The following is a 72089-nucleotide window of genomic DNA, read 5'->3' as shown; positions in this document are numbered from 1 at the left end:
AATATTAATGATATATTAGGTATATTTTGGGCTTAACAAATCTCCACACTTAATCTTTTGCTAGTCCCGAGCAAAATTTCACTAAATTTATTCTTTAATTAATCTCTTTATGAAAATAAAACATATATCTTTGTATTACCTTTTGAATTAGTTAAGCCGAAACAGTCTAACTTCGCATGGCAAATTTATACGCAAAATATCAAACTAACTTAGTATAATATACGATATATTATTTGTCTTGTATTTCCAATTTTAAAACTGAAGTATTCGGGACGATATAAGCACGCATGTTATTGAATCTTTCGTTTCAAGGCATTTCAAAGCACAAAATTTCCTTTCCCAAACCTAAACTAATATATGAGATATATTGTATATTTAAATAAGTACTTAGGATTAATTTATTTGCTTAGTTACGCCCGAGATAAGGGTGGTCTTGATCGTAACTTTATACGTATTTTATTACTTAGTGTTCGCTTAAGAGGTACCGACCATGCCATGGGTGGACGCAATCGTTACTTTAAACTTAAACACTCTTGTTTTTTTTTGCTTAAACGTTCCTTCCATACCTCGATTGTGATAAGGGTGGTCGCAACCGTGGCCAAAAGTAAACGGTACTTAATTTTCTTCCCTTTCATACCTCGATTGTGATAAGGTTGGTCTCAATCATGGCCAAAAGTTAAGAATTCAACTAATTGATTAATTAATATGAATTTTGTAAAATTGTAACTTTGGGAAAAAGAAAGATAGCACATTCATCCTATATTGACTTAAAATTCAACATGTATTATGGCTAAAGTTTCCTTAAAAACTTCAATTGGTGTTAATGTAAGACGAAATCAAACCGAGCTAAAATTGTTAGTTCAATTTAATGCCTATAAACCTAATTGAAAATTTAAAATAAGATTTATCGTATCATGAATTGCATGATATAAAATAGAGATTAAAAATAAAGAATTTTATTTAATTAAAATACATTTACTCGAGACAATTTTACTTAAAATCGTATCGGAGATTTGTGAAAAATTTGAAAAATATTACCCGTATAGAAATATTTTTTTTCTAACGATAATGATAACCTAAACAAATAATCATATTAACTTATGATTAATTTATAAATATATGAAAAATGTCAAGTTTATGAAAAGTTTATGAAAAATAAAATGTGTTGCAATATATGTTGCATTTGCATAAAACAAGTGTTGCATTTATAAAAATTATTCTTTTATTTGTTGCATTTATTCGTACTAAAAATGATATATGCAATATCTCCTCCCACACTTAAATTGGACCATGTCCTCATTGGTGCAAAAATTGATAAAACACGAAAAATTGTACGAAATAAAGCATACGAAAAGAAAATAGATAAATATGAAATGGAATGTAGCCAACATAAATAGAAATTGAAATTGTACCAATCGTAAGCAAAAACATAACCTAAGAGATAAACGAGTGGATAAAAGATAAGATAAAACCTATTCTTGTGAAGGTGAACCCGGTGGATATGGTGTGGACACAACGTTTGGACGACGGAAAAATGATAATAACCAGTGTCATGTTGACGTGTGCTCGTTCCTCAAAGTATGTATATTTGCATCCACCGCGGTAATTACTAATATGGTTATTTGCATTCATTAATAGCAGCCAACCGCAAATTCATTTGACGGTTGTGTGCATTCATTGGGTGCAAAATTCTTGGCAAATTAACTTGATCATTGTGCTCGTTACCAACATGTCCTTGCGCTTGTGTGTAGGCATCAACATGCTCTGCCTGTCTACCATAATCATCATTATGAGGCATATCGTTATCCTCACAAAAAAATTTCCTGCTTATGACCATCCTCTTTAATACTATTACCATGTGAACTTGAAGTTCCAACATCGAACTTGCAAAACTAGCCAACATTGGCTAACCATTAAATGAATGTGTAAAAGGTGTGGCATAATCCAACATCGGAAAATAATTAGGAATAACTGAAGGAAAACCAGTCCAAAAGACTCGTAGCATCCAAAACAAGACCCGTAATCAAAGTACGCATAGTAACGTGCGTATTGGTTGAAAATGGAAACATGGACTTAATTTGTCAAAAGGTAATCCAATTTAATCTACCACAAAATCCTTGAAGATGTAAACCAAAACTAACAAATAAATTCTGACTTGAAATCCTTTACCAGATTGTTGTGAAAATTGATGGGCTTAACAATAAATCATTTTGTATGATATCCAAACCAAATACTCATCTCGTCATCCCCAACTTCATTAAATTAACCTAAATCCCTAAATGTAATCCTCTCATTCCTTTGTAGCATGGGAAAGAGTAACCAATACAAGAATATCTGTTTCACTAGGCACTATGTCCATAATAGTGCTTGTACCATGTGCCCAACCCCATCTGAAATAATGTTGAATGGAGGTAGAGGAAACATGCTGATGTTTAGGCATGGTGTGGAATAGAGGGTTAGGTTATGGATGTTGTGTTTGGGAAACAAATATTTTGGATAGGTAAAAATTTGGTAAAAGGAAAAGTGATATGGTGTGGAATTAATTATACTGGGAAGAGTTTGGATTGTATAATTGGGAAAAATAGGAGGTGATGTAAGGTTTGCGAAAGAGATAGGTATATATAGGTTTGAATATAAGTATGAGGAAGTAGTCAGGCTCAGGGGCGGATCCTCTACTCAATCTTCTCATTGAATCTTCGTAATAGAGACTTGGTCGATCTACTACCAAAATGAAAACTAAATTAGAACAATGTCTAAACGCTACTGAACTTGTTATTATTGAATAAACAATGTGTGTACATCATAAGAGTTTCTGCATAACTCTTGCACTAATCTTAAAATCTAACTCTCTCTATATCATTCAACTCTCAAATCAACTCTTTATTTATAGATGTTGAAGAGTCGCGATTGAAGTGTCGTGTCCGTTGTGAAGAGACGTATCCGTTGTGAAGAGACGTATCCGTTGTGAAGAGACGTTTCTATCCACCCGAACGAACGCGTTTCATTGAAAACGAAAGTGTGCAATTTGGCTTCTACAGACTCCTGCTCGTACCGAGAATATTTAATTCTCTACCGAGAATGGGGGAGCATCAATTGGTCTTCGAACGAAGGGAAGGGGAAGCTGAAGAACGCGTGTCGCGACCGAGAATTTGGGGGCCGCGGTCGCGGCACGGAACGTTTTTCACTTCTTCGGCTTTCGTTCTCGTCCTCGATTTGGCGTTATTAATTTTCGTCGTCTTCGACTCCTTTTGTAGGGTTTTTCTTCTGTTTTTGAGCTCTTTTCGTTCCTATTTGGATTTTACCAAATATTTATGTACCTTACAAGAAAGAAACATATTCGAGAGTAAAAGTTTTCTAAACAGGTATAAACAGCATGAATTCATAGCAAAACTGATGTAAATATTAATGATATATTAGGTATATTTTGGGCTTAACAATTATTTAAGAGTACGATTTGTATATAACCTGAGAGTGAGAAAAGTGACGAATGTTATTCATTTGTTTAATTTATTTGCAATTTAAATACGTTGGACTTTTATGTTTTTAAATTGCTCCCACTATTTTACCAAATTAATAACCCTCAATATTAATTCGAAGAATTAATCAAACTCTTTAGTGGGCTAGGACCCTATCTAGCGAAGTTTCACCTTGAGTGACTCAATAAGCTAGCCCCATTCGATAGGTAGATTCATGTAATCAATCATATCTCAATATGACTCCTAGGTTATTGGGTTACTAACCGCATTTGTAACTAATATATCTATGATTATTAATCCCAATCATATTGCCTACTAGCTTTGAACAACATGAGTGACTCATCCAATTATTCTCGGCTAGTTTAAGTCGTAACCTTATATTCGTGAAAACGATTTTCGATAATTCAGGTGTTACCATAAGACCCCGAGCTTGAGTGACTCAACAACCCAAAGGCCTCCATTACTGCCGGCTGAATTATAATATTAGGGAGGCAACTATTTTATAACTTGCTTATTGACTTAACTTTTATTGTGTGAGGGATTTCATTTTAAGTCTCATAATCTAACCTAGTCTTGATTTGCTTTAGCATACATCAGACACTCATTCAACATTGACAATTATGGACATATCTCTAAGTTTATTCCGTTGAGCCAGAAACGGAATAAAGGGTCACCCTAGGGAAACACTAACTATTACATATTTCTCTTTGGGTCCTCCGTCTTTTCCTTGGCGCCTTGAATTACAACAATATTCAATTTCTAAGAAACTTCAATTTACTTGAAGGGATTGGATGAGAAGAGAAATACAATAGAGAGTAAGAGAAGGCAGGACTCGCAGGTCCTATTTTTAAAATACCAAAAGACTGAATAACTATTATAGAGGGTCTAATATGTCCATAACACCAAAATGCAAAGACTCAATTAAATTAAATTTAGTTGGTTGATTACACAAACTATTTATGTAATATTTTTAGTTAATCAAATTAACAACTTAATTAATTTTACATCCAATTTTTGTTCTCGTTAATTTTGCATCCTTTATATTAAATCTAATCAAATTGTAACAAGTACGTATTAGATTAATATAACATGTACAAAATCAGTATTATGCATATCCTAATTAATTCGTATAATTCATTTAACTCTTTGAATTACTTATATCAAATATTTAGGTAAAACAAACTTTTAAATAAATTGATTTTGATAACCAAAACAAAACAATTATATTCTGAAAACCATTCATATATATATTTAAAATCCGGACCTATTTTTAAAACAATTTTAAAACCCATACCTTATGATTGGGCCGGGCCGATTCAATCAGCCCGACCCTTACGACATGGCTGCTGCCCTAGGGCAGCAGCAAGCGCCGCGGCGCTGCTGCCTCAGCGGCAGCAGCGTCGTGCCCACTGGTTGCTGCCGCTGGGAGCAACCATCAATAGTGGCGCGGGGTGGCTGCCTCGCGGCGGCGACCCCGACGCTACTGTTTTTTTAATTAAATAAATACATATTTATATATATAATTGTTTCAAAACAATTTTTCAGAATATCAGTTTTATCTTTTAGATTCAATAAAACTAAAACGTTTTAATCTAACTATAAAACCTTTAATTTTGTTTAAACGATTATCAACCGAAATAATCAGGAACTATGCATAATCAGTTTTAATTATCAAGTAATCAAAACATATTTATCTTTAGATTAATTGAACTAACCGATTAATTAATTGATCTAACAATAAATCTATTCAATCTGATTGAAAAACCCTTTTATTTACATATATGAAATAACAGATTAACATAGGCTCAAGAGATGGTCCACACGATGAAGATTAGGAAGGAGAGGAAAGGCATTGTGGCTCTGAAGCTGGATTTAGAGAAGGCCTATGATCGAATTAATTGGGATTTCTTGATGGAGAGCCTTGAGAGAGCTAGAATCCCGGACAGCTGGAGAAGTTTAATTAAGGTATGTATTTCTTCTCCTGTGTTTCAAGTTATGGTCAATGGGGATATGTCGGAGGAATTTTCCCCGGGCAGAGGAATCCGTCAGGGGGATCCTATGAGCCCTTTCCTTTTTTTTATTGCTATGGAGAGGCTCTCTCACCTGATTCAGGATGCGATTGATAATGGGAGTTTCCACCCTGTGGCGATCAACAGCTTCTGTCCCCAGGTGACTCACTTATTCTTTGCAGATGATGTCCTTATCTTTCTTGAGGGTAATGAGGAGCAGTTGAGAGTCATTATGGATATTCTGGATTGTTTTTGTTCGGCCTCTGGGCAGAAGCTTAATATCCAGAAATCTAGGATGATGTGCTCTAAGAATATGAATCAGAGAGTCTGTAAGAGATTAAGTGATCTCTCAGGTATTCCTCTTACTGATTCTCTTGGGAAGTATCTGGGCGTTCCCCTCCATAGTGAGCGTGTGTCTAAAGGCTCCTTCAAAGAGACTTTGGATAAAGCTAATTCGAAGTGTGCCACTTGGAAAGCCAAGACTCTGTCTCTCGCTGGCCGCCTCACGTTAATTCAATTTGTTAATTGTGTTGCTCCCAATCACATCATGCAGGCTTGTAAGCTTCCAGATCCTGTGCTTAATGATCTTGACAAGATTAACCGTAGGTTCCTGTGGGGGGAAGCTGCGGAGGGCAGGAAGATCCATCTTGTGCCTTGGAGTGAGGTTTGCCAGCCTAAAGATTCTAGGGGTCTGGGTATTAGGAAAGCAAAGGACAATAATAAAGTTTTATTAATGAAACTCCTTTGGCGTATGTGGCAAAACCCCTCCTCTCTTTGGGTTCGCCTCCTTTGTGGTAAGTATCGGAAAGACAAAATCTTCGGGGGCCCGAAAGAGAGAGTTGCTAATTGTTCCTTCCTCTGGAAAGGACTTAGTGCTGTGTTTGATGAGTTCTGCTCGGGAGTTGGCCTGGAGGTGGGGAATGGTAAGTCCATTAGTTTCTGGTTTGATAACTGGATTGGGGATAAACCGTTAATTGAGGTGTGTTCTTCCCCCCCGCCTAGTGATATACGCAACTGGAGGATTGCCGATGTGGTTGACTCGGAAGGGGACTGGATCTGGTCAAAGTTTGATACTTTCTTTAGCCTTGAGACTCTCCTTAGAATGCGGGGAGTGAAGGTGAGTAATCAAGAGGAAGACTTGGATAGGCACTGTTGGGCGCTGGCTAACAATGGAGTTTATTCTTGCAAATCGGCCTTTGAAGCTTTCTCTCTCTTTAGATCTGATCCTCCCTCGGATGTGTGGAAGTCGATTTGGACCCTTAAAGTTCCTTTCCGTATTAGGAGTTTCCTGTGACTGGGCGTTAAGGACAGGCTTCTTACTAATTCGGATAGGCACAGAAGGCACTTGGCTGATTCTGGAGCTTGCAGTAGATGCAGAGGCCATGTTGAGACTTTGTGTCATGCTCTTAGAGATTGCTTTAATAGTAAAGAGGTTTGGAGGAAAATTCTCCCACACCATATTTTCTCTTCCTTCATGGCACATTCTGAGGTCGACTGGTTCTCTGATGGTGTTAGAGGAAAGTTGCTTCCATACATGGAGCATGGTGACATTTTCTTTGCTATTATCTGTCACCAAGTTTGGAAATGGAGAAACGAGGAGATTTTTGGAGATAAAACTGTTTTTATGACAAACTTAGCTGATTTCTTCTCGAAAAAACTTTTCTCTATTATCGATAGTTTCAAAGGAGAGTCCCTTGCCAGAGCCTCTCAGTGTTGTGATGTCCATCTCGTGGGATGGAGCAGGCCAATAGAGGGGGTTGTGAAGCTGAATACTGATGGTTCCTGCCTCAGTAACGGTAAGATTGCGGCTGGAGGTGTGCTTTGAGATGTAGGGGGCGTCTGGCTTTCTGGGTTCTCCCAGAATTTAGGGTTGGGTTCTTCCTTTTCTGCGGAGCTCTGGGCTATTCTTACTGGAATCAATCTTGCTAAAAGGCTGGGTGTTAAGAGGCTCTCTGTGGAGTCTGATAATTTGGAAGCAATCAAAATGATTTCTGAGAATCATTCTATGGGTCTTAACAGTCGCAACCTCATCAAAGCTATTATAAGGCTTTGCTCCTCCTTTGAGTTCGTAGAGTTCAGACACATTTTTAGAGAGCAGAAGGGACGTGAAGGGACGTTAGGCGTTACTACCCTTCCTGTTTCAAAGCTACCCCTCCAATTAATATCAAAGCTATTATAAGGCTGATCGCTTGGCGGCGGCGGACCATGAAGGGACGTTAGGCGTTACTACCCTTCCTGTTTCCCCTAGTTTCATCTCTCATCTTCTCTTAGAAGATAGGATTGGGGTTAGCTTCCCTAGGCTAATTCCTGGGTAGTTTGTTGTTGTTCGTTTTTCTTTTCCTTTTCTACCAAAAAAAACATAGGCTCTGATATCAATGTAGGAAAATAGACAAGCCTAGGCGTAGCGGAATAATAAAATTTTATCTATTTTATCTATTTCCCTTTTCCAAGATCTGTTAATTGTTATTTCATACAAGGAAGGATAGAAAGCAATACCTTTAATGAAGAACTATCTACGGTTGCAAACGAAATGCCCACAACTTCTTATAATCAACCCATGAGCAACGAACATTTTTGTTCAACACAGAAAACAGAACTAATCAGTAATCAACCTTTTAAAGTATAGCAATCGCAATGATTGCCTCTAATAGAAATCGATACGAGATCAAAGAGGGAGTAAGAAATAAAGTAAATTAGCCGAGACGAAAGACGGAACGGCTCCTCTTCTCCTTCTTATGTGTGTCGAAATATGTAGGCTAGGGAGTCTATTTATAGACTTCTCAAAACCCTAATCCTAGTTGTGTTAGGTAATTAATTAATTAGAATCTTATTCGGAATAGGATTACTAATCTATATATAATATAAAACAGTAACGATGGAGCTGAGGTGTCACTTCCTCATTTTTTACTGATAAAAAATATAATAAAAAATATAATATATTAACTTTAGTTATATTATTATATTTATTTATAAAAAGATTAGTTTATCCGTACTATATCTAAGAGTTCTACAGAATTTAAATTAATCCCTAAAATCTCTCTAATTCTCTACATATCTATATCTAAAAGTTCTACATAGGGTCCGTTTGTTTTACCTGCTGTTTGCTGTTGCTGTTTGCTGTTTCCTATTACGGTTTGCTGTTTGCTGTTTCCTATTACGGTTTGCTGTTTGCTGTTTGAAAAGGCTGCTGTTCTAAAAAGGCAGGGATTCTCTACTTTTATAAAAAACTACTTTTCGGCTACAAAAGGCAAACAGGAGGTGTCTAACCAAACACCTTAAACTCTCATTTTCAAAGTGAAAAGGCAAACAGAAGGTCGAAAAGCAGCTACCAAACACCCCCATAATTTAAATTAATCCCTAAAATTTCTTTAATTCTCTGGATATCTATATATAATATAAAACAGTAACGATTGAGCTGAGGTGTCACTTCCTCATTTTTTACTGATAAAAAATATAATATATTATCTTTAGTTATATTATTATATTTATTTATAAAAAGATTATTTTGTCCGTACTATATCTAAGAGTTATACAAAATTTAAATTAATCCCTAAAATCTCTCTAATTCTCTGCATATCTATATCTAAAAGTTCTACATAATTTAAATTAATCCCTAAAATCTCTTTAATTCTCTATCTATATATAATATAAAACAGTAACGATGGAGCTGAGGTGTCACTTCCTCCTTTTTTACTGATAAAAAATATAATATAAAATATAATATATTAACTTTAGTTATATTATTATATTTTTTTTATAAAAATATTATTTTATCCGTACTATATCTAAGAGTTCTACAGAATTTAAATTAATCCCTAAAATCTCTCTAATTCTCTGCATATCTACATCTAAAAGTTCTACATAATTTAAATTAATCCCTAAAATTTCTTTAATTCTCTGGATATCTATATATAATATAAAACAGTAACGATGGAGCTGAGGTGTCACTTCCTCCTTTTTTACTGATAAAAAATATAATATATTAACTTTAGTTATATTATTATATTTATTTATAAAAAGATTATTTTATCCGTACTATATCTAAGAGTTATACAAAATTTAAATTAATCCATAAAATATCTCTAATTCTCTGCATATCTATATCTAAAAGTTTTACATAATTTAAATTAATCCCTAAAATCTCTCTAATTCTCTGCATATCTATATATAATATAAAACAGTAACGATGGAGCTGAGGTGTCACTTCCTCATTTTTTACTGATAAAAAATATAATATAAAATATAATATATTAACTTTAGTTATATTATTATATTTTTTTATAAAAATATTATTTTATGCGTACTATATCTAAGAGTTCTACAGAATTTAAATTAATTCCTAAAATCTCTCTAATTCTCTGCATATCTACATCTAAAAGTTCTACATAATTTAAATTAATCGCTAAAATCTCTCTAATGCTCTGCATATCTATATATAATATAAAACAGTAACGATTGAGCTGAGGTGTCACTTCCTTCTTTTTTACTGATAAAAAATATAATATATTAACTTTAGTTATATTATTATATTTATTTATAAAAGATTATTTTATCCGTACTATATCTAAGAGTTCTACAGAATTTAAATTAATCCCTAAAATCTCTCTAATTCTCTGCATATCTATATCTAAAAGTTTTATATAATTTAAATTAATCCCTAAAATCTCTTTAATTCGCTGCATATCTATCTATATATAATATAAAACAGTAACGATGGAGCTGATGTGTCACTTCATTATTTTTTACTGATAAAAAATTTAATATAATATATAATATATTAGTTTTAATTATATTATTATATTTATATATATAAAATGATTATTTAAATTAAATGGGAAAATAAAATAATAATATTTAATTTATATAACACCTTTATATCATTAATTGAAATTATTAAATTATATTTTTGTTAATATTTATATATTAAGATGAATTCGTGCATCGCACGGGTCAAAAACTAGTTAGATAATTAAACAAACACTTTATTATTATCTAAATAATAACTAATTATATTTAGATAATTATTATTAAACAAATTAATAATTCAATTATTGTTAGGGATAATTAATTAGAGTTTCAATCACATAAAACTTCTAATTAATATTATCAAATAATCCTTTAATTTAATTTATAACCATAATCTAATTATAATTATTAAATCAAACTAATATCCTATTTAATATATAAATTTCGGCCCATGCATTATGTCTCACTAATTTACACTTTCGTCCTCCGATTCCAAGTCCCATATACGACCCACTGGGTTCTTTATTGCCACTAGCCGTATATATCCTTTGAAATTATTCATCACGATTAATTCCAACATATATATAACGGAATACCGTCGCGAGCTGTTACTAGCAGAACCTATGATATTCCCCCAGAGCAATTAAAAAGTCAGGTTGATAACTGACGTTAACCTTTCTGCATTAGGTACAGTATAATACGATCCTTCATCAACTATATCCTGTTGGTCAATTCCTTATAACCATGGAACATGTCAAGATTACATATAACGAAGAGTCCGTTTTACTTGTACAGGTTGAATTCACTCCGAAAGATAAGTTAAGTGAAATATTCATTTCTACTTTTAACTCTATCACCTTGCAAGGATTTTAGTTAATTCACCACAAGCGGCCATTTGGATATATCTCCCACTTATCGGGAGTGACGAATGCTCAATCTGAAATTAACTATTCTGCAATTACTTTGTGTGATACCCAACCCTGCTCTCACACACCCCAGGCTCTCACCTGTTGGATCGTGCTCGCACAGAATCAAAGTATCAGACTCCGTAATCCAGAATCACTAATTAACGAATGTTTGAGTCTGAGGATTAGTTATACCTACTAATACCAATGAGATGAACAGTTGACACATTAGATAAATCAATCCATTCTGTTATCTCAAATCGGGTCCCAATCCTAATGAACTCCTTCACCGGATCCATGTAACTGTCTAGATATCTGAATATCTAAAGCTTGTGAGATCAGCTTTCTGTCTCGACAGAAAACACTGTTACATGCAAGTCTCAACAGTAATATGCCAACCCCTATAACATATTACTTGACCTGGGTTAACTTTAAGTCTATTGGTCTATTATAAAGTACAGTCTCACTTCATGCTTGTATGAACACTTTATAACTACTTAAATAAACTTAGGGTTACTTTCTTTATGAAAGATTTGTGCCTTTATATATAGTTACATTTTAATCATATATATCTGATTAAACAAATGATCAAATAAACAATTTATTCATTAATATTAATATCCTAAAACAATTGTCTTTAGGACACTAAACTCCAACAGGTTGGTCATCAAATTTCTCCTCAATGAGTTTGGCCAAACCGATGGCGTCATGAAGGGTTGAGGGTTTTTGGATTAATAATTCACAACGGATAGGGTCTTTGAGGCTGGAAATAAAGCAATTACGGAGGTTGAGGGAGCTAATGCTGGTAGTGCGGGAGGAGAGAGATTCAAAGTTTTAGAGGTAGGTTTGAGCGGTGGTTTTCTGAAAACGTTTGTAGAGTGAGGCTTCAGGGTTCAGGTAGGTGGATGGGCCGAAGCGAAGTTCAATGGCGCGGGAGAAGTGATTCCAGGAAGAGAGTTGAGCAGTGGAATGCATCCATTGATACCATTGAAGTGCGTCGCCGGACATGTAAAAGGCGGCGATGGTAAGTTTTTGGTCGGGAGGAGTACTGTGGTATTGGAAGAATCGTTCTAGCTGGAACAACCAACCAATAACATTGTCACCGGTGAAAAAAAGGGATTTCAATCTTAGGGAGGCAGGGTTGAGAGGATGTATTTGGTGGGGGTGGTGGGGTGGGGTTAGAGAGTAAATGTTTGGACTTGTCCAGGCGGGTAAGGATCTCAGTGAGGGCGAGTTGAATGGTTTCAGATTAGGAAGCTTGCTTAGAAATATTTTCAGAGTTTGATCGAACAGTGTGGGAAACCTATCAGAGTTCTTTATTTAAGCCGTTGATGGATTCTTCGAGGGCTTTGTAACGTGTTTGCATTCCGTCAGCCATTGGTAATGGCTCTCAATGAAAGCACCAATGATACAACCTTCAAGATTGATTAAATTCAACTAGAGAAGAAAGGGGAAGAATAAGGAAGAAGAACTGAGAGGAAAGAGAAAGAGAATATAGTAAGAGGAGGATTGTAATTGCCTGCCTTATATCTTTTCATTGCATCTATTTAATAACGCCAAATAACTGAATTCGGTTACAAGAGTGTTAGGTCACTAAGGAATAATCATTGGCAGTTTCTAGATGTAGTCTCTCAGCTTTGATGGAGGGTGAGTGATTATGTTGCTTCTTCTTGCAGGAGGGTTCTTTGTTGGGCCTGAATGTGGAATGTTTGGGGATGAGCTGGGAATGTCAATAAGGCCCGTAACACTTTAGGAGTTCAAAACCCGGTCTAAAACATTCTCAATCACCGTTGCAAACTTCACGAATGATAGAAAGTGATCTAGAATAGCTATCACATAAACTTTGTTGTTTCTCTTGTTTGCCATTATTTTAGTGCTTTCGTCTAATTTCTCTAGACATGGCTCTTTTCTCACAATACAACCCTTAACTCTCATCACTTCTCGTCTAAATAAAGTAAGAAAAATAAATAAGGCACTAATTCAGGTATGTATGACCGATCATGAATAAGAATGAAAACCCTCGTATAAAATTATTTTCATTCATGGTGTGTTAAATTATGAATGGATGATTTTCCTATACATATTATGACATCTACGCATGATCATTGTGATGTGAGTGAGAGGATATTAATGAGCATGGTAACATATCATGATTGGTTATTATGCTTATGATGATAAAGGATGTAGTAAAATGAAAACATCATAGAACAAACAATTAGTTAATAAGCACATGGAATGTGATTACTCTCTCCTTCCAATCTTATACCTCATTTTGCACGGTAAAATACACATCTCCTAGATGAGAGATGTTTTTCAACTTGTAATTAACATGTGATAAAAAGTGGCTCTCAAATGTGTAATGCCATCTTCACACGCTATGCATTTTTGGTGTTTCCTATGGGAAATTGCTATGCTTTTTACATGGGCTAAATCAGGTAAGAAAAACTTTAGACTCCCATAATAATATACCTCCCCACTCAAAGGATCAAACGAGGCTATGAGTTGTGATGCAAATATAATATACCATTCAAAAGACCTAAGGAGATCATATTGGCAGAGCAACCTATGCCACGCACTCAACTAGAAAGGCATCATTTCATATTGTGATGCAATGCGTCTATAAGTGCCCGCAGTCAACCCGTGATCTGCCCGCAGTCTCCTCTGCTAGCAATACCTAGATGACGGTGTAGATATGCTAGTGCAGCTGAGCCCTATGAGAGTCCAATGGCTCCAGCTACCGAGTCTTGTACCTCCATCAGATAGGAAGGTCGAATGCGGTCACCACTCTTGTCCACGAACAATGTGCAACCGAGCATAAGAAACGTCCAAGCTGTAGCCTGTGCATCAGGAATCCGATCTCCTTCACAATACTCCAGGACAGAAGCCGATCGTATATCGCCGTTAATGTAGTGACCATTCAGCAACTCATCTCGAGTCATACCAAACAACTCCATCACACAAGACTGAAGCTCCTCAATACTCACCTCAGAAGTCACCATAGCCCCATTGATGGGGATGCGCAAAATCTGCCACACATCATGCAACATAATGCTCATCTCACCAAACGGCATGTGGAATGATGACGTGTCTGGCTACCACCACTCCACAAAAGCCGCAATCAAGGGTGCATCGATGTGGGCATACATGATACCTGGTAAATGGGACAATCCAGATGACACTATACGCGTCTGGATCTCCCTAGAAGCACCAACATGCCATACACACAACTTCCCACAATACACTAAGCGTGTTTGACACCTGAGGAGGCCCCTATCCTGCCCGCTCCAGATAGCATGGGCAATATGGACCCCTAGGAACCGGGGTCTTCACGATCTAGTCATCATCTCCAGCACTCCTCGAGCGTTTGCTGCTACTTGAAATTATAGTAAACTCATTTCAGAATATTCGTATATTTTCTATTAATCACGAATAAATCACATAATAATAACTAAATTTAAAGTTCTCACCCGAAGACGACCCTGTTGTAGAAGCAAAATATCCGTCACGACCCCTCGTCACTGTCTGAGGAGGTACTCGCATAGAAGACACACTCTGAGGAGGCATAGAGTCATCTCCGTCCATCTCCACAACATCCGCCATCTCCTCACGTCTAACACGCTCGTCGTGTTCAGTCCGTGCCCTCTGGGCATCCCCCATTAATATCTGCTCCGTCCGTTGCCTCCGGGCAGAGGCAGTCACAACACGTGACCTTGTATGTCAGTGTCCAGAACGGGCCTCAGCAATATCTGCCTGTAAAAAAAAAATTAAATATATAAATAAATAATGCATTTTTTTAATATACTTAATTTCTCGTTTTTTCAGTTTTTTAATAATTCGGGCTTACCAACGGTGTAGATATGAGTTAGACGTGTAATGCCATCTTCACACGCTATGCATTTTTGGTGTTTCCTATGGGAAATTGCTATGCTTTTTACATGGGCTAAATCAGGTAAGAAAAACTTTAGACTCCCATAATAATATACCTCCCCACTCAAAGGGTCAAACGAGGCTATGAGTTGTGATGCAAATATAATATACCATTCAAAAGACCTAAGGAGATCATATTGGCAGAGCAACCTATGCCACACACTCAACTAGAAAGGCATCATTTCATATTGTGATGCAATGCGTCTATAAGTGCCCGCAGTCAACCCGTGATCTGCCCGCAGTCTCCTCTGCTAGCAATACCTAGATGACGGTGTAGATATGCTAGTGCAACTAAGCCCCATGAGAGTCCAATGGCTCCAGCTATCGAGTCTTGTACCTCCATCAGACAGGAAGGTCGAATGCGGTCACCACTCTTATCCACGAACAATGTGCAACCGAGCATAAGAAACGTCCAAGTTGTAGCCTGTGCATCAGGAATCCGATCTCCTTCATAATACTCCAGGACAGAAGCCGATCGTATACCGCCGTTAATGTAGTGACCGTTCAGCAACTCATCCCGAGTCGTACCAAACGACTCCATCACACAAGACTGAACGGGCGGCCCGAATTAATTTATTTTCAAAAAAAATTATTCCGGGCTCGGTTTGGCCTAAACGGAATGCCCTGTCCGCCCACTGGGCCGAACGGATAGCGCGTTCCGTTTCGCCGTAGGGCCAAACGGATGCGCCGCTCGTTCCACCATTAGGTGGAACTGATGCGCCACTCGTTCCACCTAATGGTGGAACAAGTGCGCCATGCTTTCCACCTTATGGTGGAAAGCATGGCCGATGTCGTTTCCACCACGGGCGAACGGACAGTTCGTCCGTTCCGCTCGTGGTGGCAACGGCATCGGGAATCCGTTTAGTTAAAAAAAAAAACGGGTTCCGCCTCCGATTTCGAAGGCGGAACCCGTGATTTCGGATAAATTTTTTTAAAAAAAACTTATCGGAACCTTCATGAAGCCTTTCCCCTTCCTTCCTTTGGTGGCATGTCGTTTTAGGTCGGGTTTTTTGAAAAGCTAAAAAAGCTAGAGAGGATTTGAGAGTTTTTGGTTTTTGGTTTGAAATTGTGAGGAGGGCATAAATGTCAAAAGGGTGCGGTGGAAAGTATAAACTTTGTGGTATATAGCAGTTCACTTTTCAAATGACTAAACATTTGAAGTGTTCATTTAATTCATGTTTTCTTTTAATGTTCATTTTGAAAAATGGGATTTTAGAAAAACAAAACCAAACACAATCTCTTGGCTCCCTAAATGATCCAAAAGCTTAACATTTAAAACTATTAAATCCAAAGCTTAATCAATTTATGTGATTTGTCAATAAATTTGAAACTCAACCACTATAGATATAGATATAGATTATGAGACATTTAGACAAACGATTACGTCTATTTTAAGAATGTTGGATGTGATTAACCAAAAAATAAAACGAACACAGAAAAACATATGAACAATAAAACCAGAAATTAAAAGGAAAGAGTTAGACAAATCTGAGGCATGTATCAAATATGACATTTCACATTTCTAATGTAAATCAACCCTTACGCGCGAGAATATCAAATATGGAATTTTCGCATATCATCATCATCTCTCTAAAGAAAACATTTTTTCTTTTATGGTATGTCTTAAAATTCACACCAAATGAATTTTCTAGACTTTCGTTGTGGCTTACACGTTGCTACTGGTACAAGTGGGCCTAAATTTTTTGAAGTGACCGTGTTCTTAGAACCGGATCCATCTTCAATTAACATATGTACCAACACATATGTTTTATCAAATAGAAACATAACAACAAAAAATATAAACTATATATATTTTTATGTTGTCCAATTTGTCTTAACATAATTTCTAATTATGATCTGTTCGTCAAGACAATCAGTATTCCTGTTTGTCAAAAAACTACAAAAGTTCCTGGGATCAAAAGCGAAATACAACAAAACTAACCTTTAGAAATGATAAAAGATTTGTTTTCGTTCTCATGTTCACTTCGAAATAAAATAACTCAGAAATAAACATAAAAAACATATTTGTTATCAAATCTAACAGGTGTTAGTATTCCTTCCTTTATCCTTTTTCTTCCATTTGTAACATGTGAATACCTAATCAAATTATGAACTCTAAGACATCATGATGGTTCATTTTGTCTATTCATAAATAACCACTATCAAAACACTTATTTCCAGGGTAAATTTCACCAATGGTGTACAACCTTTACCTCATTTCACACTTTGGTGTACAACCTTCAATTTGTCTCACTAATATGTACGACCTTATAGGTGACCTCCCAATTTAGTACATAGCAGGTAAAAATGACCGGTCAACGATTGGTCAACGCGCCACCTTATCATTTTTTTATATACCCATTTAAAAAAGTGGGACCCACTTTATTCAATTACTAAAATACCCTTGTCCCCTTCCTTACAACTCCTCTCTCCATCTTTCACTTCCTCTCTCTAAGTCCTCTCTCTCTCTCAAACGCATCTCTCTCTAAAAAAAACATTCAATCTCTCTACTCATCTTCATTTTCCTTTCCCGCTAAACCATCACTAATGACAGCTCCTTTTGTCATCCTAGAACCTGTAATAATCTCGCTCTCGCTGGTGACTGCAGATCCTTGAACAGTGCCAATTGGGTTTTTCCAGTGAGCAAATTAAGTAGAGAAAATTGAAGATTGTTGCAAACTCTATTATAATGGTTGATGCGTTAACCTTCCACAACCAATCTAAACAGCTGGAGTCGTCCACTTTATGAACTTTCAAAGGTAGCATGGTGGTTTTCCAGTAGGAATGAGAGTATGCGGAATTTAAAGAGGTGGACGAGTGATTGTCTGTCTTCAATTAATATCACTATGTAATTTTTTTAGTTTCGCTACTCCACCAAAGCGGTCAATTTGTTGCTCAAATTCCTCACGAACAAAAGATATATGAACCAACTTGTAAATAAATCTGCTGTCTTTTTTCTTCAAGTTCAGCTAAAAGTGCAGAAAACTTATATATGCCTCTAGTTGAATATGGATTTTTATCTTTGCTGCTCCTTTTTGTTTTTCTTGTTGGAGAAGTACAGGGACTCATCTCATCATCTTCATGTTCTTGATTATGAAAACTGCCACAAATAAATGGAATCAACATCTGATAGGATTAGTACAATTTAAGAGGTGTTTTGGAATTTATCTAAGTGTTGATTTCTTCTTATTGGGGATTATAGATATATATATATATATATATATATATATATATATATATATATATATATATAAGAGGAAGAAGAGAGGATATTTATTTAGGAGATTGGGTAAAGAATGATAATTATAGGAAATATAATTTGTGTCAACGAAAATATAATTCAGATAGATTGAAAGTTTTTTTAGAGAAAGGAGTGAGAGAGAGGGGAAATATGGAGGGAGGAGTTGTAAGGAAGGGGACAAGGGTATTTTAGTAATTTTAAAAGGAGAAGGGTATTTTAGTAATTTTAAAAGAAGAAGGGTATTTTAGTAATTATATAAGAAGTGGGTCCCACTTTTTTAATGGGTATATAAAAAATGCAGAGGTGACGTATTGACCAGGTGTTGACCGATCATTTTTACCTGCTATGTACTAAAGTGGGAGGTCACCTATAAGGTCGTACATATTAGTGAGACAAATTGAAGGTTGTACACCAAAGTGTGAAATGGGGTAAAGGTTGTACACCAGTGATGAAATTTACCCCTTATTTCCAATATAAGTAAAACAAACCAGAAAACAAACCAGAAAACTATCTCTGTTTTCTTTTTTTAAGTAAAGATTGGAACGCGAATAAGAGGTCAGACATCCCAACTAGGTTGGCACTCCTAACACACTTGGACAACCCGTAATATTATTAAAATAAAGGAAAAGATTACAATGGGAGAGAAAATTAAAGAAAACGAACGTGTGCAACATTACAAAGGTCGTCAAAAACAAAAGATTGACAAAAATGTGGAGCAGAAGACCACCAATTAAGCGTAGTTAAAGATTTACCAAAACAGGCAAGCCGATCAGCCGCTTGATTACCTTCTCTGAAAACCTAAGTGATGCAACAATGCATAGCCGAGTAACGGGATAAACAACCAAGCCAATCTTGCCTAATCTTCCATGGAACCTCCGAAGATTTGTCAGTAACATTTTTACTGCATAGCTCCAGTCCGATTCAATCCACAAGCTATGCCAACCCCCTTTTCAAGTAGTTTCAATTGCAAATATGATTGCCATTAACTTCGCGATATGTGCATATGACTCAAAGATTTTAAAGGCAAAGCAACCCATGACAAAACCTCGACTATTTCTAAAAATGCCTCCAGCGCCGGCAACTCCAGGCGTTCCATTCGCTGCACCATCCGTATTAACCTTTACCCAATACGACGGTAACGGGTTCCAGCGGACTATTACGTAATCCGACTCTGGTGGGGGCCTCGGTTGATTCGTAGAGGAGAGAGACCACTTAGGCTCGTAGATGAAATACAGAAACATGGCACAAATAATTTGGATTGAGGGGAGCTCTTGTTCAAAAATTGCTCTATTCCGAATAAACCATATGAACCAAACAGCGGTAATGGTTGCAAAAATCCAGAATTTTCGCTTACTCGGCCTGCACCTGACTGTACGAATAAAACAAAAAAAATCTGGAAAAGCAGTAGCACAGCAACGATTAACCGCAAACAAGTTGAACACTAGCTTCCAAATACGCCTCACCACCCAGCAATTAACGAGCAGATGATCCAATGTTTCAACATCGCATTTGCACAGCTCGCACCTTGAAGCAAAGGTGAAACCAGAGGCTTGGAGATTCGTTTGAACCAAGAGCTTGCAGTGCAACACTAATCAGCAAGTCACCGAACGTCGGGGAGGAACAAACGAATTCCAAACAAAACGATGCCAAGGAACTGCTGTATCAGAAACAAAAAATCTGTAAAGCTCTTTGGTGGAGAAGTTACCTGATACAGATTGCTTCCAAATACAAGTGCCAGTGCCATTTCTGTTGTTGCGGACCTGCAGAATGCAACGCTGCACCTGATTAGGAAGGCGCTCCAAATTGATCCTAGCGTCATGCAAACGGAAGTTACTCACAGTTTCAAGGAGATTGCACTGAACTTTAATCGGGATGTCTAATTGGTTTGCAATCGGAGGCGAAATCCACAAGTCTGTCCAGAAATTTAATCTTGAATTATCCCCGAACCACCACACCATATTCTCTCCCACCTGATCATACACCCGTCTCACAGACAACCAAACAGAAGAGTTAGAGATGTACAGGCTAGGCAGACCCGATTGAAAGAGAAACCGAGCCCTCAGAAGCTTAGTTATAAAGCCTTGCCATTGGATTAATTCCCAACTGAATTTTCCGAGAAGGGCAGAATTAAAAATAACAATGTTTTTAATTCCAAGCCCCCCTCAATCTTGAGGACGACAACAAAGACGCCAAGCAACCGTACCCAATTTGCGATGATCAATATTGCCCGATCAAAGAAAGTTCCGAAGAGCTTTGTCAATCTTAACAATAAGCGACACATGCCATTTGTATATCATAAAAGAGTGGATAAGAGCACCTGTTAAAGTAGAATTGATAGGGGTTAGTCTACCAGCCAAAGACAGCATTTTCCCTCTCCAAAGGCTGAATTTAGACAGAAAGTGGTCCACCATGGGCTGCAAAAATCGAGCTTTTGGCGCTCCTTGGAAAAGAGGAACCCAAGGTAGTTGAACAGTAGATTAGCCTTCCAAATTCCAAGGATATTCACAAGTCATCTTTGACGATGAGCATTAATTGAATTTCCAAAATAGACCTCAGATTTATCCCAGTTACTGATTGACCCGAGGTAGCAGCATAAAAATTGAAGAGATCTTTGATACACTTCATATTCTTAATTGTCGCCCTTCAGAATAACAACATGTCATCCGTATATAAGAGATGCGAAGGGAAGGGCGCCTGTCTACTGTAAGTCATCGGCTGAAACCGACCCTCCTCCACCAGCTTATCCAGCCACCGACTAAAGAAATCCTCCGCAATATTAAACAGAATCGGAGAAAGAGGATCACCCTGTCGAACACCACAAGAACAACCAAAAAACCTTTGATTCCTCCTCCTATGGCAATAGATATTCGAGCCGAATGAAGAATTTCCAAAATCCAAATTCTAAATTGAAGAGAAAAGCCAAAAGCTTCAAGGACAACCAAAAGAAAATTCCAATCAAGAGTGTCAAAAGCTTTTCTAATATCAATTTTCAAAGCCATATAACCTCTGAAGCAGCTTTTGTTTAACAGATTAATCCCCTCAGAAGTTGCTGCAATGCAATGATGAATACTTCTACCCGTGATGAAACCGAATTGGTTATTAGACATAATGCGGGAGGCAATAGGCGCCAGCCTGTCAGAGAGAATCTTTGAAATAATCTTATAATTGAAATTGCCCATAGCAATTGGCCTAAAATGCTGAATCTCAATGGCATTAGCTGATTTGGGAAGCAGAGCCATAATACTAGAATTTATACCTGGTAATATAAGACCACTGTCAAAAAAGCTAACCACCATATTACATACATCCATGCTTATAATATCCCAAAAATTCTGGTAGAAGACACCCCCAAAACCGTCAGGGCCCGGTGAACTATCTCGGTTCAGATTGAAAACCGTCGACCAAATCTCATCCATTGACGGGCGACGCATAAGAGACTCATTGTCTATATCAGAAACACAAACCGAGATAACCCCTGCAATAGCATCCTGTTCGACATGTAGCCTGCTGCTTGTCAATAGATTGGAATAATAATCCACAACATGTTGAGAGATGAGATTCTCATCATGAACCAAAGTGCCATCAATCATAAGAGTGTCCAGCGAAGAATGAGTTTTTCTTCCTTTCACCGAGCGATGAAAGTAACTCGAATTACGACCCCCTACGTTAATCCACTTTTCTCTACTTTTATCCCGGAACAGCAGCTCATGCCTGAAAAGCTCGAGGTCCAGATCCCGTTTTGCTTCTGCCTCCTGCGCACGGTTATCCTCAGACATCCCCTGTAGAGATATCGCATGTTGAATGTTTGCAAGACGCATGTAACACCCTAGCCGTATAAGTAATATAAATTATTTTTAACACATATCAGACAATATTTATTCTATATCTCATAGTCATTCAAAGCCTGATATTTTTTTTACAAGCATACATAAACACATACATATATATAACCATTTATATTACAAACGTTATGTATGATGACATATATTACAGACTATGTTTGTATTTAACCCAAACTTCAAATATTCTACATGCTGGGAATGAGAGGAGAGAGCGTGAGATGGAAGATAGCCAACCAACCTTTCATCCATGCTATCTACAATATCTGAACCTTCTAGAAACTCTTGTTCATCTACTTCATCAACCAACTGAAAAATTTAGCGATTTATATGAGTCGCCACTCAGTGAATATAAACAACCAATGAATTACAAATCACATACACATACACACGTAAAAATTCATGCATATGCAAATGATAAGCCTTTTATTAATTTTGTTGTGACACCACTAGCTAGACACTTCCTGGGATCAAGTAGCAAGTAAACGATAACACATGTATGTTGAAACACCTTTCCACATGATTTTGATTTGACAAAATTATTTAAGTTAATCTCATGATTAAACAATTCAATTTAAGTAATTTGATTTAATTGTACTAATGTGTTTGTTCAATGTTAAGTAAGTTAAGTAATAAGAACAAGAATTGAACATCTATAAAAGAAAGACAAAAGTCAGCAGACGCAAGACACACAGCAGAAGCTGAGTAAGAACGCAACTCAGCTTTAAGAAAACAAATGTATTCTTCAGAAAAGCTTGAAGGCGAAGTCGCTAAGTCAAGCTGAGTAGTGGTCAGGTCAGCGTCAATGATCCGTCAACTTGGAAGACAAGGTCTGAGCAAGATTCAGAAGACTCAGAAATCTGTCGAAAGGACCTTTTCGAGAAGCATGGACCATTTGATAAATTACTAAAAGACAAACCTGGCGTTAGAAGACAAACCTGGCTCCTGACGAAAAACAGAAGACAGGATTGGCCTGCAGCACTGACTGCTGACCAAGTGATGATGAAAGAAGACCGTTTTCCCACAACGGCTATGTCGGGATTCAAATCATTGGCGCCTCAAGATTACTATAAAAAGTGCAATTCATCACTTGGATCAAATACACATACAAGCACATAAGACAGACAAGCAAATCTTCTTCAAGTCAATTCACTTGTAAAATCCAAAATAGAAGCTGTCTGAAAAGAAAAAAGCAAGCTCTTACACCAACTCCTATTTTTGTGTAAAAGTCTAGAGTGATTTTATTCATCTAAAGTGTTCTTCACTTAGTGAAAACAAATCTTGTATCATTTGTAAAAGGTTAGAGAAGCTGAGTACTCGGTTATAGTACTCAGTGGTAGAGAGAAGCTGAGTACTCGGTTATAGTACTCAGTGGTATATAGGATTGAGTAGAGGAATAGAGGACGGTACTCTTGCATACTCAGTTTCTATTGTAAAAGGTTTATGCTCTACCTTTAAAGAGCTCAGTAGAGGATTGAAAAAGCTCGGAAGGATTTCGAGGACTGGACGTAGGCGGAGAGGCCGAACCAGGATAAGTCTGCTGAGTAACTTCTAACCCTTTCTCTTGATATATATATATGTATGCGCTGCTTGCTTAACATTACTCAGTAAAATAATTTACACACACTAAAACTGAGTCATCTGAGTACTGAGTTGGAAACTGACTTAAGTGTTACTTCCCAACTCACGATTGAAACAGCTCTAGTCAGTGTCTGTCTAAAGCTGTCTCACATCATACTCAGCCTTGCTGACCTGAAATTGAGTTAAATCATAAAATCTTTAATTAAGTCAGCATTAATTAATAAAAAGTTTAATTAGTTCCTAACCCCCCCTTAGAACTAATACTATCACGTTACACGGGACCAACAAGTGGTATCAGAGCCTAAAAGCTCACTATTCAAGATAAAACTATCTTGAGCTGATCCCTGTAATGGCTGAGAACAACACTCGTTTTCTTCCAGGAAACCAAACAACTTAGATACTCCCTGAGGGATTATCCATATCTAGGCCTCCTCTGTTCTTCGGGGCCAACTATACGTTTTGGAAAAACAGGATGAAAAATTTCATTCAGGCAACAAATATGAGTGCATGGCTAGCTATAGTCTAAGGCCCTTTTGTTCCCTATGAAATCATCGACGGTGTAAAAACTGTCAAAAGCGAGGCTAAGTGGTCAAAAGATGACCTTAAGAAATTACAAAATAATGCTTCAACTATCAATATGCTTCACTATGCGTTAGATGCTGCAGAATACAATAAGATTTCAGGTTGTGAGTCAGCACAAGAAATCTGGAAGAAGCTGGAGGTTACCTATGAAGGAACCAGTAAGGTCAAGGAATCAAAGGTGAATCAACACATGCGATTGTACGAGTTGTTCGAGATGAATGACAATGAAGGCATCTTGGAAATGAATGCAAGATTCACCAATATAATCAACGAGCTCAAGAGACTCGGTAAGAACTTCACAAAGGAAGAACAAGTGAAGAAAATCCTGAGAAGTCTCCCCAAAAGCTGGCAAGCAAAGAAAACAGCCGTTGAAGAAGCTCAGGACTTGACCACGTACAAGTATATGATGAGCTCATTGGATCTCTGCTGACCCATGAGATCTCCATGAAGAACTTTGAGGCCAAAGAAAAGACTGAGGACAAGAAGCAAAAATCTCTTGTCATGAAAGCGGACTCAACCGAAGCTGACTCATCATATGATGAGGAGATGGCCATGTTTACTAGAAAAATGAAGAAGCTGTTTCGGAAAATGACAAATACAGTAAAAGGCCATTCAAAAGAAGTGACAAATATAAAGCTGACTCAAGTGACAGCAGACACAAGAAAGACAGCTCAAAGCCCGTTACTTGCTTTGAATGCCATCAAGCTGGTCACACCAAGTCAAACTGTCCTTCCCTGAAGAAAGACAAGAAGGAAAAAAGAAAGGCAATGGTGTCAACATGGAGTGATAACAATGAGTCAACATCATCAGAAGCTGATGCCACTGAGTCAGCAAACATATGTTTTATGGCAGACGAATCTGCTGACCTATGCCATTCTGAGCCAGCTGACCTCTCTGGTGGATCTGACTACGAGGAACACACAACTGAGGTAATGTCTCTACCTTTGCTCAAAAATGAAATGATAAATGCCCTGAGTGATCTCTATACACTTATCAAAAAGTGCAACAAGAAAATACGAGCACTCAGCAGGCGATGTGATGAGATTGAAGAGTGTTGGGGTTTAGTGTCCTATAAACAATTGTTCTAGGACACGAACTTAATGTAAATGAAGTGTTCTTTATATCATTTGTTTTAATGAGATATATGTTTTATAACTATATAAAGGCAATCCCTTTTACGAACTAAATAAAGTCTAATAAAAGGAAATCCGTAAGTTTGTTTAAAGTGATCATAAAGAGTTCATACAAGCATGAAGTGAGACTAAACTTTATGATAAACTAATAAACTTAAAACCACCCCAAGTCAAGTGATATGCCCAGGATTGACATATCACTGTTGAGACTTGCATGTAACAATGTCTTCTGTCCGACAGAAAGCTGATCTCACAAGCTTCATATATACAGATATCTGGACAGTTACGTGGATCCAATGAAAGGGAGTTCATTAGGATTGGGGATCCGATTTGAGATAACAGGATGGGTAGATTCATCCTTGTCACCTGTTCATCTCATTGGTATTAATAGGTATAACTAATCCTCAGACTCAAAGTAATGTTAATTGGTCATTTTGAATTACTGAATGTGAGACTTTGATCCTGTTGTAATACGATCCTTAACAGAGATGACTCTGGGGTGTGAACAGCAAAGGTTGGGTGTCACAGGAGGTAATTTCAGGATATTTATACATTGGATTGAGCATTTATCACTCCCGATAAATGGGAGATACATCCAAGGATCGCTTGTGGAAGACTCGACTCTAAATCCTTGCAAGGTGATAGCTTAAGACTTGAAATACAGATTTCACTTAACCTGTCTATTTGAGTTGACTCGGCCTGTACAAGTAAAACGAACGTCTCGCTATATGTGACTTGACATCATCCATAGTCATAAGATTCAGTTCAAGGATGTAGTTGATAAAGGATCGAATTATACTGTAACTAATACGGAAAGGTTAACGACAGAATCAACCTGTCTTCTTATGGCTCTAGGGGAATGATTACGGACTTGCTAATCACATACTCCGTACATCATTCCGTTATGCAAAGATTAAATATAATTTTTTGAAAATTAATTTAATAGTTGCATACGGCCAGAAGCAATAGGAACCTAATGGGTCACATATAAGACTTGGAACCTAAAAGAGAGATAGATGTTAATTAATTGATGGAAGCCCAACTGACCCCAATGAGGCCCATGGACCATAGGGGGGTCAAAATTCATGTATAATACATGAATGATTAATTTGATTTTAATCAATCCTAATTAGATTAGGATTATGAATTAAATTAATTAAAAGATAAATAAGTTAGGAGTTCTAATTAGATTATAATACTCCTATTATTATCCAATAAGGTTATTATTATTATCCTTAATATATTAGATATATAATGAGATAATAATTAGGAATTCTATTCCGAATTGAATTCCTATTCAGTAACCTAATTCTATCTAACTATGGATTAGATACAAGAGATTATAAATACCCCCTATATAGGAATTTCGGCCATATACAAGCCAAAAATCCCTAGAGTGATTTTCGAAATCTACTATAGTGCAAGAGAGAGAATTCTCGACCCCCAGTTCGAGGACGAGATTTTCTACGGCTTCCTTCCGATCAATTGATTTCATCTATTTCTTTTATCCTTGATCTTGTGTTGATTAATTAGAGGCAATCTACTTTGGTTGCTATTCAACGGTTGATTCTAACTTAATCTTCCTGTGTTTTATTTTGTGCTTGGGAACTCGGAGAAGAGTTGTTGGCACTTCATTAACAACGGTAGATTGATCATCAAAAGGTAATTCTTCTTATCCCTCTTTATATGAAATAACGATTAACGGATCCTAGGGTTAATGGAAATAGGTTAAAAAATTTATATTTCCGCTGCTATACCTTAGCCTAATTTCTAACAAAGAGGTCAAACTCAGTGACCTCCGACATCTTCTCCAGGACAATACTAGGCAAGATGAAAATTTAAAAACCATGCATAGGTTTGTCTCTAAAGTCCAATTAGATTCCAAGAAACTGAGGAAGGACATCACATCAATACAGAATCGGCTGAATACATCGGCTAAGAAAAAGTTCTATCCAAAAGCTGAGTACTCAGGTACTAGTCAGCGGAGATGGAATCCTCAGCAGAATGTTCAGTGTGACTTTTGTGGAAAAAGAGGACATACCAAAAAGGTATGCTGGCATGCTCAGCACCCAGGTGCTGACCAGAATATAAAGTATTCCCAACGAAAAGTTCATTGTAACTTTTGCGGAAAGAACGACCACACTATCAATGTGTGTCGCCATAAAATTAAATATGATGTATCACCTGCTGACCCTAACAAACGAGGACCCAAAAAGACTTGGGTACCTAAAGATAACTAGTTGTATTGCAGGTAAGCTTGAGGTGTGCTGAGAAGTTAAAGTTGTGGTACATTGACAGCGCATGCTCAAGGCATATGACTGGTGATGAAACTCAGTTCATAACACTTGTGCATAAACGAGGTGGAAATGTAAGTTTTGGAGACAACAAAAAGGGTCAAATAGTAGGATCAGGCACTGTTGGAGGTAATCCTACTATTGAGTCAGTCTCCCTAGTCAGAGGACTTGAATATAACCTACTGAGCATAGCTCAGCTGTGTGACAGCGGTAGAAATGTTGTATTCGATGCCACTGAGTGTAAAATACTCGAGGGTAAAACAAATAAGTTGATTTTAACTGCACCTCGTGTTGACAACGTTTTCATGCTAAACTTAGAAAAGAAGTTTTCAAAGAATATATGGGTAGTGTCAAAGGAAGATAATTCCTGGCTATGGCATAGGAGACTTGGTCATGTAAGCATGGACCTCCTTGCCAAATTAGCAAGAAAGCAATTAGTTGAGGGACTGGCTAAACTCAGGTTTGAAAAGGATCAATTATGCAATGCTTGTCAGCAAGGAAAACAAACTAAAAAATCTTTTCAAAGTAAAAATATAGTCTCAACCAAGCGTCTATTAGAGTTACTACACTTGGATCTTTTCGGACCAGTCCAGCCGCTGAGCATGGGTGGTAAGAAATTTTCTCTGGTCATTGTAGATGACTTCTCTCGGTACACTTGGGTCATCCTGATGAGTAGCAAGGATGAAGCTTTTGAGATGTTCTCAACATTGGTTAGAAAACTTAAAAATGATAAAGACCTAAAATTAGCTCACATCCGAAATGATAATGGCGGAGAATTAAAAAATCAATAATTTGAAGAATTCTGTGAAGTCAGCGGCATTGACCATAATTTTTTTGCTCCTAGAACTCCTCAACAAAATGGGGTAGTTGAAAGGAAGAACATAACCTTAGTTGAAATAGCTAGGACAATGCTGAGTGAGAATAGGCTTCCAAAGTATTTCTGGGGTGAAGCTGTCAACACAGCTTGCTATATACTCAATAGGGCTCTAGTCAGACCTATACTTAAGAAGACCCCCTATGAACTTTGGAAAGGACGAAAACCCAACATTGGATATTTTTGTGCCTTTGGTTGCAAATGTTTTATTCTAAATACCAAAGACAACCTTGCTAAGTTTGATTCAAAAGCTGACGAAGCTATATTCTTAGGGTACTCAACAAATAGTAAAGCATATAGGGTGTTCAATAAATGAACTCAGGTCTTAGAAGAGTCTGTACATGTTGAGTTCGATGAAACTGACCCTGCAGGGAAGATAAGTCAGCCTGCCGAAGATGACCTATGCTCAGCTTCCGCTGACCAAAATGGAGATGCAGAGTCATTACCTCAAGGGCTGACCAAAGGTAAAAATGAACCTCAAATTATCTTTGCTGACCAAAATAATCCTGCAGAGATTGTTGAAACACCTACCCCTGAAGACACTACATTGCCAAAAGAGATCAAGGTTTCAAGAGGACACTCTGGAAGTAGCATTCTTGATGCCGCTGAGAACACTCTGATGACCAGAAATCAACTCAGGAGATATCTCAGCAATGTAGCTTTCGTGTCAGTTCTTGAACCAAGAAACTTCTCAGAAGCTGAGAACGATGAATTTTGGATAAATGCGATGCAAGAGGAGCTCGATCAATTCAAAAGAAACGAAGTATGGGATCTAGTGCCTAAACCAAGGAATCAAAAGACCATTGGAACAAAATGGGTATTTCGTAATAAGCTAGATGAACAAGGAAACGTAGTCAGGAACAAAGCCAGACTTGTAGCTCAAGGTTACAGTCAGCAGGAAGGTATTGACTATGGTGAGACCTTTGCCCCTGTAGCTAGATTAGAAGCTATAAGAATATTGTGTGCATATGCTAGCTTTATGAAATTTAAATTGTTCCAAATGGATGTCAAGAGTGCATTTCTTAATGAAGTTATAAATGAAGAGGTATATGTTAGTCAGCCTCCAGGGTTTGAGGATCCAAAGTTCCCAAACCATGTTTATAAACTCAAAAAGGCTCTGTACGGCCTGAAGCAAGCACCACGTGCTTAGTATGAAAGGCTGGTCAGCTTCCCGCTGACCAGAAACTATGTCAGAGGAAAAGCTGAGACAACCTTATTCATTAAGAAAAAGGGTAAAGATACCCTGCTGGCACAAATATACGTTGATGATATTATTTTTGGTGCTACTAATAAGTCAATGTGCAAGGAATTTAGCAAGCAGATGCAAACTGAGTTTGAGGTGTCTATGATTAGGGGTGTTCAAACTTGGGTTGGGTGGGTTATAGTATAATTTTAACCCAACCCATGTAAGGAATTTTTTTTTAAGATGGGTTGGGTTATAGTGGGTTATGATGGATTGTATGAATTTTTTAAGTTGGTTAGATGGTTGGGTTATAGTGGGTTGGATGGGTTATTGTATATTCATCATGAATTGTATATAACAATTCAATTCTATGTTTTTTATTGAGTTGATTTTTTTTACAAGCTGCTGAGTTATTTTTTTTAAAAGCTGCTAATTTTTTTTTATAATAATAATAATAAGTAAACCTCAAAATCATAGTTAAAGGATAATAAATCAGTATATAAATATCAAAATACAAACCGATGAAAAATATATAAAAAAAAAAATTAAAAGTCAAATCAATCAACCATTGACGAATCTTGTTCCACGACCACGAGTGATTTTGCCTTTTCGAACTCTTTTTAATTAGGCCAACATTGTTTTTTTATCCATTTAAAATTTTAAACATATTTTTTAGTGGAGTACATGAATCGCCAGAATCGGTGTACTCACTCGATTCACCATCGATTTGGTAAGGGTGTTCAATGGTCGGTTCGGTCTGAAAACTGAACCGAACCAAAATAACCGAAAACCGAATAGTCAATAAAATAGAACCGAACCTAACTGAACAATAATAGCAAACCAAACTGGACCGACCGAATAATTCGATTCGGTTCGGCTTATCGATTCACTATATTTTTCACTAAATTGAAATAAGCTATAGATAAAAAAAAGTAATTAATTTAATTTCAATAAAAAAAGCCTAATTTTTTTTATATAAATCATGTTATATGATTACGTTGATTTCAAAATTTATATTAGATTTAAATTGAATATTGAAAATATGAATTAATCTGGGCTATTGTTTCAAAATTAATAAATTTTATACTTTTTTTATGCAATAAATTTTATACTTTTAATTTATAAATACAAATTTGTATTTTTGAGAATTACCGTTTAGAAATTAATAATAGAGTTAGAGATACAAGAATAATAGGTTATAAATTAGGTTATTTCTATTTATATGAAAACATAGAACTTAATTCATAAAAAAACATAAAACTGGAAAGTTTTTTATTTTAATCACATTCAAATGGACTAATTGAAAATTAAGAACTTAAAGAACTCTTTAAAAAAACTTAGAAAACTATTAATCATCTGGTTATAATTCTCAATCTATTTAGAGTTTATTTTATTCGGTTCGGTTATTTCGGTAATTTTGTCACAAAAACCAAACCGATCGAAATTACTGAAATATTATATATATTAGAACCGAAACCGAATCAAATAGACCGAAAAACCAAATTTCATTGGTTCGGTCAGTTATTTCAGTCCGATTTGGTTTTTGAACACCGCTACGATTTGAGCGTCATGTCCGATTCAAGTACGCATTTTTTCCTTTTTAGATTTTTTTTTTGTTTTCTCAATTGTCCGGTTTTACAATTTTCATTTTTTAATTTAAAAAATATCATATTATTAATAACCACATTTTTTTAAAAATTTAAATGAGACAAATAAAAGACAAAGTGAGAATATAAAGAATTATATGGATTGAGTGGGTTAGACGGATTATTAAGATGAGTTATGATAAACCATCAAATATAAGTTTTATAACCCATTCAACACATCTAACCCATTGTAACCCACTTAACATTATCTTCCATGGGTTGGATGGGTTGAAATTTGGTGGGTTATAATAACCCAACCAATTTTGAACACCCCTATCTATGATGGGAGAACTCAACTTCTTCCTTGGACTTCAAATTAAACAAGGTAAGAATGACATCTTTATCAGCCAGACTAAGTATGCCAATGAGATATTGAAGAAATTTGATATGGAAAACTGTAAGCCAATATCTACTCCAATGGGTACTGATACTGTACTTTGTGCTGACGAAAAAGGTAAGTCAGTAGACAACAAATTGTACCGAAGTATGATAGGCTCTCTACTCTATCTAACGGCAAGTAGGCCAGATATACAATACTCAGTATGTTATTGTGCAAGATATCAAGCTGACCCTAAGGAATCTCACTACATAGCTGTAAAAAGAATCCTTAGATATTTGCAAAGCTCAGTGAATGCAGGTTTATGGTATCCTAATACAAATGATTTCACACTCATTGGATACACTGACGCTGACTATGGACGAGACAAGCTTGAATGGAAAAAGAACTTCTGGAGGATGTCATTTCCTTGAAAGCTGTCTAGTATCTTGGTTCAGTAAGAAGCAGTCGTCAGTTGCCCTGTCAACAACTGAAGCTGAGTACATTGCTGCTGGAAACTGTGTTGCCCAAGTCCTATGGATCAAACTAAAACAATTGAAGTCAAATGTGACAACAAAAGTGCCATTGACTTATCAAAAAATCCAATCCAACACAGCAGGATGAAGCATGTCAGCATTAGGCGTCACTTCATCAGAGATCATATACTCAAAGGTGAGATCAAGCTGACCTATGTTCCAACAGATGAACAACTTGCAGATATCTTCACGAAGCCATTGGCTCGTGAGCAGTTTAGCATACTAAGGGAAGCTATCGGTATGTCTAATCCTCTTCAATAAATTTCTGAGTAAAATGAATGTTGAGTGATTATAATATGCCGAGTAATTATTACATGTTGAGTAACTGTCATATGCTGAGTAAATATGAATGCTATGAAATCACTATATGCTGAATTGTTAAATACATTGAGTGATTGCTAAAAGCTAAGTTACTATGCATGCTGAGTACCCTTCTACGCTAAACCATATGCTCAGAACTTCAAACGCTTAGTATCTTTGATGCTGAGTAAAACAACTTGCACAATTAATGCTTGCACGCAAATTCGAGTAGCCAATTAGGATGACATAAGCGTAATCATTAGAAAACCATGCGTTGAATGTGTCATTAATGTCAGAATTAAATGCCGTTGAATGCTTCAAGAACTCACCGCCATTCTGACCTATTGGATCAACACGCTCCGACTATAAATAGTGAACGATTTTTCACTAATCCACTTTCCCACTTGATAATTTCGCACTCGATCTCTCTCTCAAATCCCCAAATCCTCTGCATTTCTTTAGAACTTTCTAAGAACACCATGTCTGACGATTCCCAGAACCGCTCAAACGATCAATACGATGACAACCGAATTCAAGTCAACCGAATTGAATTTCTCCACTAAAGGGATGACAGAATAGATAGCAGAAAAGATAGGTTGGTCGAGTAGCCAAGGATCGGTCAAGAAAAATATATTTTGGCCGTTACCAATTTTATATCTCATATTAGCAACCATTACTAGCAATGGTTATTGACTTTGCTTTAACGATTCCTCTCCATAATGTTTTTTCTCAACTGAGTTAATGGAGGATGTAGTACTCCATGCGCCTTGTAAGAACTGAACCTTGTTTCTCAAGCTTCTACCAGAATCAGGCAGTTATGACTTCTACAAGTAAAATTCAATTGCATATAATTTTAAACTAAATTATCATTCATGAATTGAGGACATGTTTCCTGTTCGAAATTGGGATGTAAATGTTAGGAAGCTGAGGCTTGACCAAATATTCTCATCACCAAAAATTGCTCCCTATCTCATCCACTTACATTACATGACAAGCTATTCATAATTACAACAGTAACAGTAGGATTACATTAGATTAGATATAGACAAGATTGTTGATCAAATCATGATCACAAATATACATACATCTATTACTCCTTGTTACGAGAAGAACGATCCTTCCTTTGCCCTCCAAGAATACGTGAAATTTGCAGACCTCTGCTAAATGCTTGGTTGAAAAGCATACGCGTCTGGAATTCTGAAACAAATGGAAACCAAGCCAAGAATGCAACTGGTGTGAACAGAAGCAACCCCATAACTATCTCATAACCTCGAGCCAATGTCCGAACTGATCCCCAAAACCCAGCCTTCTGAACAACTGGCTTACAAGCTTGTGCAATCTGTAAAGGTAATGTTTACAAATCAAGTCTAATATTGATAATAAAATGCATAAACAAATCACAATATTATATTCTCAAGTCCACAGCAACATATCATATCTATTTGAAAGATATCAAAACATACCAACTTCAACATGAGCTTTTTCAAAAGAATTAAATTTGTCAAATGGCTACAATTCAGCCTAAAAGCTTAAGCTGATAGGTAAAGTTCCAAGAATAATTTTTTATGAATGCTTTTTGGACAAGCTACATTACCTTGTGCAGAAATAGAGTTGCAAATACTCAAAATTTTAAAAGAATAGTTATTATTGCTAACAAAATTCACATGATAACGTTGCTATAGAAAGGTATTTTTGTTTCTTCCTACAGAACACAAATACATACGGATGCTAATAAATTCAGAACTCATTATTTACCACAGCACACACCTTTTTCATTGCTCATTCCATTATTTAGTCTGCAGTAGTATATTGTATCATCTATGCTAAGACAAAACTTCACAAAAACCATGATATCAAATTAAAATAAATAAATATAATAACTACTGCAATTAGTGACCATGATAGCCAGAATTGAATTATCAATATCATGAAGATAGGAAGTTTTATTCTGGCCATTATCCATAACAAATAAAAAACTTGGGACCAAACTGAGGCTATACTCACTAGTATAGCTGAGGTTATCAATATCATTAAGCTACAGTTGAGTTGAAAGAATGATAATAATCTTGCATGGCAAACAATTGTCAAAGACGTCCCTTGATGTACAAGCATGAATATAGCCAAGGGTCTCATGCACAACATGGTAGTAAACGAGTGTGCAATTATGTGGAGAAAGAATACAGCTCCCTTTCGACTAGTAAATTTCAGTTTCAAGTTTGTGACTAAATTGACCATGATAGAAACTTAAACTACCACAAAATCCACTTACCAAAAGCATTCCCCAGCCAGTTGGCATGAAAGCAAGAATGCAGACAACAATGTCTTGAATTGTCATGTGCGGCAAAGCAATTAAAGTAACCAAAATGGAGACAAAAGTAAGGAATATCATTCCTTTGATAAGCCGGAAAACAAGCTGGAAGTTTGCACTGAACTTTCTCCTTCCAACAGATACGGTCTGCAGAAAAATTGATTATTTTGAATCATTAAACAATTTATACATGTGTCCAAGGAATTTACTTGCCCCCCATCATGATTGAGGAGAACAGGCCATTCGGCAAGGAGTAAAGGTTTTCTTATGCAAATCCCATGTCAGTAAAAAGATGCGCCCACCCATGCCCCAATAATATGCATGTAAAACATTCTAAGGGAAAAGAAAAGGTTACACACCTTCATCACGAACAATATCACAAAGATGACCAGCCATGATATTCCATAGACCTATAAATAATCAAAGAATGACAGCAATGATGGAGTTTCTAACCTTTAATAACAAATTTAAGTTCAAATGAAAAAAAAAAGGTAGAATACCAGAAAACTTCTAGTTTCTTTTGTAATCTTCAAGTGATATACCAGCCCATATTGATATATGAAAAATCGTAAAGATAACAATATCTCAGCCACAATGCCGCGTTTTCCTGAATGACGCAGATGTTCTTGTTCCTCCTCCCACCATGATTCCCAACTCTTTTCTGGAGGTACACCTATACCTCCTCGATTACTAATCCATTTATTCCAATCAGTCCAATCATCAACAATTTTTTGCCACTCAAAGCCGGAAGGATTAAATAGGAAGGGGGCAAAAAGCCAGGTCCCAACCATAAACCACATAGAAATAGTAATCAAGACATAAGCAACTGCACTTCTATAAGGCTGGCCAAATATCTGGTAAACAACTAGCAAAATCATCATCTCGATACCCTTCACAAAGTGGCTTCGAGAATAAAGCCTATAGTTTTCAGCAAACTTGGCATGGAACACCACAAATCCTCGACCTGTAGGCCTGTATTTTGCACCTCCATGAAGCAAGGTCCTTCCATAATAGTGTGTCTTAGTTCCAAGAGAAAATGTGAAAAACACTGGTGCCAATTGCAATTGCATCAATATAAATTCACTTAGTGCAGTTCGAAAACCTCTTTCCAAGCCAATTTCCATGAGCATAGGCAAGGCCATCAAAAATCCAATTTGAACAAATGATTGGGACGCAAGAGCCACCTGGAGAGGTTTGTTATCTCGAATAGCTTTCTGATTGATTAAACCTTCTTCCAATCCACTTAGAACAAGATAAAGGCGACCATAGAGGAAGACATATACGGTAAGCACAGTTATCTGCAAGGGAAAAAGGAAGACTATTAGAATCTATTGCATTCTGTAAAGAGTTCTAAAATCTCAAGGTAAGAGAATAAATCTTATGACATACCAAAGTACTGAAGTAAAATCCAACTGTGGTGAAATAGCAAGACAACATGCGGAAAAAGTCAAAACGGTGCCCAAGCCGGTATATATCGCGACTCAAAGTCTGTTCACCATTTCCATTAGCAATTTTGGCTTCAAACATAGAAATTTGATTTAGTCCCACATCCCTACCTTTCCCAACTTGTATGTACTCATGATGAGTAACATTGCCTTCACGAAGTGTAGAATTGAAACCTGCACTTTAAATTTAGGTCAGAAGAAGCTACTTGGTAGAAGCCAAAGAGAAACTCTCTACAAGTATACATACCAGCAAATATGTCTTCGCTCAAATTGATAACCTTGGACGCTTTACTCACACCCCCCCTACTGAGGTGAAAAAGCCTATCAAATACATCAGGATGGCCATAGTGGAACCGAACCCTAAAGCAGGAGAAGCAAAAGATTCCAAAATTTAGCATAAGATAAATAGTGCACACAGTGCAAATGCAAAGTTGAACACAAGACCATCTTTGAACAACGTTGACTAATTTCGATTAATATGTAAAAGTTTACAAACATAAACACACACAAACAGAAACGGAAGATGCTACCTACAGAACAGTCTGAGGATGCACTTGACAACAATCACACAAAAATTCCAAAATGTCCAAGATCATTTACATGTATTGCTCTTTGTACTTTCTAAAAGATACTCGTAACTTGTTTTCTGGGTAAAAGAATGTTTAACCATAAAACCCCACGTCTATATGTCCAACTTGAGAATTACCATCAACCTTGTATCTTACTAATGCGCAAGAAACATGGAACATTAGAGAAAACAAGCAATATGCACAAATCTCTTAAGAGCACACAAAGGGTCATTTGACTCCAATTTTGCTGCAACCAGGGTGCTCTGACCTCAGACGATATTGTAACACTAACATTGAGAAACAGAACAAAAAAAACTTTGAGATCTCTCTTATACTTGCAACATTAGCTCCAAACTGAATGTCACAATTGATTTTGATGGATTTATAATCAGAATCAGGTGGCAATAACCTAGTTAAGATGGGCTAAAATTTCAGGTATTATATAATTCTGCCACTCCAAAAATCTTAACGGAATTTTAGTCATGCTATATAATTATGAATCACAAAAGATGGAGGGAAAAAGAATGTAGGAACACAATTTTCAAGCCACGACAACTTACTTCAGTGGGTTGGCCAACAGTCTTTGACCTATAGTTACAAAACTCGTCTCCTGATTTGACATGAACCATGCAAGAGATGAAACACTGGACCAACAAAGAAAATTCACTGTTACATAATACCATATATCTAGCATCAGAAGGAACTAGCATTCATAAACAATAATACAATACCTTCCTGTAAATATATGCTCCCTAAGTCCAAGTATTGTAGGATATCTCACACCATCATGTTTTTTAAGAAATTCTTGCAGTAAATTCCTCATTTTTAAGGCCTCTTCCATGTAGTTATCCTGTGATAATAATAAGTAGAACACTAAGTTACGACAAGCGTGATACTTACATACAGCATTATCTTGATTCATGGAGACTATACCTGGTTCATATCTATTGTTTGCAAGCCTTCTCCACGTGTGAAAATAATAGCGTGATTTTGATTTTCTGGCTTTCCCTCACCCAAGATGGATGGTCCTGGAAGTTTGATCCGATAAATGACCTGCACTTGCAAAGAGACAATCATATGCAGATAATGTTTGTCCAATCAACATTTTAAGTCATATGGTAAAAGTAAACCCACTATAGCATAATTCAATTTCAATGATAAAGAATGAAATGATAGGGTATTTGTAACAATTTATGAATTTGTACGAAACGGACATGGCGGAGTTGCCCACGGCTGTGGCTGCCCCCACGGCTGTGTGTAAGCCCAAGGAGGGAGGGACGCTGGGCGGTAATGGGGATGTGTCCGCCGGTCTGTGATGTGCCGCCGCGGCTGGAATTGCCGGAACGGTGGTGCGCATGGCGCGCCGGAGGAAATTGAGAAGGCGATGTGGTAGGATCGGCGGACGAAGCCGTTAGGGCAACAGGATCAGGCGGGCTGCTGTTCTTTCAAGATCGAGTCGTTTCCTCAAGGATCAACATTGATCTAGCTTTGTGAAAGGGTGGGAGAGGATCCCCATGGCGGAGCTGAGTGCCAACAGTATCATATGCATCAGTGAGACCCGAGATGAGTTGAAGGACCATCTGGTCGTTGGTAACACGGCAGTCGACATTAGAAAGTTGATCAGTAGGAGGAAATATCAGAGAAATCATCAAGCTTAATTTTGGAGAACTCTTGTTGAAGAAATAAGTCACGGGAATGTTTGTTGTCAGAGAAAATATCTTGGAGACGGCTCCAGGCTGAGGCGGCAGTGGAATCAGCTTCAATAATTGTGTGAAGCAGGTCAAGTGAGATAGTGTTGTAGATCCATTGGAGGACCACAACATCAATACGGGACCAGAGTTCGGGGTTTGTGGTTTGGAGGGAGTTGTCAGAGTCGTTTTCAGGTGAGGGAAGTATGTGGTCGAGGACTTGGAAAGCTTTGGCGTGGAGTTTGAACAAGGCGGCCCAGGTCGGATAGTGGCCTTTTTCAATATCCAGGGTAATTTTGATGAAGGTGGAGATATTGGATACAGTAAGGGAAGGATGAGTAGTAGGAGGTGTTTAGGTTTTGGTGGGTTCATTGTTGGAATTGGCGGTGTTCACTGTGTTTGTGTTGGTGTTTGATGTCGCCGACGTATTAGTCATGGTGACGGAAGGGTGGTCGGCGGCGATTTAGGGTTTGAGGAAGGAGAAGTTGAAATTTCGGTGGAGGTGGGAAGGGAGAGGAAGATTAGAATTAGGTTAGGTCTCTGATACCATGTAACAATTTGAATTGTTCAGTGATTGTTATTGATGTATCAGATAGTATAAATACAGATTACAGTTTGTGTTTAATCGAATGACTGAATCTAGAGTCTAGGCTAGAATATAGGAAACTAACTATTTTATACAGATAGATGAGTAAATAACATACATATCTCTAATAGTATTGTACAAAAGAAACTAAACTTTACCACGAATAGAAAAGTGAAAAACTGCATGCTAGCATAAGATCAATGCTAGATAATAAAAGATATCCTTGAGCCTTACCTATCAGGTTAAGCTTTTGGGTCAAATGGTTCGTTGACATGGTATCAGAACCTCTAAGATCAAGTGATCAACTGTTCAAATTCTGACAACTCCATAAATGGAATTTCAACACATGGTAAGATGGGTAATATGAAGTGGACCTTTAACTATAAGCTTGAGCTTTTAGTTCAATTGGTTCTATGATAGTGTCATACATGTTTCAAGCCCAAAAGGCAGGGGTGCGTTTGGCCTTGCCTATCAGCTTTAGTTTTTAGGCTAATTAGTTTATTGACATAGTATCTGAGCCTCTTGGATCAGGTGGTCGAGCTTTCAATCCTAGCAACTCCAATTGTTAATGAAATTTCAACACATGGTAAGATGAGCCTATGTTGTATAAGCTTCAAGTCCAAGAGGCATTGGCGTGCAAGGTGTGTCAAAGACAATAATAAAAGCTATTATTGGACCTTATCTATCAGCTTAGGCTTTTGGGGTCAAATGGTTCCTTGATAATCACTGATTATGGTTATTGTATCAAACAATTAATCAAAGCTATGTAGCCAAAAAGGAAGATAAAAATAAATAAACTAACACAATTCAGTAATACGCTCGAGCATGAACAATTATGATGTGTTTGATTTTGACAGATATTAAACAAGACTACTATTACACAAGCAAACAAACTAAAGAACCTTAACACTAATTTCCATGTAAAATTCGAAAATAAGCAATGCAACTCCACTATTTCTTCACAAATATCGTTCTCCTATATAATACATCAATGTAACAGAATTCACTCACTAAGGTCTGGTCTACTATTCACGACTGTCTGAAAACGTCATACATTATGCACCACCATGTATAAAAGTGTCACAAAAGTAACCTTCTTCATAGCCCAACCTAGGAAGTAGACTACAATCAATAATTGTTCACCACATTTTGTTGTTCCTTCTTTTTTTTTTGGCAAAGACTTGTAAGATGGGCCAGTAATCACAAGCAACTCAAGCCCTACCACTAAATGTCTCCAATTCCCTTATAGTTACTTTTATCCCTCTTTGAATTATATGAAGATGATATCCCGGAAAAAACTTTTAGATTCAGAAACAGCCGAGGGCTTTAAATGTTTACAGACCATGCAATACTAAATCCAGCCCGAGCTCAAGCATCAAAACAATGTAAAGATGTGAGCAAAAAACTAAGGCTACACTTCAACTCCACAAGTTCTAACAACTGAATCCTGTTTCAAGGGGGTTATTAAATGAACCCTCTTCCTTAAGCTCTTGAAATAGTTTGAATTACCTCATCCAAATTTTGAACTGGCTCTAAAGAATCAATTGATTTGGGTGAGGCAGCCTTCACAAGAGCAGAATAATATACTTTTTGGTTGTTCTTCTTGGATTTCTCTTTGCTAGTTACTTCAACCTCATCAATGTATGCCACACGGAGAGATGGATACCTACCAATTGAAAAAAGAAGAAAATACTTCGTCAACAATTTCACAATTCAGTAAACAATCAAATAGTTAACCATAACATACTTTGTCATGAGTTTCAAAATATCTTGTGCTCGATGATCGCCTGATCGCTTGTGAATCCCATATTGTTGACACGATACCACATATGTGAATTTCATATCAGCTACGGCTTGACACTGAGCCAACATTGACCTTTCCCCCTTTGATTGATCATCAGTATTCAGCTCTATGGCTTTATAGCCCTCCATCAAATCTAAGCATGTGTGATAACAAAAATTATGATAACAAAGAAACATTTCTTTATCACAAAGACAAAGCGAATAGTTAACCATTGTACAGAATCAAAGAGGTTTTTTGCTTACCTTCGTGCTTGGCCATATCAAGGAAAGCCTGAAGCTCCAAAGCCCTCCGATAATACATCATTCCTCTTACTGACATTTGTTTTTTTTGTTTTACCAATTAAAAACGAAAGAAGTTTAATTCTAAGAACACAAATCTTACAAATTTGCCTCCCTCCAAGTTCTCAACCCATGCTGACTAAACAGTGCACATGCACACAAATACAGCAAACAAACAAAAATAGCAGGAAATACAAAGAAGAGAGCGATTACCAGTTCTGGTCAGTGTTTGGCCCCTGTAAGATGCCCATAAACGAAGTTCTTCTTCTAAGTCATCCATTCCTTTTAATTCGTCTTCACTATTGCAGTTTACTCTCTCAAGAAAATTCTTCCATTCATCTGCTTATTACAGAATATATCTGAAGTAAAAGCATGCATCAATCATCACTAAGCATAGTAATTGTTAAGAATTAGAAACTAAACCTGGAAATATTTTTTGCAAGTAAAAGAGGATTGAAACACCATCTTCATTCGGCACTTCCAAATCATGCAAGGAAAACAATACCTCCTCTGTGTAGTATGGAGTTAAGACACTGCAAGATTAATTATTAAAGGAGGAATTCAGTCTATCTTACTCAACATGAAACCACAAAAGGACCTAAAGCAACAAGAGATTTTCACTATCTAGTTGTAAAACTGATTTTAGTATGAAGTAATAAGAGTTATACAACAGAAACATTGTAATATAGCATTATCAATGGAAGTAGCAGCATAAAACCTTCAGAAATGGTTCCCTTTTATCATATATTTGTTCATGGGTCATTGTGTAGATCATGACCTCATTTCACTTACCGACAAAAGATATACTTCTTATCCTCCTGTTAAAGGTTGATGTCTTTATATGGCAAATAGTAATTTAGAGTGTCATGGAACCGTTTGAACTAAAAGCTTAAGCTGATAGCTAAGGTCCAATAATAGTTTTATTATAATCTCAGAAAATTAGTAATTCTTTTCTCATTTTTGTCATATTACCACTGAGAAATCATATATATTGCATAGCAGAGACAAAAAGGGACAGAAATTTTCATTTACCTAAATGCTAAGAAAGTTTTGCTTCAGTTTTAAACTTGGAATGCCCCCTTAAATTCAATCACAAAGGATTTGAAGTAGATAAGGTTAAACTATAATGCTCACAAGGAGAATATGTGGAATAAATTGTGAGATGCTACAAGGCAGTAGCAGAATTTTTTATTTTGGCTTGTTGAGTAACATCAATTGCATCTAAGTGCGAAAGGAAAAACCAATCAACAAGAATCGGTGAGAATGCTTACGAAAATGAAAGCATATTGCGGACTTTAGGAGCAGTTGGCATGTCCATAAACAATGAATTTGAGAAGAAAGAAATGCGCCTCTTAGCTTCTAGGTTGGATGGCACATCCATGGCAGATTCTTTTGTTGTCAGCAAAAGATAAAGCCGCTTGATCTGCAAAGATAGATAACTAAGTGAACTAAGTTCACCAATACACATGCACCAAATAGGTATTTCAGTTGGGATATTTTGCATAGAAACATACCTTCTCTTTCCAAGCTTCTGTTACAGGTTGAATGGGAAATTTAATGGCTCCTGATGAAGCAAACAATTGATATTGTTGATCAAAGGAAATCATTTCCTCATGTCCAGGTCCACCATGCATCGAATCTACCAAACTGTTCAACGAATATTTAAACAGCATTAGAAAATTAATAGATGATAAATCGCTTCGTGAAATGATTAGAAAAAAATGTCGCACCTTGATATATGATCCTCCATCATAATATCGCGTGTCACAACCTCCAGCATATCCTGGAATAGAATCACAACTTGATCCCGGTCTTCCTGTTTATTACTTAACTGTAAAAATTCAACAAAAGCGTCAGGGCTTCCTAGAATTCCTTTTTCAATCAAAAGGCTTCCAGAGAGAATGTTACCAAATAGTTGATAAGCTTCACAAAATGGTCATAGAGGCTAGGAAGAGCACTCATCTTGTACTCACTAATCAAGGTACCATCATTTATGTGATTTTCAACTTCTTTAAATATGAACTCAATCACTCTGAAAAAATAAATAAATAAATAAATAATAGCATGTAGTGGTAAATTTAATGTGAGACCTAGGATTCAAATATTAAGGTAGAAAGAATATGGAAAATATGTTGCTTTGAGTCTTCAGTTATTCTATCCACAATGTATAGAAACTCACTCAGTCTCGCGTTTCCCCTGAACCAAAAACTTGATGATGTTCCTAAATGAAGCATAGCATTCACGAACAGCACAAGACATATAGTTGTCATTATCAATTCTCTTTTTCAGCTCTTTATCTTTACCATTGCTATCCTTGGCCATGTCTAATGCTATTGGGATCTGAAAGGCACAATGATAGTTTTAATATATTTAAATGAAGGCCGCATAAATTTTAGAATTGAAGTACATAGAATGAAACCTTGCTAGCAAGCAAAAAGGGAGGCCACTGTATAAGACCTAGATCTTGGTCTGCCCAATATGGGACAAGCAACAAATCCATTTCCCTGAAAGCACGAGACGTCCATGGCAATCAACAGTCATATAACATCAAATATTAGACAAAAATTTGATAAAATGATGAATATGTCCAAGAAGCATCCTACCTATCGCTTATTAGATCTTCTTCTCTAAAACTACTGATTATTTTGTTCCACAACTGCGCAAATCTCGCTGCCCCATCTTCTTTGTTAGATATGACCTACATTGATAAACCAAGCAATAAGCAATAAAAAAATATTGCACCTACAACTATATTAATTTGTTTGTGCAAGCACAATTTTGTAGCAAAAATAGTAAGATTACAAATTTATTGCCAGAATCATACAAATGTTTGAGTATTCACATTTCTGCTTGAACAAGGACATGATATATATATAATTCAAGTCTAACCTCTGCAAAATTGCGAGACAAGGTGGCCTTGAGTCCTTTTTTCTTTGGCTCACTCTTCTCTTCTGGAATCAAACGGGCATTAAAAGCACCAGGCAATGATTGAAATCGAGAACGAAGCATTCCCAATGTTCGAATCTGGAACAGATATGAGATTGGAGTAAGTAAATAAAAATGGTCCAAGAATTCATTCTGATGTACAAAAAATTAAATTCACGACCTGAATACTCAAGTCAAGAGAAAATATTTACGAATACTGGTGATAAAATATAGCCCTGGTGATTTACTAATCAGCAATAAAACAAATAAAATCAACAGAACATATTAAACATACACAAAGTAAATGCTAAATACATATAAAGCAACCTCCAGGCTCAAAGCAAAACACATAAAACAGCAAACATGCACGATGTAAAATCCAACAATGCATCCAATTTTTCTTGTTTCCTGATAGCATGATGCGGAATGGAATACTGGTAATATTTTGTTATCGTGAGAACACAGAAAGATGTAAATGCAATATTTAAAAGTTGTTTTCATTATCTCCATTTATTTTTAGGGCAGAACTTTTTCAATTTGCATTTAGTTCTAAATTCACGTGAGCTACAGGTGTATTTACAAACCAATTCCTTGAACTTTTCAATTTCTTGATTGGTGATATTATGGAATTGGACTTGATGAAAGAACAAAGAAAAACCTTGCATCAATAAGGGTTCCTAGAGTCTGGATTTCACACTAGGTTCTCTCTGGCAAGCCCTTTTGAATTAGCAAAAGAGGTGAAAATAGAATGAAGTCTCAAATTTCCACCTGCAGGATAAATTAATCTTGGATTTCACACTAGAGAGATCCACAACCAGATCAAAAGCAACGGCTTGTGCAGTCAATGATCACAAAAGACAACTAACCACAGACTGTACTGTCCAAGGGGTGGCTGAATGGGTAGAGTAAACATTATGCCATATTGAAGTCACAAGAACATACCAACCACACAAGACCGTAATGACTCAAGAAAACGGATGGAGATGTTGCTCATAGGATTAAATCTGGTTGGTCGAAGTGGAAGAGTGCTATACGACAATTAGACTTGCATTGTTATATGGTACGGAGTGTTGGGCGGTGAAACACTGTCACAATCATAAGATGTCGGTGGCAGAGATGCGTATGTTGGGATGGATGTGTGGTCATACGAGAAAGGATGGGGTGAGTAATGAAATAATTAGGACAAAAGTAGGGGTTACATCTATTGAGAATAAAGTGAGGGAAAACCGACTAAGGTGGTTTGGCCATGTAAGACGAAGAGGGTGATTGAGAGTGATATGAGTTTATTGGGGATTGAGGAAAATATGGTAATGGATAGGACGGAGTGGAGGGAGAGAATTTATATCGCTGACACGACTTGATTTCACGATTTCGTATGATGGTTCATGTTAGCCGACCCCGAATCATTTCGGGACTAAGGCTTTGTTTTTGTTGTATAAGCCCCTTCTCTACAACACTACATTTCATAACACCGTACTAACATGTCAAATAAAAATATTTTAGCAAAGCAAATAACCTTGTTTGAGAAATTTCATAATAAAAAATGCAGTTGTGGCCTCTTACAGAATAAAGGGAAGTCCTTTGAAGTCTATAAAACTTATAAATGTCAATTCCATAATAAGATCCGCTTATGTCACAGGATGTTTTGACGGCATGCTAATGGGTTTTGCTCTAAGTTAACTAAATACGATTGGTGCGATTATGTTTAATGCCAAGTTCTTGTTCATAAGATGAGAAGCAACTTTATCCAAAAGGAAAGATCACAACAAGAAGAATGAGGTATGCTCCTAGCATACAATTACATGCAGAAAATAAACAAACAGAAAAAGAAAGAAAAAACAGTAACTTTCTCCTATAACGCTGAAAAATATGTTTAAGACACTAGAAGTTTCTGAAGCATGAATACAGAGTTTGGAAGAAATTAAATCCTGAAACCATCATATATCACATTCCATGACCATGTTCAGCGCCAAAAGGAATTTACCCCAGCTACGATCCTGCCAATCTGGGGCTTTATATTTTTCTAATGCAAAATTTTGGCATCACTGTACCTTTCAGTTTTGTTCATAAAATGAATGCTTTAAAAAGCTTGAACTAGCAACCCTTCTGGTTGGAAGCCCAAAGATTTTGCCACTGCATTGAGCAATGGCACTTTTATTCAGCACTAAACTTATTAAATGGTAAAGCTTTACATGAGACGCATTAGGAACCATAGTGCAGAGAAAGGGGTGAAATGACTGCACTGCAATTTTTGGGCTATAATAGTATAAACTGGAGAAATTGTTCCTAACCTCCCCAAGGCGCCGGAATGCACCATAAATGCCTCCAAATAATGTGGAGAATATGGCATACCAGATCTGGGTATCCATAAAATATACCTGGAAAAGATTAATATGTCAGATTATATACGATATTCAAATAAAAACAAATATGGCACAAGTGAGAATATGAGTAACCCATACAAGAATAATTGGAGCCCAGAGCGCAATCACAACTCCAATATTGTTCCTTGCTGCAAAGAAAACAGAATAGTAAGGTTTTTGGAATAAAAGAAATTCAGAGTGATCTTACTCTCATATGCTGGTTACCCTGTGGAAAGAACTCGTGCCACTGGAATGAAGTAACATGAATATCCATAACAGCCTTTGTTGGACCAACTAAAGGTTTTATCTGAAACCAAGAAATAATTATTAGAATAAAGAAAATGAATAAAATTGATTAAGCAATGTCACAATTAACTTCATCCCAAATACTAGCTCCATGATATTCCATTTTCGTTTTAGGATAAGAAAATCTAAGGGGAGGACGAAGATTCCAATATGAAGGAGATAATAATTCTCTGTCCCAACAACCTGAAAACTACCAGCAAACATACTGAAAATGTTGCACTGTTCATAAATTTAGTACCCTTAGGTAATAGATTATTCAAGACTAAGGAGATAATAATTCTCTGTCCCAACAACCTGAAAACTACCAGCAAACATACTGAAAATGTTGCACAGTTCATAAATTTAGTACCCTTAGGTAATAGATTATTCAAGACACTAGAGAAATTTGTATGACAGACCTCTATGTAGTAACTAAAAGCCAACTTTGTCGCAATAAGGAGAACCCAAAACATTGTGTACCTGAAAATTCAGATAAAGACATTAGCCATCAAATTATGATGTAAAATAGAATTGCCACAAGTCATTTTAGCAATGAAACCTTACTTGAAGAGAGAGAGTGCGCTCTCATGCATCCCTCGCCCAACATAAAGCCGGGGCTGCAATAACAAAAATGCTCATAAATGTTCCCACTTGGAAAAACATTATAGTGGAATTTAGTAGCTAAAGTTATAATATCTTCACAAAATTCCTAGATCATGACTATTTTTTGTCAACTGTACAAATTAAATAAGGAGATTAATTAATTAAGGAGAAGGAACCCATTATGCAATACCTGTGACCACCACATCATGAGCATCACAATCTTATAGTTTGACCTCTCAAGGAATCGGCGTAAAAAGGGAAAAAGAAACAACAGTGCTGATAGCATATTTGGTGCCAAGTAGATGACTACAGCCAAAATAAACAAAGAAGGCGAGCTTGAGTTATTGCCAAACCAACTTTTAATGGTTTGAGCAAATCCTGGAGGATTTTCCCAAGTGTAAGCATAGGTGACTGGTAGAACCACGACCCACGCAGCAGCTGAAACAACCTTCAGAATATATCTCAACTTGACGTAGAAAGACATGATTTGCCGTGCCTTCCAACAAAGGATTACATCAAGAACAGCTTCATTGTTTAACAGAAAATTGTCTCGAGTCAACTTTTCAATTATCAGAAATGTCAAGCAAATTCATAACTCATAATAATAATAGTAACAATAATAAAAGATTTCTTATAATATATATCATATAAAATAGTGGATTCCTTCAACAGCAAGATGACGAAAACAAACTAGGAAAGGGAAATGGAATTACTTCAACCATAAATAACAAAAGAGAAGTGAAAGTATTAAAAGAAAATGAATAAATATATCAAAATAAATGCTTGATCGTATCAAAATAACCAACTTTATAAAAAATATTTGAACATTTTTATATCAAAAGAAAGAAAATGGTAAATATTTCCAAAGACAATAAACAACATTTAACTGTATTACTAATTTGTTACCTTGCCCAAGCTTTAATATAGCAGCAGTTATGAAGACACTCAATACTTTTTTGAATACATCACCACCAAAAACAGAACTCAGCTGGCCCGAACCATTCCAAGCAACAATTATCATAGCCTTAACATAACGAGCCAGTATCAGTAACATATCAATGTAAAGAAAGATATTCAGGATAAAAATATTGCAGCTGAGGGATAGCACATACCTGTAAGCACAGGATAAAAAAACTCCACATTCGATCAAAGCTTCTAAAGATATGCCAGAAAGAACGTATCTCAACAAAATTTACTTTTCCCACCCATCGATCTTTAAAAGCTGGTTTATTCTCCTGGATATTATATCCCACATCAGCAAACAGTACATTATTACTCCATGAATGAGGAAATTCATTACAATGAATTTAGTACACCAGCAGAATAAAATCACCAAATTCTTCGAAATAACTCACTCAAACATGGTCCTATAAAACTAAAAGAGTTTTCTTATTATTATTATTATTATTAATAATCATCGAGGTAGGAGGGCGAGCCTTGGATTGGAGCAACAATAAACATTGTTGTCGTGTGACCGAGAGGTCACGGGTAGGGCTGTAATCGAGCCGAGCCGAGCCGAGCTTTGGCCTGTTCAAGCTCGGCTCGCTATAAAATTAACGAGCTCGAGCCCGAGCCGAGCTTGCTATAAAATTAACGAGCCGAGCTTTGGCTTGCTCAACGAGCTTGAGCCGAGCTTCGAGCTTGTTTCGAGCCCAAAATCCTCTTTTGGACTTGGTGCATTAAGAAAACTATCTAACCATGAATTGTTTGTAAGTAAATTGTTAATTATATTTGTGAAGTTTGCTCGCAAATAACTCTTTAATTGTGTACATAAACAAGCTCACAAGCAAAGTTCGTGAATAAATAAACAAAATGCTTACAATTAGTTCGTTTATTACTCATTTATTATGTTTGTGAACGAACTCATCTAATAGCAAATGAAATAATATTAAATTTAGATATTTGTGAACTAACACAAAACTATATAGTTTTCTACAAAACTAAAATTTGTTCATAAATGTTCTAATCGAGCCTGCTCGCGAGCTTTCGAGCCGAGCTTTGGCCTGCTCAAGCTTGGCTCGTTTACGAACTGAGCCAGTAAATCGTGTTCACGAGCGGCTCGTTTACAAATCGAACCGAGTCGAGCCGAGCTTTTATCGAGCCGATCACCGAGCTGCTCATGAGCGGCTCTGTTCATTTACAGCCCTAGTCACGGGTGCGAATCTTAGGAGCGGCCTCTTGCCAAAAATTTTGGCAGGGGAAGGCTTGCCCCCAATACACCCTTGTGGTGAGACCCCTCCCCGGACCCTCGCTTAGCAGGGACGCATAGTGCACTGGGCCGCCCTTTTTAATAATCGAGGTACACAACTCAGTTTTAGCTTCACATACAATTAAAATTTGATCTCTAAAGTTTACACTAAATAATGAAACGTATATTTGCCTTTGAAGTAGATCGAACCTTTCATTGCTATAACACCAGCTGGCATTACTAAGCCAAACCCAGATTAAGAAACAAAACAAGAAACAGCAGACTCTCATAGACGATCCCAAGAAAACGATAATGATCTATTAAAAATTGAACTCATAACTAGGATAGTTCCAACAAAATTACCAACTGATAAACATCAAAGAAGTCCATAAAATTTCCAATGCAAAAAGTCTCAGATGGATGAATCAAAGAAAACATAACCGCAATAATTTTATGCAAATCTGCACAAGTTGCACATAAATGCCATACATCCATAAGAAGACATGAGCTATACCAATTAACACATACAAGGCAAAAACATTGGAGTATTACACAAAACAAAAAACATGTGCAGGGATGAGATTATGGCTACCATGCTTAAGATGGACCTCAGATATTTCCACCCTTCAACTCCCACAATTGATTTAAATCATTATTTTGAATGATGTGTATACAAACCCTCTTTGTTGGTTCATTTTTTGCAAGTAATAGTAATTAATGTAATCATTTGGAAGATGAAAAGATAAGAACACAGGAAAAAAAGCAGCAACATGCCTCATTTTTGTCATAACGAAATTGTGCAGCAGGCAAATGAAAGAAATCAGCATCTGCACGCATTGGCCAACCTAGCCGAAAGCAGTCCACTGACCTGCAATTTGTATAATAGCAAATAAACACGGGAATAAATAAATCTAACAGTGAAAGAAAAAATAATAAAACTAATACCAGAAGTATTCATTTAAGTCATCGTAGTTCCTCCATTGGGAATGCTTTGATTTTCCCTTTTTACTCCTTTCAGATTCCTGTCAAGTGATAAGATTAATAAAAAGTTTGTGCACTCAAATAAAATGAAAAGCAGATGAAAAAATTTAAGATAGCAGAAGGAGAAGGAAACACTGCATGCAACACCTTTGCAATCACATCATAGATAGGAGTTACAACTTTTATCAGGAATGCCTCTTCTTCACCTCCATAAGCAGGCTTGACATTTTCCCCTGTCATGGGACTGACATTCCCAGCTAGCATCCCATATAGCTCAAATGCCATCTACAAAAAAGGTGAGACATGTAAGCATCCTGTTACAGTAAAATTTAGTGAAAAGTTCGGTATTCACAAGAATGCATATACGTTTAACAAGATTTATTTAGAGAAGAAGAATTCCTAAACACAGAAAACAGTTCGAGGAACAAATAAATTGATAGGATAAGATATATGAACCAAACCTCATCACGTGGAGAAGTAAAAATTACAAGTTATAAAACTGATTTTCATTTGCATTTTAAAACATTTCTAGAAGTGTAGGCTAGGCTTTTAAGTTGAAAACCTATGAATATTCATTTTTTTCCCTGAACTTTTCCTGCTAGAATTAATGAACTACCCAATATTACCCAGACGCTCGTACATAAAGGGTCTAACCTGATGGAACGGGCAAAGGCATGAGTCAAACACAAATTCTACATTTCCTACTAGGGCAAAAGAGTGCCAAATTAAAGACTATATTTGATTGCCAAATAGGACCATGAGACATACGTGATGATAAATATAGCACAGGCATTCAGGCATGAATCTCAGGTTAGCAGCTTCCCCCCATATCAAAAGATAGAGACCCATATAAAGCAGTTTACGTTGCTGCACCTCCTGCTGTATAGTAGGTAACCTGAAATTGTGATTCCAGACAATGGTATCAGTATAAACATCAATGTGAAATCTGGAAACTTTTGAACTTCACAGTTCCTTAGCCCATAAAATAAATGAAGATGGAAGAGACTATATTAAAGTATGCTAGAGTTTAATTTAGTTTCCATGGATTAAGGTCTAACGCCATATTTATATTGAACAATTAATACTACCATTAGTAGAGTATTTGGCCTAACAAGTGCAAGCAATAGAAGAAATAAGGGGAAAAAAGGTGCAAGGCTTGAAATTTCCCATTTCATGCCTATTTTACATGTTAATTAGAGGCACATGAAATCGCACATTATGTATGCAGATAAGGAACACTAATAGAAAGCCCAAAGGATCAACTTTTAAGTGTTAACTTCCATGTGCTTCCATCTACAAAAAAAAAAAGATTGAGTGGAGCTGGGGAAGTAGAGGTTTGATTTTCCACATTTCCATTCACTAGCATCTTTTCCTTCCTCATTTTAAAATTAAATTAATGAACTTCTGTTTCTAATACTTCTCTCTAATCTGGCAGAGTCTTAAATCAAGTAATTCTTTCCTCAGATGCCTAAGAACTCCCCTCCATCAAGATAAAAAATAGAAAAAGAATGTCATTCAGCTACTTTGCCGACAGGAAGATGAGTGGTTGGCAGAAAATCATATAGAAGGAAAACAGATGTTGCCCAAGTTCTTAACCTAAAGAAATGCAAACCAATAAGCAAAAGGAAAGCTACTTCTAATTTCAAAATTGTGAAAATGAAAGCTTACCAAAGACTACTTTTTCTATCCAGGTACTTGCACCACTTTTTGTAGTTCTTGAAAAGCTTCTTCATCACTTCCGTTAATGCACGCTCATCCAACTGGGGTAAAAACACAGACTTCCATATTAGAACGTGAAAGATATCAGTGGCTTTACAAGAGATTGATCACCGTTAAATTGAATGGTTTTCCAGAATATAAATCAAAATTAATTAGCTTATAGATTTCATTTATGATAGTTAAAGAAAAGACGAAATAAAAACAAAACTTAGAAATCTTTTCCTTGTTTATATATAGTATCTGCAATATGAACCTGTTTCTATGACACTGCAACAATTTATTATTATGTGCAAGTAACTTTATAATGCGCAGCAGAAGCAAACTAACCAAGCCTACATATGTGACTCTGCAAACAAACAAAGAGGAGAGAAACCCTGAAGGGCAGTGCTAATGTGTGCTCCAACACACACAGAACAATGAGCACCCAGTGATAAAATTTGCATTATATTACCCTCTGCAGATCAATGTTTTAGGGGGGCAAAAACAGAAAAGACATGCACACATTTGGTATTATTATTGTCCTGTAGTCAAACCTTGGGTTGTTGATCAGGCTTTGGAAATTGTCGAATGTGAACGTTTGCAAGCAATAAAATTAAGTGCTCCCTTTGATTAGCCACATTATCCTTCTGCAAATTTAATATACAATGTTATAAACTCTAATTTTATTCATCTACACACTTAAATACAAATCTGCAAGACCAATGATGCAGTAGCAGAGTAAACATCACAGGCCGTATTACCTGAAACCCAAACATTGCTTGAAGCCAATCCAAAACATCTTCATCCTTTTTCTTCTTATAGTCCTTAGGCCATGGGAGACCCCTTGTGTTGCGAAGAGCAACAACAGCAGCTTGGATCTGAAAACAAAAATAATATAATACTAACTGCAAAAAGCTGGAATGTAGGTATATCAATCAAACCACAGTAAGGAAAAACACCTCAGGGTATCTCATAATGGCCTGATTCGCACTATCAGGATCAAGAGGAAGGATATTGTAAGGAACATATATCTGAGTCTTTTCCGCAACTTTATCCTGGGCTTCCAAAATCTTCACAAATTTCCACCAAGAAGAAATCATAGATAAGTGATAGCTAGAGCCAAACAGAGTTCTTAATTTAATACAACCCACAATAGGCAGACATACACCCTCAATGTAAAATCATACTAAAATAACACAGCAGCTAGAAAGGTAGCAAAGTGAATGCAACAGAGTTTCACCTCACGATCCACTTCAATAGATTGTGTCATATTAACAGCCTTCAAAACCTCAAAGAGAACATTAGCAGTTTGGTATGCCTTAGTAAGCTGTGCACTGGGTTTAAAGAAATCAAGAGAAACAGCATTCCATCAAACAGATATTTCAAAGAAAATCAGCAAATAAATTTTGCAGTCCAAATAAGAAAAAAAAAATCTCTCTCTCTTAGAGGTAAATAACTAACCGATCAGCTTTATCTGCAGCATTTTGCAAAGCTTGGATATACTTTTTGTAGTAATGCTGATAGAAGCTCTGCATTTCCCTTGCATCACTCTTTTTCACCCTTCCCATCAGGGTTGGATCATTCTCCTAAAAGAATCAACATACAATCTATTAGTAGCAGATAAAATTAAGCCAGGCAAATTAAACAAATAGCCAAAGGTGTCAAACAACTGCTCAGTTTCCAATTGTTGAAAACTAGTGCTTTCAAAGCAACAACATTAATCTGCACCAAAATCAGCCTATCTGGGAATTAATTAAAACATTGATTCTTACTTTACAAATTTTCAAGAGTTGCACAATGCATGGACACACAATCTATACCTTTGTCAAAAATGAAATATATCCGAAGGTAATTGTCAAACCTATAACTTCTTACTTTCCCAAGAGTTATATAATGGTCAAATACTTTCTAAAGTTGAAATATTAGTTATTACTTTACATATATTTTAAGGAGCTGAAAACTGCATGGCTTTTGATAAATATGAGACTTTTTTCATTGAAGATTCCCTACAGAAATGGTTGGAAATTTCATTTCGCTGGGCGTAGTGGTGTCATGTCAATCTTTGGAGTCAGTGTTAAAACACCCGATACAAACACAACACTATTAATTAATGTCAAGAAACCCATAACCAAACACAATATGGTTAGTACATAAATAACACAACACGACCCACTAACATGTTTAGTAGCGAATCATGTTGGCTTCATACAAATTAGCTAACTGATACGATACGACCAATATAACCCATTTTATGAACTACCCAATCTGTTCAGATGATTCAAAATCATAAAAAATACCCTCAATAAATTTGTATGTATATGATAAATTTAAAAAAAAAAGTTTTAATAGAAATTTTACTATTTCTGCGTCACATGTCATTTAGCAAGTCAACATGAGAATTTCCGTGCTGTTATTTGGTCGACATTATCAACAAGTATCGCAATACCAATCTTGTTTAAGGAATAAAATGAAAGACTTCAAACTATTTCCTTAAACAAGTTAATATGTGGGAATTGTAGATCATATGGGAATTCATTTGAGTTCATTTTCGGACAAAAGATTTTTTTCCAAACAAACTAGTTCTCGAAATAGATTTTTTTTTTCTGTAATTGGTTTTTTATCTTTGAAATTTTGGATGTGCTTAAGCAAAATAGTCTAGTACAGTCTCTTCTTATTCTTTTGTGTAAAGAGATCTTCTTTCCATCAGAAAAAGTGCTGCTTTATAAAGAGTTTTTTATTGTACTAGTTGGGTTTAAGTCCTAGCATGGACATCACATTTTTACTCACCACCATCATCTCCTCATTCCAATGCTTGCTAAATTTTCCTAATTACAAACACTTCAATTTCCAGTATGTAAAACCAATGACCATCTAGTAAAATTACTAACAATTAAGGTATTACATATGGTGGTGCTTTAGTGACATTTTATGCTCTTCATACAAGTGAGCTGGCTTCTAAGAAAGTTAAGTTACACAAGTCTATATATATACAAACATTGTTTAATGAAGAAAATTTCCTTTGAGGTGCCTAGAAATAGATGGTTATTAGGTTCATTAATCTTTATGTTCAGATATTTTAAGTAGTGGCCGATACTTGAAGAGCTAATATTCATTACAACTCGACTTTTGAAACACTAAGACCTAATTCAAACCTATAAACGTCAAAACTAACATATTCACAAAATGAATTAGAAGTCAATAATTAGTCTTACCCTCTCAAGACGCTGAAGAAGAGCAGTTTTAAATTGGCGAACACCTCGTCCACTTGAAGTGGGATCCAACCTATGCGCTTTCTCGAATGCATAAAACCGGCCTACATTGTACAAGATATCGGGATGAAACAATTGGACATAAACTATTAAAAAGAATTAGGAAGGAAGGAAAATGCAAATGACTATTTTCTTGCATGAGTACAAAGAAGCACGTGAATGTGGAAGCTACATTCTTTAATTGTTATTGAGTCCGATCAATGCTATCCGTACCTTCTCAAATCAATCGGATAATTCAGACCTACAAACGTTTTCAGGAGAAAAAAAACGTACAAATTACAATGTTTTTTCGGGGATACAGCCCCAGGAAATGCAGTGCCACTTGTTTTCAAGAATACATCCACCTCATCTTCAATCCATTATCTATACTGTAGGCAGGAACATTTTGGCTTACAGATATGTCCCACAGGGTGTAAATGCACATCCGCAGACCAAATATCATGCTCAAAGCCATCAAACATCCAACCATGATTTTAACCAATTCAGTCTGACATACAAGCTCAAGGAACATAACATGCATGAAGGACTATAAAATGTTTAAAATGCAAAAAATATAAGTGGACATGTAGATGAACTTAATACATGCTGATTTCATAAGATGTACACAGCACCAGATACACAGTGACCATGTGGAACCTCCATGTCAAACCTCAAAATGTGATTAAATTTGGATAAAAGAACTAAAGTTCAAATTTCACAATATATTAGAAAGCAGTTAAAACCCATAACTAAGTTGGACAACTTAAACTGACACAAACAAAATGAACAAAAGTAGATAAGGAATATTATTGATGAACTTACATAGATATGCAACTCTTGGATTGCTAGATTCCACTTCATTAGCAACACGAAGAATAGGCGCAATCTCAACAAGCGAAGATGGCACAACCTCACTGTCAAATATCGACTCACCGAGATTACCCGCGGTCTGCGTCCTCGTGATCCGCCGCTGCAACTGCGGCGTACCCTGATCCGGTCCTCCTCTAGAGGAGGATGACATTTTTTCGGCTTTCTGTAAACCTCAGCTTCTCAGCAAAAAAAATAAAAAATCTAAAAATAAAAAATAAACAAAGATTCAAGTTAGTCCAACCAATAACAACACACCAATGGCCAAAATGAGAAGTAGAGATAGAGAGAAGAAACACTCACCAAGAGGAGCTAACTACTGAATTAGACATCAGTAGAGTTCAAAATGTGAAGAACATTACATCAAGTACAAGTTAATAAGGCGCAGAAAAATGTAAGAAAGTAGAATGTCGGGAATGGGTAGAAGAGATGAAGATTTGAAGAGAAAGGGGAAAAAGAAAAACCCTAAACAGAGAGAGAAACTCTGTTTAGATAGAGAATGAGAAGAGGGTGCTGCTACTGTAAGCTACTTAGCAAGAAAGGAAGACAACAAAAAGGCAGTAAAAGAGTAAGTGTGTGCCAGAGAAAAAAATGGTGATGTGAACGTGGAAGGTTGAGAGGAAAGAGAAAGTTTACTTGAAATTTAAACCTTTTAACTGCTGCTATTGGTCGGATTTGGTGCTCGAGGTTTGCGCCAAATAAATGACCTTCAGCTACTCTTTTATTACAGAAATGACATTTCATCCCCTTCTATTCTATCCAATCCCCACTCAAAATTTATAAATAAATAAATGTCATCTCATATGTAGATTATAAAAATTGAAAATTGAAAATTTCACTACTTTGAAGTATGATAGTGTTTTTACTTCTTACTGAGCATCTCCAAGACACTCTTAACAAGCTCTTTAAAAATAATATAAATAATTGACTCTTAGTGATTTAAGAGTTATTAAGATATATCATCTCCAACAATGCTCCTTATATTCACTCTTTATTTATTATTTTATTATTTTTTTTGGTAAGAATTTATTATTTTATTATTAAGATTATTCTTTATTGTTATATTACCAATAGTACGAGTAGAGAGACACATCAATAATAAATTATTAATAAAAAATAAAGTTAGGAGGTACTAAGAGGTGGAGAGATGCTCTGTATTAATTAGATCTGTTCATGGGCTGGGCCGGGCTGGGTTCGGGCCGGGTCGGGTCGGGTTCGGTTCGGGTCGGACCGGACCGGGCTTTACATATAATTATCTTGTCCAAGCCCAACCTAGCCCACCTATATTTATATCGGGCTCGGGTCGGGTTGGGCTTGACTATAAAAAGTAATTCCCAAGCCCGGCCCAACCCGCCCATCTAATATGTTAATATTAAAAAAAAAAAAATCTAATGTAATTATTTTAGGACTTTAGAGTAATTTAATTTTAGATTCAACTACCAAATTTAGTAACAGGAGTAAAAATTTTTTTTTAAATACACCACATATATATATATATATATATATATATATACAATTAAAAATATTACTACATAATATAAAATCGGGCCGGGCCGGGCTCACTTGGGATTTTGAGAGCAATCCCAAGCCCAACCCATTTTATATGCGGGCTTGAGCGGGCTTGGACCGGGCCGGGCCAAAGATCAAATATCAATGTCCAAGCCCAACCCATGAAGTGCGGGCCTGGGCGGGTTGGACGGGCCAACGGACTCATGAACAGGTCTACTATTAATAGAGAGGATGGACTCTTAGTGATTTGAGGAGCCACTAAGAGGCTGTTGGAAATGAATTTTCATTCTCCCTCTTCAAATTTTAATTTAAGAGCCAACTTAAGAGGCTGTTGGAGATGCTGTAAAAGATTTTTATCATTAGTAATATAAAATTCTAGACTCATTAATTTATAGAAATATCGTCTTTCTTGTTTTATAAAAATAAAAAATAATTTTAAAAAGAGATGGTCCACATATTTTGGTTAAGAAACAGTAGTGGCAAATCCTGAAAATAATGATACCCAATTGGCCGTTTTGAAAGGGTTATTCAAAATTCAATTAGTATACAAATGATCTCAACGTTGAACACCGGGATAGAGTAGCCGTTTCCTAGAAAACGGTAATTGACAAATCTACCCTTCTCCTCAACTATACAGTAAGAGATAAATGTCGGTTTGTTTTTGTTTGAAATTCCCTAGTCACTCCCAATCACCATGACGTGGCATTCAGGGCATGGGTAATTTATGATATAGTTTGAACACCAAATCTGTATTTTGATATCCAATACAAAACTTCGATAGAATTTTATTGGATCAAACGTTAGCTCTTTTCTGTTTAAGGTACAGTAAAACCTTCGTAAATTAATATTCGATAAAATAATAACTTTTTTAAAATAATAATTTTTTCTGATTTCGATTTGGGCCTGATCACTAATTATACACTTGATAAATTAATATCTCTATAAATTAATAAAATTTTATGGTCCCAATATTATTAATTTATAGAATTTTTATTGTATATTGATAACGGGCTAAATAATATACCTAGTTTTTATACTTTTACATTATACACTACTACAGTATTCATTTTTTATATTTTTAGAAACAATTATTTAATTTTTAAATTTTTGTTTTTGTATTTTCTTGCTTTCTACTTTTTCATCATATCTATCTATCTTGTTTTCTAATTTTTCGTAGCATGACATGTTTCCTAAAAAAATTCATTAGATTTACAGTATTTTTTTTATATCACATTAAAAAATCATCGTCATCTATCAAATCGACGTGTTTTTTCCTTTTTTCCTCTCACTTCTGACTTATAATCTCTCTCTGTCAATGAATATGTATATGTTTTCTTTTAGTGTCCGTCTGTTTTCATTTTTGGAACTGTTTTTTGCCTCTCAAGTCTAAACAGAAAACAAAAAACGTTTGGTAAAAATTCGAAACAGCTACTTTTTAGACAAAAATCAACTAATATCTATTGTCTATCCGTAATAGCAAACATGAGAAGCTGAAACAAACAAGCTATTAATCTCATACCATAAGTACTGCTTAAGTGATTTTCCGGTCAATTCAAATTGAGTTTCTTTGTTTACGTTTGGCCTCGATCTGTCGCTTTTAGTCTATTTGATTTGCGCTGGAGTGTTGAAATTTCAAGACTTCTGTTTCTTTTTCTTAATAAAAAAATTTCATTTCTGTTTCTTTTGTTAATGACAATTTTTCGTTTTTTTTTTTAATAAAAAATTTCCTTTTCTTTTTCTCAATAAAAAAAATTCATTCCTTTTTCTTAACGATAATTTTCCATTACTTTTTCTTAATAAGAAATTTCCGTTTCTTTTTCTTAATGATAATTTTCTGTTTCTTTTTTTAATGACAAATTTTCATTTTTTCTTCTTAATAAAAATTTTCTATTTCTTTTTCTTAATGATAATTTTTCGTTTCTTTTAATAAAAAAAAATCGTTTCTTTTTCTTAATGATAATTTTTTATTTCTTTTTTTAACCATAATTTAATAGGTATTTGGTGTGTTAAATATGGACGCTAGCAAGTGCACTAGGTCGGATGTAGTATTTAGTAAGACCAAGTGTCGTATTCCACAGGGATTGGACTCTAGTAAGAAGAACAAGTTACCTTAAGTGTTAGATATGATTATTGAATGGATGAATAATGTGTGAGATCTTAACATAAACAAAAACAAGCGAATAGTGAAATAAATGAATCCAAGATGAACAAGCACAGATCTAGCCATACGCCTAACGAACAACTGTGCCTAACTTTTATCGCTAAATGAAGTAGATCTATATTCCTGAGTTGGGTCTCTCCCTCATTGGTCACTAAGGTCCGGTGTCCCATTTCCAAAGATACTAAGTAAGTAACAGTAACCAAGTGTCCTTGTGCTAACATACAAACAAGCATTAAGTAACAGAGAGCATTCATAAAGAAACCCCAATATGTGGTAGTTTTCGTGTCCGTCCACTACAACATATGTCGATTAGCTGTTTCCATTACGTCGGAGCACCGTCGCGACATCCTCGGTAACCATAAAATAGACTCGATCTTAATCTATTCTTTAAGCATGCTAATAACACTCGATCATGGATAAAAAAAATACTTCATTCATTGATAAAAGATACTTACAGTCGCCGTCTAAATGGCTGGCTAGGCCTGCAGAAGGACTACTCACTCATTATCATGAGTGAACAGCTTGTTCTTCTCAAAAACATTCTTCCAACGGAAAATAAAAACAGAAAATAAAAACTAGTAGTGGCGGTAATGCCGAGGTACCTATTACAATAATATTCCTTCTATTTATACTCCCATTACATCAACCCTAATTACAATGGTAAAAAGTCACAAAAAGGTAAAAACAAGGACAAGTAAACAATCCTCCTACACTTGGCGCAAGATGGAAAGCTGTCTTGCTTTCCACGTTTTTCTCTCTTTCTCTCTCCTGTAGCTTGCTCGACCCGCGCGTTTATCCGTTTTCCTTCCAAATGACCCGTTAATGACGTTGTTTAAGCTGTTCTATTCTACTGAGAGGTTGTTCGTGAGGATTCCTACTTGAACTGTAATTTCTGCCTGTTTCTTCCATTTCTGGTTGAAAACTAAAACTTTGAAGCTCTTTTCCATGAGTGATCATCCTCATAAATTTGCTCTTTTTACTCGCATCAGTATTAAAAACATTTTTTTGTCAAAAAACTATTTATTTTTTGAAATAAAACACTTCTTAGTTATTAGAATCGGAAGAAAAAACAACATTAAGATAGGGTGGTGGACAAGTCCACACACCACGAACAGACTGACAATTAACCGCCTTAGCTAAGAGATTAGCGGCCAAATTCGCTGAATGTTTTACATAAAAGACTGGGCAATTGCCTAGCTCTTTTAAGATACGAACACAAGACAAAATGACCTCAAAGCCAAGTTGTTTATATATTTCTGAGATGCGTTCTGAGTTAACCATTGTCTCCATAAGAAACACTAACATGGGCATGTGGACCCGCACCAAATCCTTTAGAACATTAATTGTCTGTGGGTTGCCCAGCCCACGACAGTTCCAGCTTATAAGACTCATAACTGTTGGAAATTAGGCTAAGGTATAGCAGCGGAAATATAAAAATTTTAACCTATTTCCATCTAACCACAAGATCCGTTAACCGTTATTTCATATAAAGAAGGATAAGAAGAAATACCTTTTAGAAGTTTTATCTACCGTTGCAAACGAAGTGCCCACAACTTCAAAAGAGATAGAAACTGTCTACCAATCTGCCCCTATCCGAAACAGACTTTCCAGACCTCCGAACGACGATCCCTTCGGTGGAAACGTGGACGAATATGTCTAGAAGCTCCTGTCCAAAATTGGCGACGATCCGACGGTTCAATCTCCGGAAATCCGCGAAATTGTCAACTGACCTGATGTAGGATTAGTAAAACGAATTTCTCCCTTTTGTTTGTTTTTCTTCTTCGAGTTCCCAAACACGAAATAAAACACGGGAAGATTAATTTAGTATCAACCGTTGAATAGCAACCAAAGTAGATTGCCTCTAACTAATCAACACAAGATCAAGGATAAAAGAAATAGATGAAAATCAATTGATCAAACGAAGCCGTAGAGAAATCTCGTCCTCGAACTAGGGGTGTCGAAATTTCTCTCTCTTGGACTAGGTGAATTTCGAAAATCACAAGTAGGGTATGGCTTGCTTGGATCTCAAAAATCTCAAAGGAAGGGGTATTTATAATCTCTTGTATCTAATCCCTAGTTAGATAGAATTAGGTTACTGAATAGGAATTCCATTCGGAATAGAATTCCTAATTATTATCTCACTATATATCTAATATATTAAGGATAATAATAATAACCTTATTGGATAATAATAGGAGTACATTAATCTAATTAAAACTTCTAACTTAATTATCTCTTAATTAATTTAATTCATATTCCTAATCTAATTAGGATTAACAAAATCAAATTAATTATTCATGTATATCACTACATGAATTTCGACCCCCTTATGTCCATGGGCCTTAATGGGCTCAATTGAGCTTCTATCAATTAATTAACATCTATCTCTCTTTTAGGTTCCAAGTCTTATGTGTGTTCCATTAGGTTCTTATTGCTTCTAGCCGTATGCAACGTTATTAAATTAATTTTTAAAGAATTATATTTAATCTTTGCATAACGGAATGATGTACAGAGTATGTGATTAGCAAGTCCGTAATCATTCCCCCAGAGCTATAAGAAGACAGATTGATTCTGTCGTTAACCTTTCCGTATTAGTTACAGTATAATTCGATCCTTTATCAACTACATCCTTGAACTGAATCTTATGACTATGGGTGATGTCAAGTCACATATAGCGAGACGTTCGTTTTACTTGTACAGGCCGAGTCAACTAAAAAAGATAGGTTAAGTGAAATATGTATTTCTTACTCTTAAGCTATCACCTTGCAAGGATTTAGAGTCGAGTCTTCCATAAGCGATCCATGGATGTATCTCCCATTTATCGGGAATGATAAATGCTCAATCCAATATATAACGACTCCGCAATTACTTCCTGTGATACCCAACGTCTACTGTTCACACCCCAGAGTCATCTCTGTTAAGGATCGTGTTACACCAGAGTCAAAGCATCACATTCCGTAATCCAGAATACCAATTAATATTCCTTTGAGTCTGAGGATTAGTTATACCTATTAATACCAATGAGATGAACAGGTGACAAGGATGAATCTACCCATCCTGTTATCTCAAATCGGATCCCCAATCCTAATGAACAACGTTTCATCGGATCTATGTAACTGTCCAGATATCTGTATATATGAAGCTTGTGAGATCAGCTTTCTGTCGGACAGAAGACATTGTTACATACAAGTCTCAACAGTGATATGTCAATCCCAAACATATCACTTGACTTGGGGTGGTTTTAAGTTTATCAGTTTACTATAAAGTTTTGTCTCACTTCATGCTTGTATGAACACTTTATAATCACTTTAAATAAACTTATGGATTTCCTTTTATTAGACTTTATTTAGTGCTTAAAAGGGATTGCCTTTATATAGTTATAAAACATATATCTCATTAAACAAATGATATAAAGAACAATTCATTTACATTAAGTTTGTATCCTAGAACAATTGTCTATAGGACACTAAACCCCAACATACTCCCACTTGGACTAAAGCCAATTGTTTCTAAAACTTATCCCAGTAGAAGTTAAATGACGATCATGTATTCTCTAGGTTAAAGGCTTTGTCAACGGATCTGCAACGTTGTCCTCTGTAGGTACTCTTTCTATTCTCACATCTCCTCTAGCCACAATCTCTCTAATGATGTGGTATTGCTTAAGGTAATGCTTGGATGCATTATGAGACCGTGGTTACTTTGCTTGCATAATGGCTCCATTGTTATCACAGTACAGTGTAATGGGATTGACAATGTCAGGCACCACACCTAGTTCTGTAATGAACTTTCTAATCCAAACCGCTTCCTTTGCTACTTCCGCAGCTGCGATATACTCTGACTCGGTCGTAGAGAAAGCTACGCTTCCTTGCTTGGAACTCTTCCAACTGACCGTGCCCCCATTTAAGATAAACAGGTATCCTGATTGGGATTTATAATCATTCTCATCTGTGAGATGACCTGTGTCTGAAAATCCTTCTATTTTCAGATCACCTTCTCCGTACACTAGGAACATATCTTTAGTTCTTCTCAAGTACTTAAGAATGTTCTTAACGGAAATCCAATGCTCGTCTCCCGGATTCCCTTGGTAACGACTCGTTACAGATAACGCGAACGCTACGTCAGGTCTAGTGCATAGCATAGCATACATAATCGAACCGATTGCGCTGGCGTATGGGACTACATCCATACGTCGTTTATCATCATCGGTTTTAGGACATTGATGATTGTTTAACTTTACTCCATGTAACATGGGTAAGTTACCTCGTTTCGATTCAAGCATGCTAAACCGATTTAGCACCTTTTCAATGTATGTAGCCTGTGAAAGACCAAGCAGTCTTCTCGATCTATCTCTATAGATCTTTATACCAAGTATATAAGCTGCTTCACCAAGGTCTTTCATTGAGAAGTTACCAGATAACCATACTTTCACTGATTGTAAGAGAGCAACGTCATTTCCCATTAATAATATATCGTCCACATATAGTATGAGAAATGCTATAGAGCTCCCACTTGCTTTCTTGTAAATGCAAGCTTCTTCGCAATTTTGTTCAAAACCAAATTGTTTTATGGTTTCGTCAAAACGCTTATTCCAGCTTCTAGATGATTGCTTGAGTCCATAAATGGATCTCTGAAGTTTGCAAACTTTATTTGCATCCTTCGATATGAAACCTTCAGGCTGCATCATATATACATCCTCAAGCAGGTTTCCGTTTAGGAAAGCTGTTTTCACATCCATTTGCCAAATCTCATAATCGTAGTGAGCGACAATTGCAAGCATGATTCTGATTGATTTGGACATAGCCACAAGAGAGAAAGTTTCGTCATAATCAATTCCTTACTTCTGACGATATCCTTTCGCTACTAACCTAGCTTTGTAGGTGTTAACCTTTCCATCCATGTCTGTCTTTTTTTTGAAGATCCACCTGCACCCAATGGGTATTATCCCTTCGGGTGGATCAACCAAAGTCCACACTTGGTTAGTATATATGGAATCCATTTCAGAATCCATGGCCTCAAGCCATGCTTTAGAATTTGGACTAGTAAGAGCCTCTTCGTAGTTTTCGGGTTCGTCGTCTAACACGGGAACCTCATTATCATCTCCCACTAGAAAACCATATCTAACTGGGAGTTCACGAACTCTTTGTGATCTACGAATAGGTGGCACTGGAGTTTCATCTAATGGGACTCCTTCGGGTACCTTAACCGCCTCTATTGTTTCAGTCGGTGTTTCTTCTTCTTGAACTTCGTCAAGTTCAATCATGCTTCCCTTTTGTGTTTCTTCGAGAAACTCTTTCTCTAAGAAGGTTGCGTGCTTGGATACGATTACTTTCTAATCATCTGGATGATAGAAGTAATATCCCATAGTTTCCTTAGGGTATCCAATGAAGGAACATTTATCAAATTTCGAATCTAGTTTGTCGGACGCAATGCGTTTGACAAAGGCTGAACAACCCCATACTCTCATAAATGAAAACACGGGTTTCCTACCAACGAACAATTCATATGGTGTGGAACTAGCGGATTTAGTTGGTACTCGATTTAGGGTGAAGAGGGCAGTTTCTAAGGCATAGCCCCATAACGTCTTTGGAAGTAAGGCCATGCTCATCATGGATCGTACCATATCTAATAGGGTACGGTTTCTCCTCTCGGACACACCATTGTGTTGTGGTGTATAGGGAGGTGTCTATTGTGAGCATATCCCACATTCAGTTAGATAATTCAGAAAATTATCTGAAAGATATTCGCCACCTTGATCAGATCGAAGCGTCTTTATTTTCTTTCCTAATTGATTTTCTACTTCATTCTTGAAGCATTTGAATTTCTCAAAAGCTTCTGACTTGTGCTTCATCAAGTAGATGTAACCATATCGGGTATGGTCATCTATGAAGCTTATGAAGAATCTGAATCCTCCTCTTGCTTGGACTGACATAGAACCACATACATCTGAATGAATGAGTCCTAGAGTGTCTGATACACGCTCACCTTTATTGCTAAAAGGTGTCTTTGTCATTTTACCTTTTAAACATGATTCGCATGTTTCCAATGATTCGGGATCGATTGGATCTATAAGCCCATCTGAATGTAGCTTTAGCATGCGTCTCTTATTTATATGGCCTAAACGACAATGCCACAAGTAAGTTGAATTATCTAGCTTATGTCTTTTGGTATCAATTGCAAAAGCAGGAATTTTGTTATCTAACACATAAATCCCATTTTGTGAAATTCCTGAAAAATAAAAGATCGAATCTTTATAAAAATTGCAACTCTTGTCTTTTATTGAAATATGAAAACCGTCGTCAATAAGACGGCTAATAGAAATAATGTTGCGAGACATTTGAGGAACGTATAAACAATTCCTTAATTCTATTACAAGCCCAGAGGGCAAATTTAAAACATAATCTCCAATTGCGAGGGCGGTAACTCTTGCTCCATTTCCTACTCGCAAGTTTATGCTTTCTTTCTTTAGTTCCATAGTCTGATTTAGCTCTTGCATATTTGTATAAATATGACATCCACATCCGGTATCTAATACCCAAGATTCAGACAGTGAAACTGTATTTATTTCAATATAAAACATACCAGATGTCGAAGCACCGCCATTTCCCTTCTTAAGGGAGGCTAGGTACTCCTTGCAGTTCCTCTTCCAATGCCCGTCTTTACCACAGAAGTGGCACTCTCCTTTGGGCTTCTTCACTTCCTTTCCCTTAGCTTTGTAGGGCACGACTTTCTTACCTTTCTTGGGATAATTAGGATTGGGATAGCTCCCTTTCCTTTTCTTTGATCCCTCAATGACAAGAGCCGGTATGGCTTTGTCTTTCTTCATATTGGGCTCAACTGACTTGAGCATATTTGCAAGCTCTTCAAGAGAGGTTTGCAAGTCATTCATCTGATAGTTCATAATGAACTGTGAATAACTTTCTGGGAGGGATTGAAGAATTAAGTCTATACTTAATTCGTTATCCATCGCAAATCCAATACTAGAAAGTTTGGTAATGTAGCCAATCATCTTGACACAATGTGTCATGACAGATGTGCCCTCTTGCATCCTACTACGATATAGCAACTTGGATATCTCGTAGCGTTCGCACCTGGTTTGTTTCCCAAACAATTCCTTTAGGTGCATGATGATGGAATAGGCATCCATTTCCTCATGTTGCCTTTGTAATTCCGGTGTCATTGATGCAAGTATGATGCATCCGGCATGATCATCATCAGCCTTATGCTTCTGGTAAGCATCAATTTCCTCAATGGGAGCATCATCAGCAGGGAGAGGGGGTATCGATGTATCAAGTACATACCCTATTTTATCGAACTTCAAAACAATTTTGAGGTTACGAAACCAGTCGGTGAAGTTTGAACCATTCAATTTGTTATCGGTAAGAATGTTTTGCAGATTGGTTTTAGTCATGATTATAAGAGTGGGTTTAATTAAACCTGAGAGTGAGAAAGAGTAAACGCATGTCATTCATTTGCTTAAAGTATATCAATCTAAAATTATAGGCCTTTTAGTTTATTTTAGATTGCTCCCACTATTTTGCCAAATTAATAGCCCTCCATATTAATTCGAAGAATTTCACAAATCCTTTAGTGAGCTAGGATCCTAACTCCTGAGATTTCGCCTTGAGTTTACTCAACAAGCTAGTCTCATTCATTAGATAGATTCATATAATCAATCACATCTTTAATGTGATTCCTAGGTTATTGGGTTACTAACCACATTAGTAACTAATATGCTATTCATATTAATCCCAACCGTCTTGCCCATTAGTTTATGACAACATGAGTTTACTCATCCAATTATCATAATCTAATTTAAGTATTACCCCATATTCATGAAAAATGATTTTCGATAATTCAGGTGTTACCGAAAGGACCCCGAGCTTGAGTTTACTCAACAACCCAAAGGCCCTCATCACTGCCGGCTGAATTATAATATTAGGGAGGGGCAACCGATTTTAATAACTTGTTTATTTACTTAACTTTTTAATGAGGGATTTTATTTTAGGTCTCATAATCTAACTTAGTCTTGATTTGCTTTAGCATACATCAGACACATACATTCACATACATTGGCGTTATGGACATATCATCTAAATTATTCCGTTGAGCCAGAGACGGAATAAAAGGGCAAACCTAAGGAAATACTAACTATTACATATTTCTCTTTAGGTCCTCCGTCTTCTCCATGGCGCCTTGAAATTACATATTAATTTCTATACTACTAAAGAAAACTTCAATTGAATTGAAGGGAATCAGATGAGAGGAGAAATTACAATAGATAGTAGAAAGGCAGGACTCGCAGGCCCTATTTCAAAAATACCAAAAGACTAAAGAGGGTCCAAATATGTCCATAACTCCAAACATGCATAGACTCAATTAAATAAATTTAATTGGTTGATTACATAACTATCTTATGTAATATTTATGTTAATCACATTAACTTATCAATTAACTTTCATCCAATTTTACTTCTAATAGTTTTCGTATCTTTTATATTAATCTTTAGATTAATATAACTATACAAAACTTTAATTATGCACGTCCCAATTATTTTAATTTTAAATCATTTAACATTTTGATTTACAAATTGGTAAAACAAACTTTTAAACAAATTTTCATTCGATAATCAAAACAGAAAACTATCAATTTCTGAAACATATATATTTAAATATAAAAACGATTTTAAATATATATATATCAGTTCTAAAACGGTTTTAAAACGATTTTCAGGAAATAGGAAAAACTACTATAGATTTCCGTTTTATCTTTAGAATTAATAAAACTGATTTTATCAATCTAACTATAAAACTAATAGATTTCGTTATAATGATTATCAACCAAAATAATTAGGAACATACGCATAATCTCTTTTAATTAATAATTAATTAAAACTTATTTATCTTTAGAATCAATTAATCAAAACAAGTTGTTAATTAATCCTAACTATAAATATTTATTCAATCCTATTGGAAAACTTCTAAATTTTCATATATGAAATAACGGATTTAACGATGGCTCTGATACCACTGTTGGAAATTAGGCTAAGGTATAGCAGCGGAAATATAAATTTTTTAACCTATTTCCATTTAACCACAAGATCCGTTAACCGTTATTTCATATAAAGAAGGATAAGAAGAAATACATTTTAGAAGTTCTATCTACCGTTGCAAACGAAGTGCCCACAACTTCAAAAGAGATAGAAACTGTCTACCAATCTGCCCCTATCCGAAACAGACCTTCTAGACCTCCGAACGACGATCCCTTAGGTGGAAACGTGGAAGAATATGTCTATAAGCTCCTGTCTAAAAATCGCGACGATCCGACGGTTCAATCTCCGGGAATCCGCGAAATCGTGAACTGACCTGATGTAGGATTAGTAAAACGAATTTCTCCCTTTTGTTTGTTTTTCTTCTTCGAGTTCCCAAACACGAAATAAAACACGGGAAGATTAATTTAGTATCAACCGTTGAATAGCAACCAAAGTAGATTGCCTCTAACTAATCAACACAAGATCAAGGATAAAAGAAATAGATGAAAATCAATTGATCAAACGAAGCCGTAGAGAAATCTCGTCCTCGAACTAGGGGTGTCGAATTTTCTCTCTCTTGGACTAGGTGAATTTTGAAAATCACAAGTAGGGTATGGCTTGCTTGGATCTCGAAAATCTCAAGGGAAGGGGTATTTATAATCTCTTGTATCTAATCCCTAGTTAGATAGAATTAGGTTACTGAATAGGAAATCCATTCGGAATAGAATTCATAATTATTATCTCACTATATATCTAATATATTAAGGATAATAATAATAACCTTATTGGATAATAATAGGAGTATATTAATCTAATTAAAACTCCTAACTTAATTATCTCTTAATTAATTTAATTCATATTCCTAATCTAATTAGGATTAACAAAATCAAATTAATTATTCATATATATCACTACATGAATTTCGACCCCTTTATGTCCATGGGCCTTATTGGGCTCAATTGGGCTTCTATCAATTAATTAACATCTATCTCTCTTTTAGGTTCCAAGTCTTATGTGTGATCCATTAGGTTCTTATTGCTTCTAGCCATATGCAACGTTATTAAATTAATTTTCAAAGAATTATATTTAATCTTTGCATAACGGAATGATGTACAGAGTATGTGATTAGCAAGTCCGTAATCATTCCCCCAAAGCTATAAGAAGACAGGTTGATTCTGTCGTTAACCTTTCCGTATTAGTTACAGTATAATTCGATCCTTTATCAACTACATCCTTGAACTGAATCTTATGACTATGGGTGATGTCAAGTCACATATAGCGAGACGTTCGTTTTACTCGTACAGGCCGAGTCAACTCAAATAGATAGGTTAAGTGAAATCTGTATTTCTTACTCTTAAGCTATCACCTTGCAAGGATTTAGAGTCGAGTCTTCCACAAGTGATCCATGGATGTATCTCCCATTTATCGGGAGTGATAAATGCTCAATCCAATATATAACGACTCCGCAATTACTTCCTGTGATACCCAACGTATACTGTTCACACCCTAGAGTCATCTCTGTTAAGGATCGTGTTACACCAGAGTCAAAGCATCACATTCCGTAATCCAGAATACCAATTAATATTCCTTTGAGTCTGAGGATTAGTTATACCTATTAATACCAATGAGATGAACATGTGACAAGGATGAATCTACCCATCCTGTTATCTCAAATCGGATCCCCAATCCTAATGAACAACGTTTCATCGGATCTATGTAACTGTCCAGATATCTATATATATGAAGCTTGTGAGATCAGCTTTCTGTCGGACAGAAGACATTGTTACATACAAGTCTCAACAGTGATATGTCAATCCCAAACATATCACTTGACTTGGGGTGGTTTTAAGTTTATCAGTTTACTATAAAGTTTTGTCTCACTTCATGCTTGTATGAACACTTTATAATCACTTTAAATAAACTTACGGATTTCCTTTTATTAGACTTTATTTAGTGCTTAAAAGGGATTGCCTTTATATAGTTATAAAACATATATCTCATTAAACAAATGATATAAAGAACAATTCATTTACATTAAGTTTGTATCCTAAAATAATTGTCTATAGGACACTAAACCCCAACAATAACCCCAGGCGGGCCTGGACTCCAGGACCCGCCCCATATCCGTTTTTGATAGGATATCAGATTCTACTTCCATACTGACATTCTCCATGCATGGCCATTTTGGATCGTAAATAAGTCTGTCTTCAATAGAGGGATTCTAACTCTCCTTATTGTTTGAACTGTCAATTCGAAAGGGGCCACCATTTGTTGGTATATTCTTGCTCCTAAACGCCCTAGATTTAGACTTATCCCATGTAGGAACTTCATCAATGTTTGAACTGTCTAAATTATCCTCATCAACTGCCTTTAATGGATTCCTCAGCCATCCTCTTCCAATTTGGGCCATCATTCTTCTTGGATGGGCACGTAGATTGCTGTCAAAATGTCTCTCAATAGGATCATTATGATTGTCAAATAGCAATTGGCAGAATTTGTCTGAGTGTCCTATAATTCCACAATAAAAATAAAAGGATGGTAATCTCTCATAGCGAAAATTGATCCACAACCACTCTCCACCACTACGTTTTAACCCCTTTTGATTGGGTTTTGGACATCGATAGTAACTTTTATTCGCGGATAATTTCTCCGCACACTAGTAAAGTTATTCAGATCTAATTCTAAGTAATGGCTTATTTGGTTGCCTAGAATTTTACACGTAGCCTCTGTTTGAAAGCCAACTGGAAGATCGGATATCTGAACACATATGATTAAGTCATGCAATTCAACTTGGGTTGCTTGCTCCATTACATCCAGACGTTTGACTATGAGCACGTTTTGATTGAATGTCCAAGGACCATCATTCAGCACTTGTAGTACATATCGCTCGTGAAAAAACTGAAAAAGAAATATCTCCTCCAAGTCTGATTCAGTGATGGTAACTCCCTTCACAGGCTTCCATATTGA

The 72089-nt window shown here is 36.2% G+C and overlaps 1 protein-coding gene across 1 annotated transcript; it reads right to left on the bottom strand.

Moving 5' to 3' along the window:
- Positions 1-33410: 33410 nt before the first annotated feature.
- LOC136218636 (callose synthase 3) lies at positions 33411-57009 on the bottom strand. Its single transcript, XM_066005652.1, has 43 exons — positions 56728-57009; positions 56380-56628; positions 55522-55622; positions 53771-53895; positions 53550-53643; positions 53269-53379; positions 53071-53187; positions 52864-52956; positions 52280-52371; positions 51380-51506; positions 50759-50896; positions 50576-50652; positions 50405-50498; positions 48555-48677; positions 48349-48466; positions 47633-47967; positions 47404-47456; positions 47259-47319; positions 46780-46861; positions 46654-46703; positions 46483-46569; positions 44156-44290; positions 43870-43964; positions 43686-43770; positions 43446-43606; positions 43175-43298; positions 42997-43097; positions 42781-42913; positions 42538-42689; positions 41690-41799; positions 41480-41605; positions 41231-41299; positions 40932-41121; positions 40694-40850; positions 37844-37963; positions 37642-37760; positions 37471-37554; positions 36589-36701; positions 36286-36515; positions 35397-36194; positions 35256-35306; positions 34858-35043; positions 33411-33927 (listed from the first exon to the last, which is right to left on the bottom strand). The coding sequence occupies exons 2-43, from the start codon at positions 56576-56578 to the stop codon at positions 33679-33681; spliced, it is 5865 nt and encodes a 1954-aa protein (XP_065861724.1). The 5' UTR covers positions 56579-56628; positions 56728-57009; the 3' UTR covers positions 33411-33678.
- Between the last annotated feature and the right edge of the window lie 15080 nt (positions 57010-72089).

This window comes from Euphorbia lathyris, chromosome 2, assembly GCF_963576675.1.
Source record: "Euphorbia lathyris chromosome 2, ddEupLath1.1, whole genome shotgun sequence".
NCBI classification, from domain to species: Eukaryota; Viridiplantae; Streptophyta; class Magnoliopsida; order Malpighiales; family Euphorbiaceae; genus Euphorbia; species Euphorbia lathyris.
Note: the sequence above shows the minus strand (reverse complement) of the source record. Positions and strands in the feature narration are given on the sequence as shown.

Excerpts from the sequence above, each read along its gene's own strand:
- LOC136218636 (XM_066005652.1), bottom strand. The coding sequence starts at position 56,578 with ATGTCATCCTCCTCTAGAGGAGGACCGGATCAGGGTACGCCGCAGTTG. Across the intron at positions 43,098-43,174 it reads TGAAGCTTATCAACTATTTG|TTAAGTAATAAACAGGAAGA; the intron begins GTAACATTCTCT and ends GAATTTTTACAG. Across the intron at positions 41,122-41,230 it reads TGATATGGCCAAGCACGAAG|ATTTGATGGAGGGCTATAAA; the intron begins GTAAGCAAAAAA and ends ACACATGCTTAG.